The sequence below is a fragment of the Solanum dulcamara genome, chromosome 6 (assembly GCF_947179165.1).
Source record: "Solanum dulcamara chromosome 6, daSolDulc1.2, whole genome shotgun sequence".
In the NCBI taxonomy this organism is placed as follows: Eukaryota; Viridiplantae; Streptophyta; class Magnoliopsida; order Solanales; family Solanaceae; genus Solanum; species Solanum dulcamara.
The window spans coordinates 31181782-31253870 of NC_077242.1; the positions used below are offsets into that span (position 1 = coordinate 31181782).

The 72089-nt window shown below is 37.8% G+C and overlaps 1 protein-coding gene and 1 pseudogene across 1 annotated transcript; both read left to right on the top strand.

The window, feature by feature from the left end:
* The first annotated feature begins 28737 nt into the window (after positions 1-28737).
* On the top strand, positions 28738-29415 carry LOC129892817 (octanoyltransferase LIP2, mitochondrial-like). Its single transcript, XM_055968358.1, has one exon. It carries the CDS (start codon positions 28738-28740, stop codon positions 29413-29415), a length of 678 nt encoding a protein of 225 aa, XP_055824333.1.
* A 22-nt stretch (positions 29416-29437) lies between these two features.
* LOC129893410 (60S ribosomal protein L3-like) lies at positions 29438-36112 on the top strand (annotated as a pseudogene).
* The last annotated feature ends 35977 nt before the right edge of the window (positions 36113-72089 follow it).

Consider the following 72089-nt stretch of genomic DNA (forward strand, 5'->3'; position numbering starts at 1 on the left):
TATTTCTTCACTACTAAGAACTAAAACTATATTTGAGAATGAGTAAATAGAGAGAAGAGTTGTTTAAGAAAGCTTGATGAATAAAATGAGGAAATAAGGTGGGTATTTATAGGTGGGAAAGAGGGACCTAACAATAAATAAAATAATTATTAAGAAAAATCTAAAAATTTAGTAGAATATATTGATGTCATGGATGATGTTAAATGGAGGACAATTTATGTCATGAGTGATGTCAAATGTATCTAGATCTTTCCATGGTAGGTGAAATGAGTTATCTTTGACAGAATACTCTTTTTCGGAGCTGCGTTTGAATAAGATAAATTCCTTATTAGGATTTGATGTCTCATAAGAATTGTAGATATAGAAGTCTAGTTTCATGTCATTTAAGAATCAAACAATTTGGAGTATCCTAAAATAAGATATGAATTTTCTTCTACAAATACTCCATTTCATCACAACACACTATCTTACAATAATTAATTTATTCGACCTACTTAACCTCCGAAAATTAATATATGGTCTTCACAAAAGTTGTAGGTAATGATGTTGTGGTTACTTAGAAATTTGGTTCACCTAATTTGGATAATCCTAGGAAACGTTATACCCAAAATACAGAGATATTATTATTTTCATCGAGAATTGAAGTACCGACATACAACGTTTTAGGGGTTGTTACAATATCTCCCCCTTGGGATCATTCATCCTCGAATGAAGATAAAAATAGGAGACATCAAGAATGAATATCATTAATACATCAATTTCTCAAAAACTCCGATACTCAATTGGTCAATGACTAAAACTCAAGAATACATATCGACTCAAAGGTAGAAGTAAGGAATATTAACTTGAACATCATCGTCGGAAGGCACAAATAGATGAGGATATATGGCCTTCATATCTTCTTCATCTTCCCATGTAGCCTCTTCAACAAATTGATTTCGCCATAGGACTTTGACAGATGCCACTTCCTTAGTTCTTAATTTGTGAACCCAACGATCGAGAATCTGAACTAGAATCTCTTCATAACTCAAACTCTCTTTCACCCCAATGCTCTCAGTTGGGAAAACAAGTGAAGGATCTCCCAAACACTTCTTAAGCATAGAGATATGAAATACGGGATGAATAGCAGCTAATTCTGGGGCAACTCCAATTCATAGGCTACGTTACCTACCCTCCTCAATATTTGATAAGGGCCAATGTAGCGGGGACTAAGCTTCCCTTTATTTCCAAATATCATCACACTCTTCATGGGTGAAACTTTTAAGTATACCCAATCATACACTTTAAACTCCAAATCTCTCCTCCTAACATCAGTGTAGGATTTCTGGTGACTTTGAGCAGTCCTCAACTTCTCTTGGATGGTTTTCACCTTCTCCATAACTTGGTGAACCAAGTCTGGTCCAATCAACTCAGCTTTGCCAACTTCAAACCAACCAATTGGTGATCTATATCTCCTCCCATACAGAGCTTCATAAGGAGCCATTTGAATACTCGAATGGAAGCTATTATTGTATGCAAAATCAGTAAAAGGTAAATGATCATCCCAATTACCTTTGAAGTCAATGAAATAGGCTCTTAACATATCCTCCAAAGTCTATATCGTACGCTCTGCCTGGCCGTCTATTTGCGGATGAAAAGCAGTACTAAGGTTCACTCTTGAACCAATTCCTTCTGAAATGACCTCCAAAATTGCGCAGTGAATTGAGCTCCCCTATTTGAGATGATAGACAAAGGAACTCCATGCATTCTAACAATCTCTCTAAGATACAGTTTGGCATAATCCTTTGCAGTGTTCGTAGTCTTAACCGGCAAGAAATGGACCGATTTGGTCATCCTATCCACAATCACCCAAATAGAGTCATGATTTTTGTGGGTTCGTGGTAAACTGGTAATGAAGTCCATATTGATCATTTCCCACTTCCATTCCAGTATCTCTATATTCTGAGCCACTCTACAAGGCCTTTGGTGCTCAACTTTAACTTGTTGGCAGTTTGGGCACTTGGACACTAACTCTGTTATATCTCTCTTCATTTCACTCCACTAGTATACTTCTCTCAAGTCATGATACATCTTTGTTGAACCTGGATGGATGGAATACCTAGAATTATGGGCTTCTTTCATGATTCTCTCCCGAATTCCATCAACACTTAGAACACATAATCTTCATTGATATCTCAACACTTCATCTCCCCTTTGGAAAAAGCCATTACCTTCTACTTGTGAACCTCATCCTTCAGTTGAAAAAGAATGGGATCCTGATCTTGCTTTTTTTCACCTCTGCAACTAGAGATGATTCAGCTCCATTTCAGACTATTATACTACCCTCACTAGAGTCAATAACTTGAACTCCCAAACATGCAAGTCTATGCACTTACTTTGCCAACTTCTTCTTTTCCTCTTCCACATGGGCAGTACTCCCCATGGATAACCTGCTAAGAGTATCCGCAACTACGTTTGCTTTACTTGGGTGGTAGAGAATGCTCATGTCATAATCCTTGAGCAACTCTAGCTATCTCCTCTGCCTCAAGTTTAGCTCCTTCTGGCTGAATACATACTGCAAGCTCTTATGGTCTGTGAACATATCCACATGTACACCATAAAGATAATGATGCCATATCTTAAGAGCAAATACCATAGCTACCAACTCAAGGTCATGAGTGAGGTAGTTCCTCTCATGAGTCAACACACATCCCAACCCAACGCTAGAAGCATCACAATAGATTACAAAACCATCCGTTCCTTCGGGTAGGGATAGTATTAGAGCAGTAGTCAATCTAGCTTTCAACTCTTGAAAACTTTTCTCACAAGCATCAGACCATTGAAACTTAGCCTTCTTCTAAGTCAACCTAGTCAATGGTGAGGATATGGATGAAAATCCCTCAACAAACCTCCTGTAGTAACCAGCTAAACCTAAGAAACTCCTTATGTCGGTTGGAGAGGTGGGTCTGGGCCAGTTCTTAACTGCCTCAATCTTTTGAGTATCAACTTGAATTCTATCACCATATATAATATGGCCTAGGAATGCTATAGACTCAAGCCAAAACTCACACTTCGAAAACTTAGCATACAACTCCCTCTCCTTAAGAGTTTGAAGGACAATCTTAAGGTGATTAGCATGTTCACTCTTACTTCTAGAGTAGACCAAAATATCATCGATGAAGACAATTACAAACGTATCCAGGTATGGCTTGAATACCCGGTTCATAAGGTCCATAAAAGCTACAAGAGCATTTGTCAATCCAAAGGACATAACAAGAAACTCAAAATGACCATAGCGAGTTCGGAAAGCCATCTTTGGGATGTCACATTCTCTCAGTTTCAACTGGTGATAGCCTGATCTGAGGTCTATCTTAGAGAAGCATGTGGCACCCTGAAGTTGGTCAAATAAATCATCTATTCTAGGGAGAGGACACTTGTTCTTTATGGTGACCTTGTTTAGTTGCCGGTAATTAATGCACATTCTAAGGGACCCATCTTTCTTTCGCACAAATAGGACAGGAGTGCCCCAAGGTGAGACACTTGGCCTAATAAACCCCTTATCTAGGAGGTCTTTCAGTTGTTCTTTCAACTCTTTCAACTCAGTGGGAGCCATCCTATAAGGAGGAATAAAGATAGGTTGTGTATCAAGAAGGACATTAATACCAAAGTCTATCTCTCTATCAGGAGGGATTCCGGGTAGATCCTCAGAAAAGACTTCAGGAAACTCATTCATAATGGGAACTGACTCAAGAGATGGAGTCTGATCATTAATATTTTTGACTCGGACTATATGATATATACATCCCTTAGAGATTAATTTTCTGGCCTTAAGGTAGGAAATAAATTTACCCCTAGGCACTACAGAACTACCTTTCCACTCTAAGATAGGCTCATTTAGAAATTGAAACTTGACAATTCAGGTCCTAAAATCAACTGAAGCATAACAAGCATAAATCTAGTCCATGCCAAGAATCACATCAAAATCCACTATGTCCAACTCAACTAAGTCAGCCATGGTATCCTTATGATAGATTGACACGGTACAATTTCTATAAACCCTCTCAGCTAAGATAGACTTACCAACAGGAATAGACACACTGAAAGGATCAAGAAGACACTCAGGAAGGATCTCAAATTTACTAGCCAAGTAAGGAGTCATAAAAGATAACGTAGCACCTTGATCAAGTAACGCACACACATCAAAAGAAAGGACTCAGAGCATACCATTAACAACATCGGGTACATTCTCTTGGTCTTGGCGACTACCCATAGCATACAGACGGTTGGTTCCCCCGCCTGCACTTGAAGCTACACCTCTATGATTACCTCTATTCTGTGGAGCTGTAGAAGAAAACTAAGCTCTACTACTTCCATCTCCCTGTCTTTTTGAAGGACACTCATTCTGGAAGTGACCTGTCTTTCCACATCCATAGCAAGCATTAGTGCCCATACGACACTCTCCCAAATGGAGCCTCCCACATCTAGCACATGGTGGTTTCCCTCTAGAACCTTGAGCCACACTTAATTAGGACTGAGAACCCTGAGCTTGGAAGTTTTGGTGACTCAACGACCTCTGATCATACCTGGTATTAGGTGTAAAAGCATTTGTTGAGGAAGGTACATAATTAGAAGACCTCTTCTAAAAGAAGGACTTGTTACCCTTCCCTTGCTTTTGCTCATTCTCATGCCCAACAGACTTAGCCTTCTTTCTTAGGTGTTCCTCTCGATCCTTTTTTTTGTCATCCTCAACCTGTTGAGCATACACCATCAATCTAGAAAAATCCATGTTAGAAATTATTAGCATTGCCTTACATTCTTTCTTTACATGTTTGCCTAGGCCAGAGACAAACTTCCTCATCTTAGACCTCATATGAGAAATCATTTCTGGGGCATATTTGGAAAACTGAATAAACTTTAAACTATACTCTTTCACAGTCATACTCTCCTATTTTGAGGTTCACAAACTCCTCAATTTTTGCTTTACGTAGCTCTTAGGAAAAGAAGTTATCAAGGAATGCTCTTTCAAACTCATCCTAAAGAGCAGGCTCCGCATCCTCACCTCTACTTTCTTCCCATTGGTTATACCAGAAATTTGCCACATTCTTGAGCTGATAAGACACCAACTCAACCCCTTCGATCTCTGTAGCATACATTGCTTTTAGTATCTTCCACATCTCATTAATGAAATTTTGGGGGTCTTTATCAACTTTGGAATCCGTGAAGACCGGCGGATTCATTCTCAAAAAATCTCTAATCCTCATGGCAGCAGACGGCTCTTAATAACTAGAGCTAGGAGTTGGTGAACTCTGGCTACTATTTCGAGCAGCTACCAACTGGGTGAGCATAGCAATCGCTCCTCGAAAATCTTGCTCTGAAGTAGGAGTGGTTTGAACAGTAGGTATTTGGGGTACCTCAGTAGGCCTTGTAGGTCGGCCTCTAGTTCTCCGTGGAGGCATCTCCGACTGTGGAACCTCAGTGCTAGTAGCGTTCCTCTGACTGGTTGAACATTTAAGAGGCATGTCTAAAATGTGTAAACGCATGAATTAGAAAGGAAGTTTTTTTATAGAGTTAAACTCTATCGCACGAACTAAGATTATGAAAGAAGTGAAATAATTCCTAATGTCTTATAGCCTCCTAATTATAAGTGTGGTGCACGACACACCCATAAGTAAGACTCTACTAGACAGGCTTCATAGACACCCTAGGACTCTTGAACTTTGTGCTCTGATACCAAGTTTGTCATGCCCCGAGAGGGTACCCTAGGCGTGGCCGACACTCAAAAACCATCTCTGGTTTCCGAGAGAACCATTTGGTCTTATTACTTATTTGTTCATCAGTGGAAGAGTTAAGAATACTAATGTGGGCTTGTCATTATCAACATTAAAAAGAAAAATAGATAATTCTTAGAAGAAGTAGTTTCTAAGGAGAACTACTCTAATTACATCATCAAACTCTGTCTATAAAGCCTCTAATACACTTATATGGTGCCAACTACATGTCCATGGCTACCTTAAAAGAAACATAAAACTCAACAATAATTAAAGGATAAATAGTTCCTCCGAATATAAAAAAGACTCACCAAATAGCTGAAAAATAATGATCTTCAACGATGCGCTTGTTGAGGATCTCTAACACATGTATCTATATTATAAAATGATGCAGGTCGAATGACATCAGTACGTGGAATGTACGAGTATGTAAAATAGCAGAAAGGTAAGGACAGATATCAAGAAACGCCTCTCAAGAAAACTCAGCTCAGAACACAACATCATCTCAACATTAATATGTAACGCAAATTTAAAATAATAATAAGAAATGCTTACTCAGTTAGAAGTTTCTCTAACCGACAACCATCACTTATGAGCTAGCGATGATATAACAAAGCGATGTCGTTGCCATATCCATCCAATACCTTGTCAGGGTAAAGGACATCACCATCTTGGATCCACTCATCAAAGTCCTCTTTTTAGGACTTAAGAGGCATAGCCTCCATGCTACGCTGGCAATGTAGTTCTGGGGTTTGAGTCAATTAAACTCTTACCCAACTCGGTGCTCAATACTACTCCCAAAATATATGCTCATATTAATCTCATCATCTAGTCTCATTGGACTTTAATTTAAATCATCAAACTCATCTCATTACCTCTTTATCAATCATTATACTTCAAAAACACCATTTACATCTCATCAAAATATCTTGCTCAAAATATCATTTACTCAAATTAATTTAAACTCAATTCTTTTGCTCTTTCAAAACTCAATAAAATACATATAGTATTAATTCATATTACTCTTTTTATCAATGAAAATATTAAAAAGTCAACATCTTTACTCAAAATATGTGTAAAAATATTCATGAACATCAAATCAATTAGGATTCATGATAAAGTAGCCATAAACAATAATTTCAATAATATGAGAGATAACAATAATAATAATATTAATGCGTAAATATATCTAACTCAATAGAAGGAGAATTAATTCATTTAGAACTCAAGATTTGGATAAAACTCAACTATAACTCAATTATAATGAATTTAAATATTGGGCGCATGGACGAACTCAATCCGATGCTATGAAAGCCTTACATACCTTAAATCCGAAGCTTTACTCCGAATTGGAACACTCTTGGACCCCTAGCCTTTTCTTCTCGCCGGAGCATTTTGTATACTGCCCGGAGTATAAGAATCGCCGGAGTAGTATTTTTATACTACTAAAACTAAAACTATATTTGAGAATGAGTAAATAGAGAGAAGAGTTGTTTAAGAAAGCTTGATGAATAAAATGAGGAAATAAGGTGGGTATTTATAGGTGGGAAATAGGGACCTAGCAATAAATAAAATAATTATAAAGAAAAATCTGAAAATTTAATGGAATATATTGATGTCATTGGTGATATCAAATGGAGGACTATTGATGTAATGAGTGATGTCAAATGTATCTAGATCTTTCCATGGTAGGTGAAATGAGTTATCTTTGACAAAATACTCTTTTTTGGAGCTGTGTTTGAACAAGATAAATTTCTTATTAGGATTTGGTGTCTTCATAAGAATTGTAGTTATAGAAGTCTAATTTCATATCGTTTAAGAATCAAATAATTTGGAGCATCCTACAATGAGATATGAATTTTCTTCTACAAATACTCTATTTCATCACAGCACACTATCTTACAATAATTAATTTATTTGACCTACTTAACCTCTGAAAGTTAATATATGGTCTTCACAAAAGTTGTATATAATAATGTTGTGGTTACTCAAAAATTTGGTTCACCTAATTTGGATAATCTTAGGAAAGGTTATGCCCAAAATACAGAGATATTATTATTTTCGTCGAGAATTGAAGTATCGACATACAACGTTTTAGGGGTTGTTACATTCTGAATCGAAAGTAATTTCAACAGTCCATTTAAAAATCCAAGGAATAGAAAATTCCATAAAGAAATTCATTAATGGTGTCCCTGGAAATAGTCTATCTTCCCTTTCCAGTTCAGAAATATTTGGGGTTACCTCTAGCCATAAAGTATATTGATCTAAAAAGAATGTGGGTAAGATGGAATTAGAAGGTTCGAAAAAAGACCATCATTTGATAAACCAGGTAGAAATTATGGTGGCTTTGAAAATCTGAGGACAAATTTTGATGAACCAAGAATGTTTGTGGTCATCATTCTCATAATACAGAGTTTTGGTAAAAGCTTCTACATAGTCCCAATAATTAAAATTTACACTAGTTTTGATAATAGGATGAATGTATAGGGAATCTTTTAGGGTACTTAATCCCCATTCTTCTGACAAAATTAAGTTTTTGATAATAATCTTAAATTAGGTAAAATATGATTTATTGGGCCCACCATTATTATTGTGGGTAATCTCTACAGACCCTGTAGTAGTTAAAATTATTTTATAATGTAATCTTGTCTTATAAGTTTGCATTGGAAATAATGCATCGCTTAAATAACGTTTCATCACGACCCATAGATTAGTCTTCCATTGAAAATCTTTTGGATCAATATGTAAAATCAATTCCTTTTTAGGATTGGTGCAAAAATCTCTTTATCATTTTTGCCAATGATTGAGGCAGAGGAATCTTCATTTGTAGGATCCTCAACTGAGGTGGGTTGAATGGTAACATTGTTACCCCCAGTAGTTTCAGCATTGCTGACATTGATAAAATTCATGTAATTTTGATAATTTTCAAAGGAGGATCGAATACTTGTATTGCCAGCTGTTGAAGACGACGCTTCTGGAGTAGAAATTCCTTCAATTAATCTGTTAGAGCCTGGAATCTGGACCAAAAATTTAAATCTGTTTTGATTTTGGACTCCTCGGGCTCTTCCTCTATTTGAGGATCCGAACCAATTTGGGTGCATCCTGTACATGAAAATAGTTACTTCAAATATTCTCTAGTAAGAAAATCAAGCAAACTATTGTCAATTCCCTTTTTGTATTCAATTTCAAAATCAAAAGGGGCTAATAATGCTTGCACCTAGCAAACATCTGTTTAGAAACATTATGCTTACAGTCTTTATTGAACATAAATTTAGCAGCTTGACAGTCTATTTTAATAATAAATTTCTGATTATATAAATCAGTTTGAAATTTTAAAACACATTTAACAATGGCTAAAATCTCTTTTGCCACAGTAGTATAATTCTTTTGACTATTGTTTCATTTTCCGGAATAAAACTGAATAATAAAATTCTTTTTATCATTGGGAGAAATTGAGTTAAAATACCACCATACCCAATATCAGAAGCATTTGTTTCAACTGTTTTTATCCAATTTGGATTAGCCAGAGTTAAGCAAGATAATTCTTTAATTTTTAATTTAATATTCTTAACAGCAGTAGTATGCAAATCACTCCAAGCTTTAGGATCCTTTTTTAATCTATCATACAGAATAGCAGTATCTATAGCCAAATCTTTAATAAAAGGAGATATATATAATTTAAACTTCCTAAAAATCCTTGCAACTGGGTTTTATCAGTTATAATATCAGGAAATTTAGAAGCAAATTCAATACTCTTATTTATAGAACTAATCTTACCTTTTTCAATATTATGACCTAAAAATTTCATATTTGTTTGAAAAATAAACTTTTTTGGTTTAGAAATCACTAACCCATTTTGAATTATAATTTTTTGAAATAATTCTAAATATCTAAAATGTGATTCAATATTTTTAGAGAAAACCAGAATATCATCGATATAAACAATAATAAAATTAGTATACGAAATAAAAATATTGTTCATAATTTTTGGAATTCAGAAGGGGCGTTCTTTAATCCAAAAGACATAACATTCCATTCAAACTGACCCATAGGCACATTAAAAGAAGTCTTATATTTGTCAGACTCAGAAATCTGTATTTGCCAATATTCTGACTTTAAATCAAATTTGGAAAATATAATAGCATCATGCAATCTTTCTAATAAATCTTTTTTATTGGGATTGGGATATCTAATCCATTTTAAAACTTTGTTAAGAGGCTTATAATTAATAACTAATCTGGGAACACCTCTCTCCTGTTCAGCATGTTTATTAACATAAAAAGTAGTACATGACCATGCAGAACTAGAATGCCTTATCAAATTCTTTTTTAACAGATTATCAATCTCAGATTTGCATAATTCTAAATAATCAGAATTCATTTGACAAGGTCTGGCCTTTGTCGAAATATTTAATTCATCAAAAGAATCTTCATAAGGTAAATTAACATGTTTTTTCCTATTCCAAAATGCACTAGGATGATCTCCACAGATATTTAAAATAAATTGATTTTTTAGTAAATCTATTTTCTCCTGTAATTTAGGATTTTAAAAAAACACATCAATTTTCATCAGAGAAATTTCTTGTTTAATAAAATTAATCTGTTGATTTTTTAAAACTAATTTATCAATAATCTGATTAATGGTCTTTGTGAATGGCCTAGTAATAAAATTTAATTGAAAATCTTTATTCTTATAAGTACCAATTAATTTATTATTATCCCAATACTTTAATGGAAAAATTGCATTAATGAAAGGCACACCTAAAATAATAGGGCAAGAAATATCTTCAACAATCATAAAACTTTAGGGTAGACAGACACCATTATTACACAGAAATGCTTCAGATAATTTATAACATAATTTCATCTTACTACCATTAGCAGATCTTAAACAATGGGTAGTCTTATGAAAATATCTAGAAGGAATAATCCCTTCTTGCACACAATTAACATCTGCATCACTATCAAATAAAGCAATAAATTTTTTACGAAAATTATAATCTATTTGCGAAGTAATATTAATATAAAATTTCTGTGAAGTAATAATACTAAGCTTTTGTAAAAATTCATTATTAGTATCAAACCTAATCACTTTAAAAAAATCATCATCAGTATTTTGCAAATTGGGTTCTAACATAATTTGTTTATTATTGTCATCAGGTTTATTAGCCTGTAAAAGTAAATCAAAAGTTCTAGAATCTTCTAGACTTGAAATTCGTTTATCAATACTTTTGTTTTGGGCTTTCAAATTAGTAATTTCTTCCTTTAAAATACTAATTTTTTGTCGTAAATCAGAAGTAGTAACATCTTTTTTTTTTGTAGTAACATCTTTTGAAAAGAAATTTCTTTGGTTCAAAATTTGCTTTAAATCAACCATAGAGTAATATGCGGGTTGTGTGATAATATCTGCCGGTTTTTCATCTATTTTGCTACTACTAGAACCTTCATAAAAAATGGTACCAAAAATCTTGTTTCGTAAATCTTTATTCTTAACAGTCTTCAAAATATCAAAAATCTTATCATCATCTATAACGGTCACAGTTAAATCCTGAAAATTGGATAACAAATTATACAAATTATCATCTTTTTTACAAGACAATCCCTTTTGGCAGGGTACATAATCATCATCAGAAAAGGATCAATCAGAATCTGAATATAAATCTTCATTTTGTAAAACACGTACTTGGTTTTCAGTAGAAGAAGAAGCAGAATCTGAAGTAGTTTTAACAGTGTCAGAAGGAGAACTATCATTATCAGAATATAAAAGAATTTTACACAAAGAATCTTTTAATATATCATCTAAATCTAATGATTTAATCTTTTCCTGAGTTTTACACTCATTGGCATAATGGCCATACCTACCACATTTGTGGCATTTAACATGCTTCTTATAATCTTTTTTACCAACTTTCTTTTTATACATTTTCCTATATTTTTTAGGAAATTCTTTCAAATCAGTTTTAGATAAATCACTACGCTTAATCTTGCGAGGTTTTCTGTAAAAATTTTCTTTAGAAGGATAAAGCTTTTTCTTTCTTGCAGTAATAGGCATATCAATAGCAAATTGATCACAAAATTCACCCAATTGTTGTTTTTCATTTAATCTATTTTTTTAATATGATAATTTATTTTACTATCATTACAAACATTTAAACCTTCTTGGGTACGAACACTTATAATCTTACCATAAGTAAGTTTTTCATAAGGAATCTTAGCTTCTGTACCACGAAGAGTTTTTCTAACACATTCAGCAAAAATAGAAGGCAATCCATCAATAAATTTAGATTTTCAATGTTCATGACTGCAATCATGTAATTCCATAACTCTACTCAAAAAAAACATCTTTATACCATCTAAAATCAGACAACTGTCTACAGCGTAAATTCTGTAAAGTAGTTCTAATTGTTTCAGCTTCATCAGTCCATCTACCACAAAAATGTTCAACCATAGTAGTGACTAATGTATAAACGGTATTGGCCCTTTCTTGGCCTTCAGAAGTAGAAACATCAGTGGCCTGATAAGCTAATTGACCAGCTATAGTCTGTACTGTTGTGGTATTCATAATCGTGGTTCGATGTTCCTCATTTAAAAAATTATCCCACCAACCTTTTAACTGACCAGTAAAACCAGCAACAATCATATATGCAATTTCTTTGTTATAATTTTTATTAACCTTAGAAATTATACTATACATTAACATTCTATGTACAGTAGTGAAAATCTGTGTATCATTAAAACCATCAATATTCCATTCATAAATCTCTCGAGAATTATAACTGTTATTAAAAATATGTTCCCGTTCTTCATTCAAAACATCAATAGGAGTAGGCATATTATAATAATACATGCGTTGAATAGGCTTGTCAGCCCACTTAGTGTTAATTCTATTTACAGAAAAATCATGTCTAGCTCTTTGATTAATAAATGCTTCCTCTTTTGCAAATAAAACAGGTTGAGGCTGTAAATTCAGATTTTTAATTTGAGAAGACAAATCTATACTTTTTAGTTTATCTTTTAAAAGTTGTTCAATATCTTCAGAAGATTCTGTTTTGAAATCTGGAATTTTAGGAGGTAGTTGTAAAGTATTTCGAACAATCTTTTATTCCCCCTTTTCTTTTTTGTTTGTAAATAAATTGATTTTTTCCTGTAAAATATTTATCTACTTTAAAAAATTATCAAGATGCTTATGTAAAGACATGATATGTTCCCCCAAAACACTTAAATAATAATTAGCATAATTCTGCTGTTTTAATAACAAATTAACATGCTCACAATTTACTAAAGCATTTTCATCATTAAATAATTTGGCAAAAGCAGTAAAATTAATTGTTTTTCCTTCTTTATAAATTTCAAAAGATTGCATCGGAGGTAAAGAAGAAATAATAATATCTCCTGTAGATAATCTATATTCATGTTCAATAACAGATAAATATTGTCTCACATATTTAATCATAAACCAAGGCACAAATGACAACATAACATTTTCTTTGGCCAAATCAGCATAAAAGTCTTCTTGGAAATATGTCTTTTCGTCTAGGGAAAATAATTGAAAAAACCATTGTCGAAAAGGTTCCCAATTTTTACAAAAAAATTCCTCCGATATTTTTTTCTCGCCGGTGAACCCGGACTAAAATCAATAGGTGTACTATCCATCTAAACCGTTTGGAAAATTCATTTCAGTATCTGTTGGTTCGCTTAAATCTCCTCCTCTTGTAATATTTTTATTATCAATTATTATATGATCAAATCGCTGGGGAATAGTTTCTCTAATCTGAGAAGTAGATACCCTAGATGGTATATCTACTAAATAATTAGCAGGAGAGATATATGAAGAAACAGATCTAGTTAATATAGAGGAAGAATTAGTAATTCTAGGAATATCATTATTTTTAAAACAAAGTCTAACAGTCCCATCTGAAGTCTGGGAAATTTCAGAAATTTCTTCACAAGTAATATTTTGAGGGACAGCAGCCTCCTCAATAATCAATTCTTCAGAGAAATTAGTTTCTTTCCATTTAATTAATCTACGTGTGATAATTTTAGACTTAGAAAAATTATTTTCAAACAATACAGTCTCATTATTTTCGTCAGTAATACGACACCTAGGTGATAAAGTATATAAAGGTCGATACACAATTCTAGTACAAATACAAATTATTTCAATTCCAGGTAAATAATTATAACCATTAATCTTTATATTTAAAAGCAAAGACTGTAAAACATTCACATCAGATAATGCAACATTCAAATTTAGATATGCATTAAAATATACATCACCATAAGCCAAACTAGATTGTATTGTACCAATTAAAGAATTGTTCCAATTCAAATTTCTACCATTTCTTAAAGCAGCAATAAAAGATTCAGGTAAACCTTTTAAAGTTAAAGGTTTAAAATCAACTTGCACTAATCCAATATGCAAATAATTAAAATCTTTATGTTTATAGTAATCAATATCATCCTGAGTAAATAAATAAAAAATATCACTCTCTTTTTCCAGGGTAAAACTTAATTCTGTAGTTTTAACAGTTGTCTTACCAGCAAATCTTTCAAATGTGCCAAATTTATAAATAGTTTGAACATCCACTTTTGGAATCATCCAAGTATTTAAAAATCTTGATTAACAGGTAAATCTATCTATTCTTTTAACATATTTTTAATAATTTTTAGTTTTTTTAAACAATCCATTAATACAGAGTTTAGGCAAAAAGTGTTAAATAATAACTTTTTATAAATTATTTGTCTGTATTATTATTATTATTATTATTATTATTATTATTATTATTATTATTATTATTATTATTATAATAATAATATAAACTGAAAAGGCAATTATGATTTATTTTATATTTTATGTTTGGACATCTATCGATATACTTTAAATATTGTGTTTTAATATTTTTTTCGTGACGTAGATAAGAAAGTATATTTAATTGATTCAATATTATTATTTCTCCTTGTGTATAAGTTTTTATCAACATGCAAATATAACTTTGTATGTTATTAATTATTAAAATACCCGAATAGCCAAATCGAAAAGAGAAAAATCAAACCAAAATAAATTTATTTTGGCACAGATTGGGTTGCACTTTTACAAAATAAAATAAAATAAAATTGAATAATACAAAATCAAATCGAAAAGTCGTATGCACACCCCTAGTTAAAGAATAGCAAAAGTATTCTATTTTAATAAACTTAAGACACTATTTGTGCTATAAGTTATATATAATTGAATATTATAAGATTACACACAAACATAAAGTTGTTTGATACACGAGTTATTGTCACGCCCTGAGAGGGTACCCTAGGCGTGGCCGGCACTCAGAAACCATCTCTGGCTTCCGAGAGAACCACTTGGTCTCATTACTCATTTGTTCATCAGCGGAAGACTTAATAATACTAATGTGGGATTGTCATAATCAAAGGAAAAATATATAATTCTTAGAAGAAGTAGTTTCTAAGGAGAACTACTCCGATTACATCATCAGACTCTGTCTATGAAGCCTCTAATACTTCTTAGATGGTGCCAATGACATGTCCATGGCTACCTCAAAAGAAACATCACACTCAACAATAATAAAAGGATAAGGAGTTCCTTCGAATACAAGAAGGACTCACCAAATAGCTGAAAAGAAATGATCTTCAACGATGCGCCTGTTGAGGATCTCTAACACCTGTATCTGCATCATAAAACGATGCAGGTCGAATGACGTCAGTACGTGGAATGTACGAGTATGTAAAATGGCAGGAAGGTAAGGACAGATATCAAGAAACTCCTCTCAAGAAAACTCAGCTCAGAACTCAACATCATCTCAACATGAATATGTAATGCAAGTTTAAAATATAATAATAAAAATAATAGTAATAAGCAATGCTTACTCAGTTGGGAGTTTCTCTAACCGACAACCATCACTTATGAGCTAGCGATGATACAACGAAGCGATGTCGTTGCCACATCCATCCAATACCTTGCCAGGGTAAAGGACATCACCATCTTGGATCCATTCATCAAAGTCCTCTTTTTGGGACTTAAGAGACATAGCCTCCATCCTACGCTGGCTACGTAGTTCTGGGGTTTGAGTCAATTAAACTCTTACCCAACTCGGTGCTCAATACTACTCCCAAAATATGTGCTCATATTAAACTCATCATCTAGTCTCATTGGACTTTAATTTAAATCATCAAACTCATCTCATTTCATGTTCATCAATCATTATACTTCCAAAAAACATCATTTACATCTCATCAAAACATCTTGCTCAAAATATCATTTTCTCAAATTCATTCAAATTCAACTCTTTTACTCTTTCAAAACTCAATAAAATACATATATAGTATTAATTCATATAACTCTCTTTTTATCAATAAAAATAATAAAAAGCCAACATCTTTACTCAAAACATATGTAAAAATATTCATGAACATCAAATCAATTAGGATTCATGGGAAAGTAGCCATGAACAATAATTCCAATAATATGAGAGATAACAATAATAATAATATTAATGCATAAATATATCAAACTCAATAGAAGAACAATTAATTCATCTAGAATTCAAGATTTGAATAAAACTCAACTATAACTCAATTATAATAAATTTAAATATTGGGCGCATGGACGAACTCAATCCAATGCTATGAAAGCCTTACATATCTTAAATCCGAAGGTTTACTCCGAATTGGAATACTCTTGGATCCCTAGCCTTTTCTCCTCGCCGGAGCGTTTTGTGTACTACCCGGAGTATAAGAATAACCGGAGTAGTATTTTTATACTACTAAAACTAAAACTATATTTGAGAAGAAGTATATAGAGAGAAGAAATGCTTAGGAAAGCTTGATGAATAAAATGAGGAAATAAGGTGGATATTTATAGGTGGGAAAGAGGGACCTAACAATAAATAAAATAATTATAAAGAAAAATCTGAAAATTTAATGGAATATATTGATATAATGGATGATGTTAAATGGAGGACAATTTATGTCATGCATGATGTCAAATGCATCTAGATGTTTCCATGGTAGGTAAGATGAGTTCTTTTTAATAGAATACTCATTTTCGAAGCTACGTTTGAATAAGATAAATTCCTTATTAGGATTTGGTTTCTTCATAAGCATTGTAGATATGGAAGTCTAGTTTCATATCGTTCAAGAATCAACCAATTTGGAGCAACCTACAGTGAGATATGAATTTTCGTCTATCAACACTCAATTCCGTCACAGCACTATATCTTGCAAAGATTAATTTATTTGACCTACTTACACTCCGAATTTGAAGTTATGTTCTTCATGAAAGTTGTAGGTAAGGATGTTGTGATTACCCAGAAATTTGAATCACCTAATTTGGACCAACCTATGAAAAGTTATGCCCAAAATACAAAGGCTGTATTATTTTTGTCGAGAATTGAAATACCGACATACAACATTTTAGGGGTTGTTACAATATCTCCCCCTTGGGATCATTCGTCCTCGAATGAAGATGAAAATAGGAGACATAAAGAATGAATATCATCAATACATCAACTCCGATACTCAAATGGTTAATGACTCAAACTCAAGAATAAATATCGACTCAAAGGTAGAAGTAAGGAATATTACCTTGAATATCGTCATCAGAAGGCATAAATAGATGAGGATAGTTAGCCTTCATATCTTCTTCAGCTTCCCATGTAGCCTCTTCAACAAATTGATTTCGCCATAGGACTTTGACAGATGCCACTTCCTTAGTTCTTAATTTGCGAACCTGACGATCAAGAATTTGAACTGGAATCTCTTCATAACTCAAACTCTCTTTCACCCCAATGCTCTCAGCTGGGACAACAAGTGAAGGATCTCCCAAACACTTCTTAAGCATAGAGATGTGAAACACGGGATGAATAGCAGCTAATTCTGGAGGCAACTCCAATTCATAGGCTACGTTACCTACCCTCCTCATAATCTGATAAGGACCAATGTAGCGGGGACTAATCTTCCCTTTCTTTCCAAATCTCATCACACCCTTCATGGGTGAAACTTTCAAGTATACCCAATCGTACACTTCGAACTCTAAATCTCTTCTTCTAACATCAGTGTAGGATTTTTGGCGACTTTGAGCAGTCCTCAACCTCTCTTGTATGGTTTTCACCTTCTCCATAGCTTGGTGAACCAAGTCTGGTCCAATCAACTCAGCTTCACCAACTTCAAACCAACCAATTGGTGATCTACATCTCCTCCCATATAGAGCTTCATAAGGAGCCATTTAAATACTCGAATGGAAACTATTATTGTATGCAAACTCAATAAGAGGTAAATGATCATCCCAATTACCTTTGAAGTCAATGACACAGGCTCTTAACATATCCTCCAAAGTCTGTATCGTACGCTCTGCCTGGCCATCTGTTTGCGGATGAAAAGCAGTACTAAGGTTCACTCTTGAACCCAAGCCCTTCTGAAATGACTTCCAAAACTGAGCAGTAAATTGAGCTCCCCTATCAGAGATGATAGACAAAGGAACTCCATGCAGTCTAACAATCTCTCTAAGATATAGTTTGGCATAATCCTCTGCAGTGTTCGTAGTCTTAACCGGCAAGAAATGGGCCGATTTGGTCATCCTATCCACAATCACCCAAATAGAGTCATGTTGTTTGCGGGTTCGTGGTAAACCAGTAATGAAGTCCATATTGATCATTTCCCACTTCCATTCCGGTATCTCTATATTCTGAGCCACTCCACAAGGCCTTTGGTGCTCAACTTTAACTTGTTGGCAATTTGGGCACTTGGACACAAACTCTGCTATATCTCTCTTCATTCCACTCCACCAGTATACTTCTCTCAAGTCATGATACATCTTTGTTGAACCTGGATGGATGGAATACTTAGAATTATGGGCTTCTTTCATGATTCTCTCCCTAATACTATCAACACTTGGAACACATAATCTTTCTTGATATCTCAACACTCCATCTCCCCCTTTGGTAAAAGCCATTACCTTCTGCTTGTGAACCTCATCCTTCAGTTGAAGAAGAATAGGGTCCTGATCTTGCTTTTCTTTCACCTCTGCAACTAGAGATGATTCGGCTCTATTTCGTACTATTGTACCACCCTCACTAGAGTCAATAAGTTGAACTCCCAAACGCGCAAGTCTATGCACTTCCTTTGCCAACTCCTTCTTTTCCTCTTCCACATGAGTTGTACTCCCCATAGATAACCTGCTAAGAGCATCAGCAACTACATTTGCTTTACCTGGGTGGTAGAGAATGCTCATGTCATAATCCTTGAGCAACTCTAGCCATCTCCTTTGCCTCAAATTCAGCTCCTTCTGGCTGAATACATACTGTAAGCTCTTATGGTCTGTGAACACATCCACATGTACACCATAAAGATAGTGACGCCAAATCTTAAGAGCAAATACCACAGCTGCCAACTCAAGGTCATGAGTGGGGTAGTTCCTCTCATGAGTCTTAAGCTGCCTGGAGGCATAGGCAATGACCTTACCTTTCTGCATCAATACACATCCCAACCCAACTCTTGAAGCATCACAATAGATTACAAAACCATCCATTCCTTCGGGTAGGGATAGTACTGGAGCAGTAGTCAATCTAGCTTTCAACTCTTGAAAACTTTTCTCACAAGCATCAGACCATTGAAACTTAGCCTTCTTCTGAGTCAGCTTAGTCAATGGTGAGGATATGGATGAAAATCCCTCAACAAACCTCCTGTAGTAACCAGCCAAACCTAAGAAACTCCTTATGTCGGTTGGAGAGGTGGGTCGGGGCCAGTTCTTAACTGCCTCAATCTTTTGAGTATCAACTTGGATTCCATCCCCAGATATAATATGACCTAGGAATGCTACAGACTCAAGCCAAAACTCACACTTTGAAAACTTAGCATACAACTCCTTCTCCTTAAGAGTTTGAAGGACAATCCTAAGGTGATTAGCATGCTCACTCTTACTTCTAGAGTAGACCAAAATATCATCGATGAAGACAATTACAAACGTATCTAGGTATGGCTTGAATACTCGGTTCATGAGGTCCATAAAAGCTGCTGGAGCATTTGTCAATCCAAAGGACATAACAAGAAACTCAAAATGACCATAGCGGGTTCGAAAAGCCGTCTTCGGGATGTCACATTCTCTCACTTTCAACTGGTGATAGCCTGATCTGAGGTCTATCTTAGAGAAACATGTGGCACCCTGAAGTTGGTCAAATAAATCATCTATTCTGGGGAGAGGGTACTTGTTTTTAATGGTGACCTTGTTTAGTTGCCGGTAATCAATGCACATTCTAAGGGACCCATCTTTCTTTCGCACGAATAGGACAGGAGCGCCCCAGGGTGAGACACTTGGCCTAATAAACCCCTTATCTAGGAGGTCTTTCAGTTGTTCTTTCAACTCTTTCAACTCAGCAGGAGCCATCCTATAAGGAGGAATAGATATAGGTTGTGTATCAGGAAGGATATCAATACCAAAGTTTATCTCTCTATCAGGAGGAATTCCGGGTAGATCCTCAGGAAAGACTTCAGAAAACTCATTCACAATGGGAACTGACTCAAGAGATGGAGTCTGATCATTAATATTTTTGACTCGAACTATATGATATATACATCCCTTAGAGATTAATTTTCTGGCCTTAAGGTAGGAAATAAATTTACCCCTAGGCACTACAGAATTCCCCTTCCACTCTAAGATAGGCTCGTTTGGAAATTGAAACTTGACAATTCGGGTCCTACAATCAACCGAAGCATAACAAGAATAAAGCCAGTCCATACCAAGAATCACATCAAAATCAACCATGTCCAACTCAACTAAGTCAGCCATGGTATCCCTATGATAGATTGACACAGTACAATTTCTATAGACCCTCTCAGCTAAGATAGAATCACCAACAGGAGTAGACACACTGAAAGGCTCAAGAAGACACTCAGGAAGGATCTCAAATTTACTAGCCAAGTAAGGAGTCACAAAAGATAATGTAGCACCCGGATCAAGTAATGCATACACATCAAAAGAAAGGACTCGAAGCATACCAGTAACAACATCGGGTGCGTTTTCTTGGTCTTGGCGACTACCCATAGCATACAGGCGGTTGGTTCCCCCACCTGCACTTGAAGCTGCACCTCTATGATTACCTCTATTCTGTGGAGCTGCAGAAGAAAACTGAGCTCTACTACTTCCATCTCCCTGTCTTTTTGAAGGACACTCATTCTGGAAGTGACCTATCTTTCCACATCCGTAGCAAGCATTGGTGCCCACACGACATTCTCCCAAATGGAGCCTTCCACATCTAGCACATGGTGGTTTCCCTCTAGAACCTTGAGCCATACTTAATTGGGACTGAGAACCTTGAGATCGAAAGTTTTGGTGACTTAGAGATCTTTGATCATACCTGGTATTAGGTGTAAAAGTATTTGTTGGGGAAGGTGCATAATTGGAAGACCTTTTCTGAAAGAAAGACTTGTTACCCTTCCCTTGCTTCTGCTCATTCTCATGCCCAACAGACATAGCCTTCTTGCTTAGGTGTTCTTCTCGGTCCTTTTTCTTATCATCCTCAACCTGCTGAGCATACACCATCAATCTAGAAAAATCCATGTCAGAAATCATTAGCATTGCCTTACATTCTTTCTTTACATGTTTGCCTAGGCCAGAGACAAACTTCCTCATCTTAGACCTCATATGGGGAATCATTTCTGGGGCATATTTGGACAATTGAATAAACTTCAAACTATATTCTTTCACAGTCATACTCTCTTGCTTGAGGTTCACAAACTCCTCAATTTTTGCTTCACGTAGCTCTTGGGGAAAAAAGTTATCAAGAAATGCTCTTTCAAACTCATCCCAAAGAGCAGGCTCTGCATCTTCACCTCTACTTTCTTCCCACTGGTTATACCAGACATTTGCGACATCCTTGAGTTGATAAGACACCAACTCAACTCCCTCAATCTCTGTAGCATGCATCGCTTTTAGTATCTTCCACATCTCATCAATGAAATTTTGGGGGTCTTCATCAACGTTAGAACCCGTGAAGACCGGTGGATTCATTCTCAGAAAATCTCTGATCCTCGTGGCAGCAGACGGCTCTTGATAACTAGAGCTAGGAGTTGGTGAACTCTGGCTACTATTTCGAGCAGCCACCAACTGGGTGAGCATAGCAATCGCTCCTCGAAAATCATCCTCAGAAGTAGGAGTGGTCTGAACAGTAGGTACTTGGGGTACCTCAGTAGACCTTGCAGGTCGGCCCCTAGTTCTCCGTGGAGGCATCACTGACTGTGGAACCTCAGTGCTGGGAGCGTTCCTCTGACTAGCTGAACGTTTAGGAGGCATGTCTGAAACGTGTAAACGCACGAATTAGAAAGAAAGCTTTTATAGAGTTAAACTCTATCGCACGAACTCAGATTATGAAAGAAGTGAAATAATTCCTAATGTCCTATAGCCTCTTGATTATAAGTGTGGTGCACGACACACCTATAAACAAGACTCTACTAGACACGGCTTCATAGACACCCTAGGACTCTTGAACTCTGTGCTCTGATACCAAGTTTGTCACGCCCTGAGAGGGTACCCTAGGCGTGGCCGGCACTCAGAAACCATCTCTGGCTTCCGAGAGAACCACTTGGTCTCATTACTCATTTGTTCATCAGCGGAAGACTTAATAATACTAATGTGGGATTGTCATAATCAAAGGAAAAATATATAATTCTTAGAAGAAGTAGTTTCTAAGGAGAACTACTCCGATTACATCATCAGACTCTGTCTATGAAGCCTCTAATACTTCTTAGATGGTGCCAATGACATGTCCATGGCTACCTCAAAAGAAACATCACACTCAACAATAATAAAAGGATAAGGAGTTCCTTCGAATACAAGAAGGACTCACCAAATAGCTGAAAAGAAATGATCTTCAACGATGCGCCTGTTGAGGATCTCTAACACCTGTATCTGCATCATAAAACGATGCAGGTCGAATGACGTCAGTACGTGGAATGTACGAGTATGTAAAATGGCAGGAAGGTAAGGACAGATATCAAGAAACTCCTCTCAAGAAAACTCAGCTCAGAACTCAACATCATCTCAACATGAATATGTAATGCAAGTTTAAAATATAATAATAAAAATAATAGTAATAAGCAATGCTTACTCAGTTGGGAGTTTCTCTAACCGACAACCATCACTTATGAGCTAGCGATGATACAACGAAGCGATGTCGTTGCCACATCCATCCAATACCTTGCCAGGGTAAAGGACATCACCATCTTGGATCCATTCATCAAAGTCCTCTTTTTGGGACTTAAGAGACATAGCCTCCATCCTACGCTGGCTACGTAGTTCTGGGGTTTGAGTCAATTAAACTCTTACCCAACTCGGTGCTCAATACTACTCCCAAAATATGTGCTCATATTAAACTCATCATCTAGTCTCATTGGACTTTAATTTAAATCATCAAACTCATCTCATTTCATGTTCATCAATCATTATACTTCCAAAAATCATCATTTACATCTCATCAAAACATCTTGCTCAAAATATCATTTTCTCAAATTCATTCAAATTCAACTCTTTTACTCTTTCAAAACTCAATAAAATACATATATAGTATTAATTCATATAACTCTCTTTTTATCAATAAAAATAATAAAAAGCCAACATCTTTACTCAAAACATATGTAAAAATATTCATGAACATCAAATCAATTAGGATTCATGGGAAAGTAGCCATGAACAATAATTCCAATAATATGAGAGATAACAATAATAATAATATTAATGCATAAATATATCAAACTCAATAGAAGAACAATTAATTCATCTAGAATTCAAGATTTGAATAAAACTCAACTATAACTCAATTATAATAAATTTAAATATTGGGCGCATGGACGAACTCAATCCAATGCTATGAAAGCCTTACATACCTTAAATCCGAAGGTTTACTCCGAATTGGAATACTCTTGGATCCCTAGCCTTTTCTCCTCGCCGGAGCGTTTTGTGTACTACCCGGAGTATAAGAATAACCGGAGTAGTATTTTTATACTACTAAAACTAAAACTATATTTGAGAAGAAGTATATAGAGAGAAGAAATGCTTAGGAAAGCTTGATGAATAAAATGAGGAAATAAGGTGGATATTTATAGGTGGGAAAGAGGGACCTAACAATAAATAAAATAATTATAAAGAAAAATCTGAAAATTTAATGGAATATATTGATGTCATGGATGATGTTAAATGGAGGACAATTTATGTCATGCATGATGTCAAATGCATCTAGATGTTTCCATGGTAGGTAAGATGAGTTCTTTTTAACAGAATACTCATTTTCGAAGCTACGTTTGAATAAGATAAATTCCTTATTAGGATTTGGTTTCTTCATAAGCATTGTAGATATGGAAGTCTAGTTTCATATCGTTCAAGAATCAACCAATTTGGAGCAACCTACAGTGAGATATGAATTTTCGTCTATCAACACTCAATTCCGTCACAGCACTATATCTTGCAAAGATTAATTTATTTGACCTACTTACACTCCGAATTTGAAGTTATGTTCTTCATGAAAGTTGTAGGTAAGGATGTTGTGATTACCCAGAAATTTGAATCACCTAATTTGGACCAACCTATGAAAAGTTATGCCCAAAATACAAAGGCTGTATTATTTTTGTCGAGAATTGAAATACCGACATACAACATTTTAGGGGTTGTTACAGTTATGACATAAAGGATAATAGTTACAAACTAAAATTTAGAATTAACTTTTGGGAAAACTAAGCCATTCCCCATAAAAATAAAATAATTACAGATAAATACCCGTTTATAATTCATACCCCCAAAGCATGCGACTCACGATCATGATATCATCGCAGTTTCAATATACTGATATTATTGAGGTTTGCTTCAGTCCGCAATGATACCACTACAGTATATTATACTGTCATGATATCATTGTTGTCTATTTCATTCCTTCAGCGGCATCTCCATGATACCATAATATATTGATATGATATCATTAAGGATTATTTCATATAATTAGTAACACTGCTCAAATCATGTATGATACCATCGCAATATGTGAATATACTGTTGTGGTAGCACTAATGTTTCCTTTATTCATTCATTCACAAAGCTACTCATTCATTAATGATAACATAATAATATATTAATATATTGCTTGGCATTATTAAGGTTTTCTACATGTACAACTAAGTCAATCCTCAATAATACAATATATATATACTGTGATGATATTATAAATATTTTTCTAAGCCAATCGATATTAAATGAATGATGCTACCATGGTATATTCGTCTTTTATCATGATATTAAAAATTCTTAATGAGACACTTTTAAAATTCTCAATGATACCATAACAATATATTGCATATGTTATGGTATCATTAAGGAATCAAACATTTAGGAAAAATTGCACAAACACTAAATGATACCATCATAGTATATTTATACTGTGATAATATCATAAACGCGAATTAGGTTTAGACTAAAAATGGTACAAGGGGTAATTAATTTGGGCCGAATGGATACATAAAGGAATTATTTAGGGGAAAAATTACCTGGGAGAACACTTTTTAATATATAATTACTAATTTTAGCGATATTTTTATTTATTTATTATCATCTATAGCAATTCATAGCAATATTATGATATATATATTATCATGTATTAAAAGTGAATTATGCATGCAATATAAATGTATTATAAGTGTTTTAAAATATATTATGCTTGTTCGGTAAGAAATTGACACAATGTATTATAAGTGTATTAAAGTGTGTGATAAATATATTATCAATGAATAAAACTTGTATTATATGATTTTTAAAAATTATTCTCGGTAATATGTATTAAAATTGCATTAAAACTATATTATAAATGTATTATAAATGTCCAGTAAAAATAATATTATTACTATAATTGGTAAATATTTTTTTAATATAGTATAATTATGTAAATTTTCCTTATTTAGAGGTGAATATGTGGCGGTAAATAATTTGTTTAAAAATTCCATTTTATGTATTTATTCCTTTTAACTTTATCATATTTTTAGTTTGAACTCTTAATTAATTCAACATTATTTTATTTCATCATTTAATATCTTTGTTTATCTCTTGTCCCAAAGCACCCGAAAGGGTATATTTTGGACTTGTCCGTATTCCTTTTCTTTTTCTCCACCTCAAGACATGAAAGACAGAGAATTGAAGAATTGAGTTCCAGTGTCTTTCATTCCCTATTACAGGTTCTCTCTCTAGCTGATATATATTTCCCAACTTACTTTTCTTCCTTGAAAATCATCTCTCATTCAGATTTAGAATTGTATTGAATTTTTTTTCCTTATTATAACCCCATTAGAAGGCTTTAAAATGGGAAAAAGATCCATTCTTGGTGGATATTTCGATGTTATTCTGGGATATCCTATCTTACAGCAACAAATTGACTCATATGCTTTCAAGGAAGTACTCCCTCCGTCACTTTTTCTGGTTCACTATACTAAAAAATAGGTATCCACTTTAGAAAATCAAAGAAATAATTTATCACTTTAGCTCTTAATTACACTTATTATTTAACTCCCAAAGCATTGAATTTATATATTCACATAGTAATATAGTAAAATTTTTATTCTATTTATTGTTCTCGTGACAAATAGAAATGGACAGAGAGAGTACTACCAAGTTTTCTTGGTTTATTATATTAGTGGTAACTAGCAAATGACAACTGGGATTTATGTGTGAGACTAAACAAATAGGAACTTTAAGTGTATAAGTTTTTTTTGTTTAATGTTGATATTCAGAGACAATGTTCTCTAAGGTCAATGAAGAAAAAAAACAGATCTTGATTTGTCAGTTCCCTTAACTTTGGAAAAGCGATGCTTCTTTTTGCTGTAAACTAAATGATGAAATTGATAACCTTATCCAAAAATAGAAGGTCAAAGGGTAACCCAGATCTTGAATTGGCATTACATTGAATATCAGATTAAGATCATTATTGTCCAATGTCCTAACCATGCTTGTGTCATCAAAATTCCTCCAGAAGGAGGTCTAGATCCTTGATTTTTTTATTTTTTGTTGACTGTGGTGTCCGGACCGACTTTCACGCACCTCGACTAAGTTCTAGATCCTTGATCTTCAAATCAAATCTCTAAATTGGCTTAAAATATATCCTTGGTGAGAGTCCTTGTCTAGAATGATGAGCACAATTATTGTCTAACTAAAACTGTTATTCTTTTAGCTGTTGAGGAAAAATCTTTTTTAGGTATACAAGAACCCGTATATGCAGTAACCTAGCATGATTGTTGATGATGAGCCATGAATAAAGACTGAATTGTATGAGACTTGAGGAATTTAGATTTCCTGATAATTATTTTCTCAGACTTGAATCCAAGCATTATCCAAATGGTTTGGATTTACCTCACTGAGAAGTGAAAGTGATAGAAAAAATGAGTGTATCTCAAAAGGGAAGTGTAATCATTGACTATGAATATGTTGAGATTCATTCTCTGGATATTAGTGTGAAAAAAGATATCTACTTTCAACCACCGCTGTGTCGTAACAACCATATAAATGAGCCTTTATTTATAGCCATTTGAATTATGACAATGTTTAATTATCCATTATTTCTAATCCATATAACATTGATTTCCAAATTAAGGAGATTATATTATCTCTTTTGACAGTTTCTCTCTGACCACTTTATTTGCCTTTGATTCTTCTTCTTTATGGTCATTGAATTGATTGTAAACGTTGGAGCATTCATTTACATATACAACCATATCTTTATTTGGGTTTTCTGAATACAAATGGAGGGAGGTCCTTATTCCTTTTGACACACAAATCAATACAAATATTCCTACCATATTATTGAGTGATGGGTTTTCTTCCTCAAAGAATCTTTGTTAGTTTCTGTGTTCCTAGTTTCATACTAGAAGAGCTTGTTGAATCCTGGGGATACACTTATTCTAATGAAATATCCTTAAGGAAAGTGTCATTCACACGTTTCAAGCTACGAGAACTCCCTACAAGTGTTTGTGATAAAGTATTTTTGTAAATATTCCAACAGAAAGTTCAATTGAGATTGAGCTCCAATTCTGTTACTCTAATGGAGCTGTTGTTGCAATAGAAGAAATGACTAGAAAGGAAGGTCAAAAAGCTTTGTTTTTTATGATCCTTCCTCCAACCTGATCAGCAGGGCTAGCTGGTGCATAAATTACTCTCATTGACATTGCAGAACAGAGTATCAATTTTGAAATGGGGTCATTTTAGAAAAGAAATTCTGTCTTCCAAATGTTATAAATTTTTTCATGATCAAGCATCTTGGCGTAAATATGTGCTGTTCTGCTGAAATTTCTCCAAGAAGCTCTACTTAGGACTTTTGCTCAATTTGCTTTTCAAATTTATGGAGGGGAGCTTTGGAGTAACTGGTAAAGTTGCTGCCATGTGACCAGGAGGTCACGAGTTCAAGCCTTGCCTTGGAAACAGCCTCTGGCAGAAATGCAAGATAAGACTGCTTACAATAAACCCTTGTGGTCAGGCCCTTCTACGGACCCCGCTCACAGCGGGAGATTTATTGCACCGGGCTGCCTTGCTTTTCAAACTTATGCTTTTGTTTTTAAGAGTTTATGAGACTTAAAAAGCTTGGTTTTTCTAGTTCTCAACGAACAAAGAAGGAGAAAGAGATGTCATCGAGTTTCCTTATTGCATCTTACATTATCTGCTTATAGCATCCACTCACTTCTATAGTTCACCTATTTCCTTGTAACACATATCTTTGTCTTTACGACCTGAGAAATTGCTCCGGCCACCAGAATAGAAGCACAGTTCTGATATTGTGCTTCTTATGCTTGTCATTTTGTTGTCCAACAGCCTTGAGCTTTAGCACTTTTATCACTGATATGCTTTACCATTTTCATGCTATCTTGGAATCATATTTCTGCTCTATAGCAAACAGGGACTTCCTAATATTCGGGTTCGGCGTCTTTCACTTTACACAAATGATTTTTCGTTCTTGAATTTCAGGCAAATGGGGCGTAGTCTTGAAGTTTGGAAGATGGGCACCGTCAGTTACCTGGAGGCGCTGAAGCTGCAAGAGAAGTTGGCATCTGATAGAAAAGCCCTTAGAATTACTGATACCCTATTATCTCTACAACATTCACCGACATATACAGTTGGCAAAAGGGAAACAGTTCAGAATCTACTCATTCCTGATTCAGAGCTTAAAGCCATTGGGGCAGAACTTCACTATACACAGAGAGGAGGTGACATTACTTTTCATGGTCCTCACCAAGCGATCTTGTATCCCATTGTTTCATTGAGAGATATTGGTTTGGGGGCTAGAAAGTATGTGGAGAAGCTTGAGCTAACCATGATTGAATTGGCATCTATATATGGTGTGAAAGCGCAGGTTGGACGAAGATGCGAAACTGGGGTTTGGGTTGAGGACAGAAAGATTGGTGCAATTGGAGTTAGAATTTCATCTGGGATCACATCTCATGGATTAGCATTCAACATGGATCCTGATTTAAACTACTTTAAGCATATTGTGCCTTGTGGGATTGCAGATAAAGATGTAACATCTTTGAAGAAAGAGGCAGATGTAGAGCTTCCTGCTGAAGAAGTGATACAGGAGCAGTTGATCGCTTGTTTTGTAAGAGTATTTGGGTACAGCGATGTCATTTTGAAAGATAAGTCAGTGTTATAATTTGATAAGCACTAATGTTGTCACACATTGATACATTTTTGTGACTAATTTTTGTATGAGTATTGTTCATTTACTGATCAGGTTAACATTCTGCATGAATAAGCGATGATTACAAAAGGAAACATGTTGCATTTGCTGTGCTGTGGATTTTTCACGTAGATTCACTGTTTATCTTTCTTGGGGACTTTTTGTCATTGAAAGTGAAAGCATTTCAATTGTTTGACTCCAAAAAGTATGGGGCTATCCACTACTGGCAGTAAGGATATTATCACCAGAAAGACCCAATTTACTGATTAAATAGAAAGTATAATCTATTGATTGGTTATTGGGGTTTTAAGATTATGGGAAGCAGTTAAAAATGTGTTACTGCAGGTAATTTCCTTTAAGGTCCATGTTTGTTTTGATATTTGTTCAAAACATCTAGTTTTTAAATGGAAAACATAGTTGTGCTAAGTTGCAATGCTTTTATTTTCCCCAAAAATTTAATTCCTGTTGGGAATCTCGTCTTTTGCAGCTTCGTAGTTGATAAATTGGAGAGTAGATACCACAACTTGAGATGAAGGAAGCTTCGATGGTTAAAGACATTGGTGCGGATTTCATGTGTTGTCTGGCAAACTTTATGATATCCTTATTTGCTATATCATATTTATTCCTGGGTCTTGCAATCTGCTGATATTGTCTTTGAAGAAGCAGCGTAATGTCTTAATTGTGTCCTGACTCATGAGTCTTCATGTGACCATTTTAACTAGCTCATCTGTACAATCGGAACACTAGAGGAATGGCTATGTTCACTGAGCTAATTACTTGTTATGAAGATAGTACAATGGTTCCGACACCATGGTTATCAAAAAAGCAAAAGACAGTACAATGGTTTCGTTAAATAGGCTAGTGAAGCAAACATTTCCTGTTCTGTATTTGGAATAAAGGAAAAACGATGTTGTTCTGTATTTGGAATAAAGAATTTATAGGCTTGCCTTTTCCTTTCTGTCCAGGCCCTGGACTTGGTAAAATGGGAGGGAAGTATCTATGGAACCCAAGAATATCTAGGGTCATGTTCTCGCTTAGGGACGGGAACGGGGACGGGGACAAGGATTAGGAGGGGTAATTGAGTTAAAGGAGCGTATAGACTGAGAATAGGTTCTTGGAACATTGGGATGTTGACGGGAAAATCCATAGAGCTAGTTAAGATTCTAAAAAAGAGGAAGATTAATATAGTTTGTGTACAAGAGATCAAATGGGTAAGTTCTAAAGCTAAGGAGGTAGATGGGTATAAGCTGTGGTTCTTTGGTAGATCGAAGTATAGGAATGGGGTAGACATTTTAGTAGACAGTAATTTAAAAGATCAGGTGGAGGAGGTTAGGAGAGTCACTGATAGGATGATATCGATTAAGGTGGTCGTTGAAGGAATCACGTTGAACATTATTAGTGCTTATGTGTCGCAAGCGGGTTTAAGCGAGGAGGATAACAGGTGTTTTGGGAGGATTTGGACGAGTTAGTGGGAGACATACCGCCTACTGAGAAACTTTTCGTGGGAGGGGATTTCAATGGGCACATCGGGTCTATTTCGAGAGGGTATGATGATGTGCATGGAGGCTTTGGCTTCGGAGACAGAAATGGAGGAGGAGTCTTACTTTTGGATTTCGCAAGAGCTTTTGGGTTGGTGATAGCCAATTCGAGTTTTTCAAAAATGGAGGATCACTTGGTAACCTTCCGAAGTGCGGTGACTAAGACTCAGATAGATTTTTTACTTCTTAAAAAAATAATAAAGGTCTGTGCAAAGACTGTAAGGTCATCCCGATCGACAACCTTACGACCTGACATAAGCTCTTGGTGATAGATTTAAGGATCAAGATGATGAGGAAGAAGAGGGTCGGGGATGACCGACCTAGGATCAGATGTGGGAGTTTAACCACGGCTAGTGCCCTGGAGATGGGAGAGAAATTGAAGGCTATGGGGGTCTGGGATAGTAGTGGGGATGCGAACACTATGTGGGATAGGATAGCTAGTTGTATTAGGGTTGTAGCAAGGGAAGTGTTGGGAGTCTCGACACATAGCCGTGGCCGGCATCGAGGGGAATGGTGGTGGAATGGAGAAGTGCAAGGGAAGGTGAAAGCAAAGAAGATAGCGTATGCAAAGCTGATAGAAAGCAAGGATGAGGTGGAGAAGTGGACGAATAGAGAACTTTATAAGATAGTGAGGAAGGAGGTGAAGTCGGCGGTTTCGACGGCAAAAAGGCAGCTTTTGAACGCCTTTATGCTGAACTAGAAGAGAAAGGCGGGGATAGGAAATTGTTCAAGCTAGCTAGGGTGCGGGAGCGAAGGGCACGCGATGTGGATCAAGTGAAGTGCATTAAGGACGAGCATGGAATAGTATTAGTAGAGGAGATCCTCATTAAACAGAGATGACAGTCGTACTTTCATAAACTCTTGAACGAAGAAGGGGACAGAGAGATTGTGTTGGGAGATTTGGAACATACAAGGAGGCTTCACGATTTTGGGTGTTGCAGGAGTATTTCGGTCGAAGAGGTTAAGGGTGCTATGCGTAGGTTGTCCTGGGGAAGAGCGACCAGACCTGACGAGATTCCTGTGGAATAGGTTTGGAGTGGCTGACTTAATGTCATCTTTAGGACAACAACGATGCTCGAAGAATGGAGGTCGAGCATAATGATTCCTCTATACAAAAACAAGGGGGATATCCAGAGCTGCAACAACTATAGAGATATCAAGCTTCTAAGCCATACTATGAAAGTGTGGGAAAGAGTGGTGGAGATGAGGGTTAGGAGAGGCGTGTCTATTTCAGAGAACCAGTTCAGATTTATGTCAAGATGCTCAACTACAGAAGCCATCCATCTTATGAGGAGACTGGTAGAGCAGTATAGGGAGAGGAAGAGGGACTTGCATATGGTATTCATCGATATAGAAAAGGCTTACGATAAAGTTCCACGAGAGATACTATGGAGATGTTTGGAGGCTAAAAGTGTACCTGTGGTATACATTAGGGTGATCAAGGATATGTATGAGGGTGCCAAAACCAGGGTAAGGAAAGTAGGAGGGGACTCAGAGCACTTCCCAGTTGTGATGGGGTTGCATCAAGGATCAACCCTTAGTCCGTTTTTATTTACCTTGGTGATGGATGGATTGATGCGATAAATTCAACGTGAGGTGCCATGGTGTATGCTTTTTGCGGATGATATAGTCCTGATCGATGAGACTCATAGCGGAGTTAACGCTAAGCTGGAGAATTGGAGACTTACCTTGGAGTCTAAAGGGTTTAAGCTGAGTAGGACCAAGACAGAATACTTGGAGTGCAAGTTCAGTGAGACACCTTAGGAGGTTAGCGCAGAAGTTAGGCGTGGTGACTAGGCCATCCAAAAGAAAAGTAGTTTCAAGTACCTTGGGTCTATCATGCAAGGCAGCGGGGAGATTGACGATGATGTCACTCATCGTATTGGGGCAGGGTGGATGAAATAGAAACTCGCTTCCGGTGTGCTATGTGACAAGAAGTTTCCACTACAACTTAAGGGCAAGTTCTACAAAGTGGTGGTTAGACCGGCTATGTTATATGGGGCGGAGTGTTGGCCAGTTAATGTCTCTCACATTTAAAAGATGAAACTAGCTGAGATGAGAATGTTGAGATGGATGTGTGGGCATACCAGGAGCGACAAGATTAGAAATGAGGCTATTCGGGACAAGGTAGGTGACCTCGGTGGAAGATAAGATGTGGGAAATAAAACTGAGATGGTTTGGGCATGTGAAGAGGGGAGACACAGATGCCCCAGTGAGGAGGTGTGAGAGGTTGGCCATGGATGGTTTCAGAAGAGGTAGGAGTAGGCTGAAGAAATATTGGGGAGAGGTGATTAGACAAGACATGACACAGTTACAGCTTACCGAGGACATGACCTTAGATAGGAGGGTATGGAGGACCCATATTAGGGTAGAAGGCTAGTAAATAGTCTCATTATTCTTCCCTATTAGTAGGTGCATTAGCGCACTATAATTTCTTTTGCGGAGGACTCAGATTAATTTAAAAGGCTAGGTGACTTATCCTTACACCATAATAGTTGTAGTTATGCTCATTGTTTATTGCCATTTGATTTCTGCATTATATTGCTGTTTATAGGTGTGGGGCCGTTGCACTTTGATTATCTTATTTATTTATAGTAGTTAATGCCTCTTTCTTTCCGTACTATTCTATCATGACTTTCTCACATTTGCTATTCCCTCTTTTCATTTTGTTTTCGAGATGCTTGTCCCTATCTGACCTTTTATCTTATTTTCCTCTCTTGAGCCGAGAGTCTTTCGGAAATAACCGCCCTACCTTTCAAGGTGGGGGTTAGGTCTGCGTACATTCTATCCTTCTCAGACCCCACATGGTGGGATTATACTAGGTTTGTTGTTGTTGTTGTAATTTGATGAGCCTGCATTTGAAAGGGCTGCCAGTCCACTAACATCTGCCCTATGTCTCTGACCAAATAAAGTATTGTGATTTAGCTTTCTGATTCCGCTATAAAGATTGTCTTAGTTTTCCTTTCTTAAATAGCTAAATACACTTCAATGTAAAAGGGCTTGTCTCCTTCACCATGCCCGATGTCCCTGACCAATTTGATATCAGGTTTGTGATAGGTAATGTTAGATTGACTTAGTTTATGTTTGGAGTTCATTGCATGTTATTAAGATAGAAATTTCATATGCAACTTTTAGCGAAGATGTCTGAATACATTATTGCTAGTATTAGGATTTTGGGGATCTTGTTGGAAAAAAAGCTACATATTTTAGTTTAGACACTCCTTTGTTACTCATTTCCTTAAAAATATTTTCCTGAGACCTACTAGGGGTGTAGCTTGAGTCCCATTTTGCGTAATATAATTATTATGCTAAGACAAAAAATACTTATGTTAAATGGGAAGGAAACTTGAGGTAAAGAATATACTGGTTTATGTCCATTTTTTTGAATGAAAAACGTGATGCTTCATCTTTGAAAGTCGGTGAATAATATCTCTACCTTTGTTTCTAAAGCATTTATTGAAACAGGTCAATCTATTAGGGGCAACTAGAAACAAAGGCTAGATATTTTCAATTGGATTTCCTGAACTCATGAGAACTATTTTTTACTTAGTTTTCTCTTCTACCTCGTCAGCTGGTAGCTGTGATAAAAATATGCTTTTTCAGTTGTCTTCTATAAAATTATCTGATAATTATTGCAGCATATGGCGTGGAAATTCTTGCTACAGTCGTTTGAACAATGAGACAACCAATTGCTATATGGAGTGAAATTAAGCATTTTTCTGTATTGCAACTAGTTCCTCAGTAGCTGTTGCAGTTTGGAGGAGGAGAAAAATGTCTCACAGGAAGTTCAAGCATCCAAGACATGGTTCTTTGGGATTTCTCCCTAAGAAGCGTGTTGCCAGACACAGGGGAAAGGTGGAGGCATTCCCAAAGGATGACCCAAGCAAGCCTTGCAAGCTAACTGCCTTCCTGGGTACAACACTTGAATGACTTACATTGTCAGAAAAGTTGAAAAATCTGAATCCAAACATCACAAGAGGAGACATGTGAAGCTGTTACCATCATTGGAACATCTCCAATGGTGATTGTTGGTGTTGTCGGGTATGGATGGTCACCTCATCGTCTTTGTTTCTTGAACAGTCTGGGTTCAACATCTCAGTGAAGATATTAAGAGGAGGTTCTACAAGAACTGGTACAAGTCCAAGAAGAAAGCCTTCCTGAAATACTCCAAGAAATATGAAACTGGTGAAGGGAAAAAGGATATCCAGGCACAGTGGAGAAATTGAAGAACTATGCTTGTGTCATCCGTGTGTTGGCGCACACAAAGATAAGGAAGATGAAGGGTCTGAAACAGAAGAAAGCCCTTTTGATGGAGATCCGGGTGAATGGTGGAATAATTGCTCAGAAGGTTGACTTCGCTTATGGTTTCTTTGAAAAGAAGGTTCCAGTTGATGCTATTTTCCAGGAGGAGGAGATGATTGACATAATTGGTATCACCAAGACTAAGGGTTATGAATTTGTTGTAACTCATTGGGGTGTGACATGTCTTCCTCGTAAAACCCACAGGGGTCTACGTAAGGTTGATTGTATTGATGTCTGGCATCCTGCTAGAGTTTCATACACAGTGGCCCGTGCTGGTCAAAATGGATACCATCATCTTACTAAGATTAACAAGAAGGTTTACAAGCTTGGCAAGGTTGGACAAGAGTCCCATGCTGCCCTAACCGAGTTTGATAGGACCAAGAAAGACATTACTCCTATTGGTGGATTTCCCCATTATGGTGTGATGGAGGAAGATTACCTGTTGATAAAGCGATGCTGTGTTCCTCCTAAGAAGAGGGTTGTAGCCCTTCGTGAATCCCTTCTCAACTAGACCTCTTGAGGAGATTAACCTGAAGTTCATCGACACATCCTCAAAGTTTGGCCATGGTCGCTTCCAGACCACCAGAGGGAAGCAGAAATTCTATGGACGCCTGAAGGCTTAAATGTTTCAGCATTCACTTTGCTGGGTAGTGCACAAGTTTTAAACAATTTATTATTGCTATAACTGTTTATTTTCATGGTGGCATTTCTGAAGACAATTTATACATTTTCCGAAGACCAGTTTGGCTGCTGTGGACCACAACCTTTGTGTCAAAATCAATATTATTATGTGTGAAAAAAAGAGAAGAAGCTATCTTACTAGTCAGCAAGGCTGATGTGCATTTTGCATTGATAATTATTTTCTGTTCTTAATACCATAAAGTACCAATTGACTAAGTAGAAAAATCAAACTGAGACAAGGAAAGAGGAAGACATGCCCATTTCAAGGGACATTAACCCGTCTTCCTTCTTCTCTCTATCCTTCATCAAGGAAAGAGGAAAACGTACTCCTGTCATACCATCCAATTCTCAGACTACAATCTGCACAAAAATCAGCCAGTCTAATAGTTCTAGCAGCACAATACAAAAATATCTATGAGTCTCCACAATAGTACAACTCAAGTAACAATGAGATCTCATCAGTCAATAATATAGATCAAGGGAATATTAGGGGCAAAACAGTCCAAAATGGCAAAAGAAGTATGATGCAATGTAATACAATGCAATGTCATATATAGTGATGCATGTCTATCCTAAATGATACACATCCGCTGACTAGTAGGACCAAACTCGTGGGGGCCACACATGGATCATGTATCCACCGGAATCATTTTCCTTCGACATTGCCGGAACCATTTCCCTTCGGCATAAATCATCTCCTGTCAGAATTATTAACCTTCCGCATAATCCTCGAATCAAATTCTATCTCAAAGTATCAGAACCAATGCAAATAGACAATGTCAATGTAAAATACAATGGTGGAATGATAATATCAACAATTTACAACTAATATCACAACATCATATTCAAGTGTTCACAATAAGCCAAGTATCAACTCATATCGAACACAATCATGTTAAATCATATCATTTTCCATCTATTACCCCCTTATTCATTATCAAGTCCGATTGAACATCAAATAATCTCCAAAATCATTTCCCAGTAATTCCAAATATATAAAACACGAATACATGATCCTACAACCTGAAACATAGGTTTAGAAGTTCACTTGCCTCGATTTCAATCTCGAACTACTCCAGAATCTGAGCTTTACCCTTACGACGATATTCCAAATCAAGATAATCTATTCAAATATGCAATCCCATTAAGAACATGAGTCTAACGATACACAAATTGACATTTTAAAAAAATCGGGCCGAAACTAACCCGAAATACCCGAAAAATCCAATTTCAAAAATGAATAGAAAATGTGAAATTTTTTACATGAAAACGATCTTTGAAGTATTTGGAATCTAGTAGTGAAAACGAAATTGAATTTGGATTTAAAACCACTTCTAAATCATCAAAACATTAAAATCTTGCTTTCTTGAAAATCCCAAGTTTTCCTCAATTGAAAACCCCAAATTCAAGCTAAAATTAGTAAATAATTAATGGATACTCGAAAGTTAGGATCATAGAAGCTTAGCCACTCGAAAACCTTGAAAAATCTCTTTCAAAATTGTCTTTTCGAGCTCTAAAATCCCCCAAAATGGTGAAATAAACATAATTCCCGAACTTAGAAGAAAGTTACTATTCAAGAAAATTTTTCCCTCCGCGAACACAGACAACTAACTCCGCGAACACGGAGGCTAACCCAAACAACACTCCGTGAACGCGGTAGGAGCTCCGCGAACAAGGAGAAGGGACAGTGGTCCTTCCGCGAATGCGGATGTGGAATTGCATGTCCTCTGCAAACACAGCCAAGGCTCCGCTAATATGGAGAGGAATCCTTCAGGCACCAGAAACATCTATCAAAACTCAAAAGTTCCTGAATCGACCCTCAGAATTCGTTCGAAATCCTGTACAAACAATCTATAAATGCACACCTACTAAATTCGATGTTCCGGACTTAATGGAACCATCCGAATTTGAATTCGAGGTATCCTTGATCCGAAACTCGAAAAGTCACAACTAAACTAACTTTAAGCCTTAAAAACTCGAATCATGCTCGGGACCACCAAAAATTCAACCAAGACTTCTTTTTGACCAAAAACCATCCCCCGAATCCCACGGAGTTATCCAAATTCCATTCTGAGTATCAAAACTTTGAAAGTTGACCAAGGTCAAACCTTGGCCTAAAATTCATCAAATTTCCAACTCAAGATCTCAAAAATCTTCATTACAACTCTAATTCTGATTCCGCAAACTCTCCTAGATCAGTTTCCACAATCCAGAGCTGTTGGTATTGACGGAATTCTGTTTTGAGATTCGTAGCTCTAGTTTACCCCAAATACCACTTTTGAACACTTAAAGCTTATGAAAACTCAAAATTTTCAAAACTCAACTTTTTCATAGAATTTTCTCAAAAACAACACTCGATACTAATCAAAACCGACTCGGGGCATCTATAGGGAGGGGTAAAACGGTTATTTTGTGAAATTTTTTAAAAATAACCTTTAGGGTCATTTCATCATCCACTACTAAAAACAATGTTTGTCCTCGAACATAAGATAAAAGGAAGTACCTGAAGTCTCAAAGAGTTATGGATATCGAGTACGCATATCGGACTCCGCCTCCCAAGTAGTATCTCCAACTGTACGATGCTTTCACTAGACCTTCACTGAAGTTATCTCCTTAGTCCTACGCTTACGAACCTGTTTGTCAAGAATGTCTATGGTCTTTTCCTCAAACGTCAAATCTGGGCCCAACTCTACCGAATCAAGGGAGATCATATGAGACTCTTCCGGGACATACTTCCGGAGCATGGAAATATGGAATACTAGATGCACAACTGACAAACTAGGTGGGGAGGCCAATCTATAAGCCACCTATCCCACTCACCCCAAAATCTCATATGGGCTAATGAACCGAGGGTTAAGTTTTCCCTTGTTCCTGAACCGCATCACGCCCTTTGTTGGTGACACTCGGAGCCAAACATGGTCACCCTCCATGAACTCCAAAGGTCAAACTCTCTTATCTGCGTAGCTCTTCTACATACTCTGGGCAGTCAAGAGCCTACCCTAAATTATACAAACCTTCTCCATAGCATCTCTAAGCAAATCCGTGTCTAGAGAATCCATCTCAGCTGAATCAAACCACCCGATAGGAGATCGACTAAGGCAAAATCCTGATCCCATCGAGCACCAAAATCAATAACACAGGCCCAAAGCATATCCTCCAACACTTGAATCATCCGCTCAGACTGTTCGTCAGTTTGTGGGTATAAAATTATACTCATATCAAGCCTAGTACTAACCCATGCTGTAATGCCTGCCAAAAGTGTGAAGTAAATACTGAAACCCTATCCAAAACAATGGATACCGGGACACCATGAAGCTGAACGATTGGATTGATATACAACTGGGCTAGCTTATCCGTTGTGTACCTCACCTTAACTAGAATGAAATGGGCTGACTTGGTCAGTCTTTCAACAACCATCCATATAGAATCATAACCACCCATATAGATCCTCTCCTACTTCCAAGTAGTAATGAGCATCCTCTGGCTCACACCTCCAAGCCGCTGCTGCTCAGACTTGACCTGCTAGCAAGTCAAACAATTAGACATGAACTCTGCAATGTTCTTATTCATCCCACACCACTAATATTCATCCCACATCACTAATATAATCAATTTAATTAAATCACCTACCTTGGGCACACAAATCCTACCTCCAATCCTTAAAACCCCATCTAAATTGAGTTTGGCCTCCTTGGCCTCTCCCCTCATCACCTTATCTCGAATAAGACATAAATTCTCATTATCCCAGTGTCGCTCCTGAATCTGCTCAACTAATGAAGATCGAGTCTAAATAAAAGTAATAAAGCCTCCACTCTCCTCAAATACCCGTAATCGTACAAAACTGTTGTCTTACCTCTGAACATCCCTAGCCAAGGGTCTCTTGTCAACACTAATTGCTGAAAGACTCCCCATACTAGAAGCCTTCCTACTCAAAGAATCGGCAATCACATTGGCCTTCTCCGGATGGTATAAGATAGTCATGTCATAGTTCTTCAGTAGCTCAAGCCATCTACGCTATTTCAAGTTCAGATCCCTTTGGCTGAAGATGTACTAAAGACTCCGGTAATCGGTGAACACCTCACAATGCACCCCATATAGGTAATGACGCCATAAATTCAACACAAACACCATCTCCACCAACTCTAAGTCGTGCGTAGGGTAGTTCATCTCAGCGGTCTTCAACTGTCTAGATGCATAGGAAACTACCTTTCCCTTTTGCATCAAGAGTCCACCTAAACCAACACCGGAAGCATCACAATACACAAAAAAGTCCACACTCTCCTCGGGTAAGGTCAATACAGGAGTTGAAGTCAACAAGGTCTTGAGCTTTTGAAAGCTCGCCTCACAGTCATCAGACCAATGGAAATCTACAACCTTCTGAGCCATTCTAGTCAATGGAGCTATGATGGTGGAGACACCTTGCACAAAACATCGATAATAACCAGCCAATCTCACAAAACTCCAGATCTCGGTAAGAGAAGTAGGTCTAGTCCAACTTCTAACTGCTCAATTTTGTCTGAATCCACCCTAATACCCTCATTGGACACCACGTGCCCAAAAATGCCACAAAATCAAGCCAAAACTCACATTTAACGAACTTTGCATATAACTTCTACTTTCTTAATTTTGAAGCACCGATCTCAAATGACAAGCATGATCCTCCTTGTCTTTGAATATACCAAGATATCATCAATGAACACAATCACAAAGGAGTCTAGATACAGCCAAAACACCTCATTCATCAACTCCATGAACACCGCCGAGGCATTAATCAGCCCGAAGGACATAACCAGGAGCTCATAATGGCCATAACAAGTCCGGAAAGATGTCTTAGGAATATCTGACGACCTAATCCTCAACTGATGGTACCCAGATCTCAAGTCAATCTTAGAGAATAAGGTCGCTCCTTGAAACTAGTCAAACAAATCATCTATGTGAGGAAGAGGATACTTGTTCTTGATAGCCACTTTGTTCAACTGCCTATAGTCAATGCACATCCTCATAGACCCATCCATCTTTTCCACAAATAGAACACTAGGGTGAATAAACCCCTTACTCAACAAATCCTATAACTAATCCTTCAATTCTTTCAACTCTACCGGAGCCATTCCATAAGGTGCAATAGATATGGGCTTAGTGCCTGGCTCCAAGTCAATGGCAAAATCAGTATCCCTATCCGGAGGAATTCTCGGAAGATAAGTAGGGAAAACATCGGCAAACTACTTAACCATGGGAATAGACTTCATGGCAGGTGACTCAATGCTAGTATCTCAAATAATGGCTAAATAAGACTTACATCCCCGATCAATCAATCTATGAGCGCGAAGATTGGAGATCACCTTGCTAGGATAGGAAACACTAGTACCTTTCCACTCAACAAGTATATCATAACAATTAAGAATAGCACGATAAGGAGAAAGCCAATCCATACCCAATATCACATCAAAGTCTACCATCCCCAAAATGATCATGTCTACCCAAGTATCATACCCGGCTAATGAAACAAGACAGGATCGATACACTTGATCCACCACTAAGGGCTCACCCACGGGTGTAGAAACATAGACAGGCACGGGCATGCAATCACAAGTCAAATCAAAATCATATGCAAAATAAGTAGTCACATAGGAGAATGTGGATCCGAGACCAAATAACATATATGCAAATCAATGGAAAATTGGGACGATACCTATAATAATTGCATCAGAAGCCTCATCCTCGGGTCCATCTAAAAAAGCATAGCACTGAGCTCCCCTACCACCGCCAGCCTACATGGTGCCTCTACTTCCACCCTGTGGTACTATAGCCCTACTAGGAGTGCGACAACTTTTATCTGCCTGAGCCCTGCCTTGACCTCGGGTCGGAGGCACTCGTGCTCTCGTTGGAGTAGAATAAGTGCACTGTGGATCGATATGAACCTGTAGTGGGAAATAACGAATCAGATGGACAGGATCCCCAAAACCATAGCAAGATCTTAGAACCGAATACTGTTGTGCTGGATCGAATGAACTCATTTAACTACCCTAGCCTGCCAGCCTCTATTGGGATACCAGGTGACCCTGACCCGCACTTTATGATCCACGCGGTGTTTGACCACTCTCAGAAGCTGGCATAGAAGCATGAATCGGCCCTCTACGCTGAAAGAAACCACCTCCTCTGTAAGAACCTCTACCTCCAGATGAGGTACTCGAAAACTGACCAGAAGCACTGGCCCTTTTGAGGTCCCCGAATTCCTTTCTCTCTATCAACTCCGCTTCCTTAACGGCACACAAGATGGACTGGAAGGAAGCCCACTCTCGAGCAGCTCAAAATACCAATGTATGGATAGAATAAGCCAGTCCTTGCAAAAATCTGTAACCCGCTCTGTCTCATCAAAAAGGACAACCATAGCATATCTCGACAACTGGTAGAAATGGGTCTCATACTCAGCAACTATGAGGCTATCCTGCCTCAAATTCTTGAACCGTAATCGGCTCTCCTCTCTCACACTCCAAGGGACAAAATGGTCATAAAAAGAAGTAGTAAACTCATCCCAAGTAACTTGTTATGATCCCATTGACCGGGCACTTAAATACACCCTTCACCACTCTCCAGCTGGCCCACGCAATTGAAGTGTAGCATAGCGAACCCCATATGTCTCAGCCAACCCCAGTATCTCTAATAATTTCCTGTACGTAGTTAGAAACTCGTGTCCATCCTCAATCTTCCCACCCTAAAAATGCAGTGGGTCTATCATCCAGAACCTCTCATATCAATGCTGATCGTCGTCTGTCATCATAATGGCAGGTGCATCCTGAGCTCTCTCTCGCTACACTCCACCCTCACCAACCATAGGACCCTCGGGTGGCTGACCCACCAAACCCTGAACCACAAGAGCCTGATGTTGCTTTAGAGTATGTGCTCTAACTCTTGTCTGTGAACCCTGTGGTGTTCCTGTAGCACCATGAGTAAGGCCCTCTAGTACTCCCAACATCCTCAACAAAGTATCCTGAAACAGTGGCGCTGCGACCTTAGGAAGGACATGGTCCCCACCAATCTCAACACGTGGCTCTAGAGAAGCCTCTCTAGCCTGACCTTGGGCTGGTGCCATTGCTCGGACATGACCTCTACCTGCGACTTGTCCACGCCCACATCCCCTAGCTCAGCCTCTACCTCTACCCTTAGCTAGGGTCCCAACATCAACCTCGAGAACTGCCTCCCCTCTACCAACAACTGTAGATCTGGTAGTATGATGTCAATCTTGCACGATAAGAAGGAATGAATAATAGAAGTTTCCTAAAAGTCTTCATAGCCCCTCGAATATAAGTACAGATGTCTTCGTACCGATTTTCGAGAATCTACTTAGACTTGACTTGTACAAATGATACCTATGAACCTGGGGCTCTGATACCACTTGTCATTACCCGATATCTAGGTGTGATGACACTTATCCTTTCCCACCAGAAAAGTCAGGCTAACCAACTAAATGTGGAAGTAAAAGCAGGAACAATTTGAAAATAAGCAACTAACAAAAGCAGAAAATCTTAATCATTACAAAGTCCAATTGAACATCAAATAATCCCCAAAATCATTTCTAGTACTTCCAAACACTTAAAACACGAATACATGATCCTACCAGCTTAAACATAGGTTTAGAAATTCACTTATCTCGATTTCAATCTCGAACTACTCTGGAATCTGAGCCTTATCCTTAGGCCGACATTCTGAATCAGGATAATCTATTCAAATATGCAATCCTAATAAGAACACGAGTCTAATGATTCACAAATCGATATTTTTGAAAAATCGAGCCGAAACTGACCCGAAATATCCAAAATACCCAATTTCGAAAATGAATAGAAAATCTGATTTTTTTACATGAAAATGATCTTTGAAGTATTTGGAATCTAGTAGTGAAAACGGAATTGAATTTGGACTTAAAACCACTTCAAAATCATCAAAATATTAAAATCTTGCTTTCTAGAAAACCTGAAGTTTTCCCCGATTGAAAACCCCAAATTCAAGCTAAACTTAGTAAATAATTAATGGGTAATTGAAAGTTAGGATCATAGATGCTTACCCACTCAAAAAGCTTGAAAAATCTATTTCACAATCGTTTTTTCGAGCTCTAAAATCCCAAAAAATGCTGAAATAAATCCAATTCCCGAATTTAGAAGAAAGTTACTATTTAGGAAAATTTTTCCCTTCGCAAACGCAGACAAATAAATCCGCGAAACCAGAGACTAACCCAAGCAAAACTCCGTGAACGCGGCAGGAGCTCCGCGAATGTGAAGAAGGGATAGTGGTCCTTCCGCGAACACGACCTTGCCTTCGCGAACACAGAGAAGGAATTCCATGTACTCCGTGAACGCAGCCAAGGCTCCGTGAACACGGAGAGGAATCCTTCAGGCACCAGAAACACCAGCCATCAAAACTCAAAAATTCCCGAATCGACCTTCGAGATTCGTTCGGAATCCTGTACACATAACCCATATATGCATATATACTAAATTCGACGTCCGGACTTAATGGAACTATCAAAATTCGAATTCGAGGTATCCTTGATCTGAAACTCTAAAAGTCGCGACTAAACTAACTTTAAGCCTCAAAAACCATTTCCCGAATCCAACGTAGTCGTCGGAATTCTATTCAGAACATCGGAACTCCAAAAGTTGACCAAGGTCAAACCTTGGCCTAAAATTCGTCAAATTTCCAACTCAAGACCTCAAATCCTTGTTACAACTCTAATTTTGAATCCACAAATCTCTTAGACCAGTTTCCACATTCCGAAGCTACTGGTATCGACGGAATTTCATTTCGAAACTCGTAGCTCCAGTTGACCCCAAATACCACTTTTGAACACTTAAAGCTTATGAAAACTCAAAATTTCCAAAACCCAACTTTTTCATAGATTTTCTCAAAACCAACACTCGATACTAATCAGAAACAACTCGGGGCAATTATAGGGAGGGGTAAAACGGTCATTTTACGAAAATTCCAAAAATGACCTGTGTCATTATATTAACGTTTCTAAGTTTTTTGATTTTCTACACTTGGCCTTTGGTCCACTGCAATTCATACATTTGTTCTTCAATGTATCTAATAACTACTGATGTATGTGCATAATTTTATATGTACCAGGAGAGTAAGTGGATATGTTTCTCAGAGAAGTTTATGTGGAACATTAGGAGCCTGATTTTCTTTTTTTCTTGTCCTGTGGAGGCAAAGATGGGCACTGATCCTGTGGTACCAAGTTTGTTGACGACGTGACACAGACAAAGTTGGCAACTTCCAACAGCGGTTGCCTATAGTTTTACCTGCATATCCTGGCACATCAGTTTGTATCTCTTCGTGTGAAAGGGTATTCCTTTTTATTCCTTACTGCATGAAAGAATAGTTCAAAATTGCCAGCATGACCAATAGACTATATGCGATATGTATACTCATCTGGATATGGTTCTCTGGGTGAAAGTATTTAACAGCTGAAATGCATGATTTAAGTTTTTTTTCTGTACCGATTGCTCATGTTAAAGACTTCGTATGTATTTTTTCGGTCAAGTACTAGAATAATACAATATTTTTGCTGATATGGGCGTGGAACAATGTAAAATTCATCAAGATATAAAAATGCAGGCACCTATTCTCAAAAATCCGAAGATGAGAAAGCATTTAAGGTCCGTTTGAAAAACCATCCTGGTAATTGAATTTGGTAATTGGATGTAATTACATTGTTTGGCATGTTTGGTTGACCATGTAATTACTTGGTCAACATAATTGAGAGTAATTGACAGAGAGTAATTACATTCTATAATTCTCTGGGGGAGGTTGTGAATTAGTGTAATTACAAACTGATTACTTTTTAATTTCTTCTTTTTATTTTTATTTTTAAATTTTTTCTTTATTAATATTTTTAAAATTCTTATTACTTTTGTTATTCTAATATTTTCTAAAAATATATATTTTATTATTTAAATTTCATTTCTTTCTTATTCTCGACCTTTACTTCATGTGATTCCATGCATTTTTTCTTGTTACATTTTTTTTTAATTCTATGTTTATTATTTTCATTAGCATAATTTTGCTAATATTCGAATTTTTAAATTAAAGTAGAAGTCATTGTTGAATAAAGTTGCAGACTTACGTTTTTCTTTTCTTTTAAATCACATTTTATGTAAGTTATGTTGAAATTTGACATAAGAGTAGTATTATGTTTAAAATTTTCGTTTAAATTTATAACTTATGTTATATTTTCAAGTTCATTTATTTTAGTAGTATTGACTTGATATTTCATATTGCAAGTCATTTATTTTTTAGTTAGACTTGATAGATCATCTTTTTGTCAAATGATTTATAATTTTATGATATTATATTTATAATATTAATATTTTGGTCAAACAAGCATGTCATGATGTTCAAAGAAATCTTGTATTTTTAATTTCTATGATTAATTAATTAAAATTTACTAATTTTGAATAAGAGGGTCGGGGATGATCGATCTAGGATTCGATGGAGGAGTTTGACCACTGCAAATGCCCTGGAGATGGGAGAGAAGTTGAAGGTCATGGGGGCTTGGGATAGTAATGGGGATGCGACCAGTATGTGGGATAAGACGGCTAGTTGTATTAGGATTGTGGCAAGGGAAGTGTTGGGAGTCTCGACTGGTAGTCGTAGTCGGCATCGAGGAGACTGGTGGTGGAACGAAGAAGTGCAAGAAAAGGTGGAAGCAAAGAAGATGGCGTACGCAAAGTTGATAGAAAGCACAGATGAGGTGGAGAAGTGGACGAATATGGAACTTTATAAAATAGCGAAAAAGGAGGCGAAGTCGGCGGTTTCGATGGCAAAAACAACAGCTTTTGAACGCCTTTATGTTGAACTAGAAGAGAAAGGTGGGGATAGAAAATTATTCAGGTTAGCCAGGGCGCGGGAGAGAAGGGCACGCGATGTGGACCAAGTGAAGTGCATTAAGGACGAGCATAGAAAAGTATTGGTAGACGAGACCCTCATTAAACAGAGATGGAAGTCCTATTTCCATAAACTCTTGAATGAGGAAGGGGACAGAGACTTTGTGTTGGGAGATTTAGAACATACAGGGAGGCGTCGCGATTTTGGGTATTGTAGGAGTATTAAGGTCGAGGAGGTTAAGAGTGTCGTTCGTAGGATGCGCTGGGGAAGAGCAACCGGACCTGACGAGATTCCTGGGGAATTTTGGAAGAGCACGAGCTCGGTAGGTTTGGAGTGGTTGACTAGGTTATTTAATGTCATCTTTAAAACGGCAACGATGCCCGAAGAATGGAGGTCGAGCGTAATGATCCCTCTATACAAAAACAAAGGGGATATCCAGAGTTGCAACAACTATAGAGGTATTAAGCTACTAAGCCATACTATAAAATTGTGGGAAAGAGTGGTGGAGATGAGGGTTAGGAGAGGCGTGTCTATTTCAGAAAACCAGTTCGGATTTATGCCAGGACGCTCAACTACAGAAGCCATCCATCTTATGAGGAGACTGGTAGAGCAGTATAGGGAGAGGAAGAGGGACTTGCATATGGTATTCATAGACCTAGAAAAGGCTTATGATAAAGTCCCAAGAGAAATACTATGGACATGTTTGGAGGCTAAAGGTGTACCTGTGGCATACATTAGGGTGATCAAGGACATGTACGAGGGAGACAAAACCAGGGTAAGGACAGTAGGAGGGGACTCAGAGCACTTTCCAGTGGTGATGGGGTTGCATCAAGGATCAGCTCTTAGTCCTTTTTTATTTGCCTTAGTGATAGATGGATTGACGCGACAAATTCAAGATGCGGTGCCATGGTGTATGCTTTTCGCGGATGACATAGTCCTGATCGATGAGACTCGCCGCGGAGTTAACGCTAAGCTGGAGGATTGGAGACATACCTTGGAGTCTAAAGGGTTTAAGTTGAGTAGGACAAAGACAGAGTACTTAGAGTGCAAGTTCAGTGAGACACCTCAGGAGGTTGGCGTTGAAGTTAGGCTTTGTACTCAGGCCATCCAAAAGAGAAGTAGTTGCAAGTATCTTGGGTCTATCATGCAAGGCAGCAGGGAGATTGACGATGATGTCACACATCGTATTGGGGTAGGGTGGATGAAATGGAGGCTCGCTTCCGGAGTGCTGTGTGGCAAGAATGTGCCACCAAAACTTAAGGGCAAGTTCTACAAAGTGGTGGTTAGACCGGCTATGCTGTATGGGGCGGAGTGTTGGCCAGTTAAGACTTCTCACATTCAAAAGATGAAAGTTGCTGAGATGAGAATGCTGAGATGGATGTGTGGGCACACCAGGAGCGACAGGATTAGAAATGAGGCTATTCGAGACAAGGTAGGAGTGGCCTCGGTGGAAGACAAGATGCGGGAAATGCGACTGAGATGGTATGGACATGTGAAGAGGAGAGACACAGATGCCCCGTGCGGAGGTGTGAGAGGCTGGCCATGGATGGTTACAGAAGAGGTAGGGGTAGGCCAAAAACATATTGGGGAGAGGTGATTAGACAGGACATGGCACAGTTACAGCTTACGGAGGACATGACCTTAGATGGGAGGGTGTGGAGGACCCACATTAGGGTAGAATGCTAGTTCATAGTCTCGTTATTCTTCTCTATTCATAGGCGTAGTAGTGCATTACGATCTCTTGCGCTGTGAATTCTGATTTCTGTTATTTATGTTATTATTTATTACTTTCTATGCTTTGATTACTCTATTGAACCTGTGACGCTATCATTATTTATTTAATCGTTATTTGTTATTTGTATTTATTTATTTGTATTTATTTGTTATCTATTCATTATTTGTTTGTTGTTTTTCTCATAAAGCTTTTAATTTCCTATTCTTATCTAACATTTTTTTATGCATTTATGCTTTTACTGAGCCGAGAGCCGAGGGTCTCCAGGAAACAGCCGTCCTACCTTGGTAGGAGTAAGGTCTGCGTACATTCTACCCTCCCCAGACCCCATATTGTGGGATTTCACTGGGTTGTTGTTGTTGTTGTTGTTGAAAATATAAATCAATTATTTTAATTATATTAGTAAGAACGTATGTTTATTAATTAATATATTTTCAAAATACAATTTATATCTTAAATATTTAATTTAATATCATTTATAAAGGCCCTTATTTGTCTAATATTAATTTTAAATTTAGATAATTAACTTTTATTTTTTAAAATTTAATATAACTTTTTAATTACACTTATGCAGCCAAACAATACAATTATAATTACACTGTAATTACATTGTGGCAAATAAACAGATCATCATAATTAATAGGTTGTGTAATTATTAGGCTGATAATTACTACTCTAATAATTATACCAAATTCAATTACCAGGTTACTTTCCAAACAGACTCTTAGCTTTTTTATATTTGAATTGAAGGACTTGTACTTTGAGAAACTTTATCACACTGCAATGCTACTGACAACGTTGGCACCAAATAAGCTAGGAACAATACGAATTGGCATTTCCGCTAGTAGTGTTATAAAGATAATTCAGATGCTCAGATTACTGCTGCCTCAGTTTTTCCATGGCAGTATTATGTTACAACTGTTTGGTCAGTTTTGTTCATCACATCAGTTATTTAGTATTGTTGTGTTACTTTGTTTCGCCTTCACTGTAAAGCTAACTCTTAATATGGGGATTGTTTTACAACATCTTGGACATAGCTAATGTTGGTCTTTTGAGCATTTTAATATTTGTTTATTATTTTTAAAAAAATTGTGTCATTATGTCCTAGGCTGAATTGTCATTCTGCCTTGGTGAATATGTTGCAGAGAACTAGGGAGTAATGGCACATTTGATGAACTTGCCCGTTGGTGGGCAATTCATTTGCTGCCCGTTGGGAAAATTTATTTGCTGCTTTACTCCATTTGGAGTTGGTGCTTATGTTACAAATCCTTTCTTGCAACATCTCCCTTAGTCGTTGGTGGCATTTGCCCTTTACTCTCATTATTTCGCTTTTTTTTTTCTATCATTATATCTTATAATTTATGTAACCTCTAGGTCAGTTATCTACATTTTAATTACCCCATTATCTACATTTTCATTGCAAAGAAGACTTCCCCAACTATAAATACTAATGGTCTTCCTTTGTTATGAGTACAAGAAAATATAGTGTATAAAAGTTAGTATAAAGAGAGTTCTTATTAATTGAAGGAGTTGTTCTTTTTGTAGAGCTTTGGACTCAACTTTTGTTAAGAGTTTCTTAAGTTATACTTTGTGAGTTAGCTGTTGTATCCTGGAGGGGACAAGTCAAGAGGACTACTGTTGGACCGGTGAAAAGATTTGATGCAGTGGGTTTGAATCTCCTTAAAGAGAGTGAAATATCTGCGCTTAGCCTGAAGATATTCTATTTTCTTCATTTTTATTTTTTCAATTGTAATTTACCAACAATTTTAAGGAGATTCACAATGGCTATAATTGAAAAAACTGCAGATATCAAGATAAGAGATCTTATCAAGTCATTTCAGTTCAATGATAATCATTTCAAGGTATGAAAGGGAAAATTACTTTTCTACTTAAGTCTTCTCAATGTTTCTTATATATTAATTGAGAAGAATCCTAATAAAGTTGATGACATCTTCATGAATGATGATGGACTTATTTCTCATCAAGAGAAGTGAAAAAGTATGATGGTGATTCCTAGAAGTGTTAGTGTTATATTTTTAACTATCTATCTGATAATTTTTATGATTATTATGACAAAATTTACTTTAGTGACACGTTTTTTGAAAAGCATTGCAGAGTAAATATTACATTGAAGAAATTAGAGTGGAAAAATATGTTACTAGGTGATTTTTTCATTTTCAAATGTTGGACAACAAATTAGTAGTAGATCAAGCCTCAAGATTTTTTGTGATTGTTGGAGAGCTCAGGTCTGAGGAGATCAAAATGAGAGATAACCGTATTGTTTGTGGCATAGTAGATAAACTTCCACCTTCTTAGAAGAAATTTAATAAAACTATGTGCTACAAACAAAAAAAAACCTCTCCTGAAATGTTGAAAATGAAAATTCACATGAAAGACAAGCCAAGTGGACAAGATGCATTTTACAATTAGAAGAGAGCAACATAACAACAAAGGTAAATTTTAATTACTTTAAATAATGCTACTCCTGATTCTCAAAAAAATACTTCTATGAAACCTAAGAAGAAAAATTTCAAAAAAAATAATGGTAGACTTTCTAAGAAAAATATTGGTGGAAATAACCAATCACAAAATCAACAAGTTCAAGATAAGGGACCATGCTTTGTTTGTGGCAAGAGTGAACATATTGCTCGATTTTGCAAATTTCAGAAATGTGGTCCTACACCTCAGACAAAATGTTATTGAAGAGACTTTTGTGGCGGTGATTACAGCTATAAATATGGTATTTAATGTTGATAGATGGTGGGCTGATTCTGGTCCAAACCGTCATATCTGTTATGAAAAAGATTCATTTAAAAATTAGACTCCTTTGGAAGAGCCCAAAGCCATCATGTTTGGTGATTTCCACACCACTCAAGTACTTGAAATAGAAGATGTCGAATTGTGTTTTACTTCTTAAAGGGTACTAACTTTGAAAGATGTACTCTATACTCATTCCAAGAGAAAAAATTAGATGTCTTGTTTTCTTCTTAATAAAGCAGGCTTCAAATAAATTATTGACTTTGATCAATATGTAATTGTGAAAAAAAGTATTTTTTTTGGAAGAGGGGTATGCTTGTGATGGGATGTTTAAGTTGAATGTTGAAATGAATAAAGTTTCTACTTTTGTTCACATGTTCTCATCTTCTAAATTTTGGCATGCTTGTGTGTGTCATATTAATGATTGTTATGTGCAAATCATGAGTGGTTTAGGATTAACCTCGGTGATTAAAAATAATTTTGAAAAATACGAGGCTTGTAGTAAAACCAAAATCATTCAAAGGCCTCATTTTCAAGTTGAAATAAAAATAGATTTATTAAAATTAGTTCACACCAAAATTTATAACTTGGAGAAATTTTAACTCATAAAGAAATTAGATATATTATTATTTTCATTGATGATTTTCTAAGTTTACATATGTTTACGTGGTGATTTTTTTATTTAACTAAAGTAAGCCAAATAGGCAATTTTATTAAAATAAAAAAGTTGTACAAATATAGCCAAATCTGATATAGGCCCATAAAGACCAAAATCCGATTAAAGCGTGAAACCTAAAAGAAAATAAACAAAAACAGAAACAAAATAAAGACAACTATGAATAACAATCTAGACTGAACTCAATCTCTTCATCTTATTCATTGATATCATCGAGTTCGTTTCTTCTCTTTGACAGGGAAAACATGCAAGAGAATGGGAGAGATTAGTAGCTCAACCATCGTGTGGAAAAATGTAGATCTGTGTCTAAAGGTGAGTTTCAGATGATTTCACGAAGGGCATTTACAAGTCTCACAATACCAGGAAATCAGACCAAAAGAAGATTTCTTCAGCTCACCTATTTGACAAATCATAACCTCAAACACGCAAGCTAAGTACTTACCTCTCGTATCGAACTCTCCTTATTTTTCTGCATCTAATGGTGTAGTGGAAAGAAAAAAATAGAACTTTATTTGAGTTGACCAATACCATACTTATTGAGTCAAATGCACCTTTGAATTTTTGGGATGAAGCTATTTTGACTACTTATTATGTGTTAAGTCGTGTGCCTCATAAAAAGTCTAAATTGACACCTTTTGAGTTGTGGAAAGCTCACAAATCAAATTTGGGATATCTAAGAGTTTGGGGTTGTCTAACCTTTGTAAGGCTAATAGATCCCAAAATTATAAAGTTGGATAAGAAAATTACTATTTGTGTTTTTCTTGGTTATGCTTTGTTTCTCCAATAGCACACGCAAGTTTATGTGGTCTCACAAGTAGTAAAGTGAATTTTATCAGAGTCAGATTGTCGAATCCAAAGGAATCTACTGAGGCAACTTAATTTTTTTCAACAAACTAAATCAGTCGTGTGTGTTGAAGGAGATTGAGATAATTCTACTGCTACTTTAGATATAAGAAAAATGACTACTATCAAGATTAATTTAGTGGTTACGTAGATTAGTTAGATTAAGAGATATTCCAGGGATGTAGCATAAGGGGAAGTCAAGAATAATGTTCTCCAATTTTAGTATCTGATGGGTTGTTTAATTACTAATTCATAGGGTTGCTAATACAATTATGATCTTTTGACCTCTAATTCCCTATCTTTATCGACAACCTAACTACATCGTTGAGCAAGATGAATCAATAAAAATACATTAAGCTATCTTTCTATGTCTTAACCAAATGCGGCATACAGGTATGTAGCACCGACATCATGTATGCGAATAACCCTAAGTTACCTGTAATGACCCTCCAGATCATTGTTGAATTTAAGCATTCATTCCGCCGTTTAAAGTGTTCCAGTAGCGACCTCAAATAATTTATGACTTGCTGGCACCGACTGTTCGATCGCCTGGTCGTTCTTTTGGGTTTTAGGCCCATTTTTCTAATTTGGAGCTTCTATAACTTGAAAGTTGAATTTAGCCCTAACTTCAGGAAAATGATCTCAGAAAAAAACTCTAATGATTCCATCAACTCCTAAATGACCAAATTAGGCTAGTAGCATGGTCGACACGAGTAATGAGGTAATCGGTATGAGTGTAGGACCATTTGGCACTTTTAACTTTGAAATTTAGCCTACAGTTGACTTTGGTCAACATTCTTAGAAAATGCACCCAGAAGAAAATTTTGACAGTGCGGTTAGCTCTAGTATGTCGAGTTTGGTCTAGAATGCCCCTTCGTTCTCTTTCGAGGCTTTCAGTTTAATTCTGAGGCCCATTGTGGAGATGGGCTCAAAATGGCACTTAGGTGTGGGACCCATTTTTCATTAAAATGACCTCATAAGAGAATTTCGAATGCTTCATTGAGTCTGAAATATCAAATTTGGTGGGGGCAACATATCATATTTGCGCACACGGGGTTCCGAATGAATTCCGAGCACCCCATTGGAGGATTTAGCATGCTAAGCTCATTCTTGCACCAGCTGTGTCTGGTGCCGTCACATAAGTGTCCCCTAGTTGCTAAAGCGAGTGCCGCCAAAGCGGCCAGGAGCTCGCTAAAGCGGCCAACTCTCTTTGGCGGGTGACTCTTAAGAGACAACCTTGTCTCTTAAGCGACCTGATGTCGCTAAAGCGATGCCCTCCATTTAGGTGGGTGTCACTTAAGCAATCGCCGGGTGGTCGCTAAAGCGGCATCATAGGGCCGTTCTTAAGACCATTTTTCCATATTTTATATCAAACTTCAAACCTTGTTTTCTCCATCAATTCTTGGGCGATTTGGGCGATTCAAAAGGCTAACTTGTTTAGATATTTGAGGGGAACCCAGTGGTACATTTAGAATTAGGATTTAAGGTTTCCTTTGAGGTAATATTCCCTTTCTCACCTGCATTTCTAAGTTCTTAGGCCATGAAATTGATCATTTAGGCATGTTGGGTTTAGGTCGGTTTTGATGTGTGAATTGTGTTCCCTTGTAGAATCCGAGCTGGTGGTAGTATTTAGTGCCTATTCCTAGAGTCAATTCCGTGAATTACAAAGCGGGTTCCACAATTTCTGAATTTTAATTCAAAAATTGGCCCATCTATGAATTTAATAATTTTAGTGTCATAACGACCTTATTAATGTTATGATTCTATTATTTTTAGCATGGCAGCATTCAGAGGCCGCTCTAAAGGGAAAAGCTTCGATTTCATAAGTTGGAGTGCATGTGTTCGGCCTACAAGTAGGCTATGGCTTTTCCCTCATAAAACAGAGCATGTTTAGGTAATTGTATATTGAATTGTATGTGTTAGAGGGGCTGGGGGTGCCGAGCATGGTAAATTCCTATAATTCGTGTCCTAGGCACTATTTTGGGAAATTTTTGGACTATTTACGCATGATTCCTATTATTATCATTCATCCACGCCTTGTGTAGTATGCTTTGCCAGTGGTTATATATTTGGAGGCATGTTGGGCCTTGGTCTAGGCTTAGACTAGTGATTTCCTTAGAATTGCATGATTTTTGTGCCGTTGGGCCTTAGAATTTCTCTAACATCATTTTAGATGGTTAGCTCCCTGTAGACTGATATAGCAGACTTAACTCTGACAGTCTGAGCTTTAGATAGGCAGTAACTCAGTTTGTGACCTTACCTCTATATTGCCCTATTCTCTTATCGGTCCAGTTTTACTTGGTTTTTGATTCTAGGAGACTTCACGATGATTCTGGTTGTATGTGGTTTGGGCAGGAATGACAGTTTAGAGGCACTCCCTGTGATGCTCGGTTGGTTGCTTGTTCTAATTTGGTTTTCTCCCATAGCTATAGATACCCGGTTCAAGCCCGTGGTCTAGCTTACTTGTGTCCGGGTCCTTGGCTATAGTTACCCGATTGAAGTCCGTGGTCTATCTTACTTATGTTTAGGCTCCTTAGCTACAGTTACCCGGTTGAAGTGCGAGGTCTAACTTATCCGTGTTCGACCCATTGGCTACAGTTACCCAGTTGAAGTCCGTGGTCTAGCTTACTCATGTCGACTCATTATACAGTTACTCGATTGAAGTCTATGGTCCAGCGTACATGTGGTTCAATTCCTGATTCCCTGATGAGTCTTTGGTTCAAGTCTTCATCTGCACTCAACTTTGGGTTAAGGTATTAGAGTTTGGGAAAACTTTGGTTCAATTCCGGGAATGGTGGCATTATCGGAGTCATTTTGGCTCCATTTATTTTACTTCACTTTACTTGCACCTGTCGGGCTTATGGGAGTCCATGCAGGTGGTTACCTTATACTTTTTTCATGAGCGTACTCATCGGATTCTTGGGAACTCAGCAGATTTAGTTAGACTCTGCTATTTTGTTTGTTAAGTATGCTTGTGTACATATCTACATTTACTTCTTGCCCTGTCTTTGGTTATGATCACTTACTCACACTTCATTTTACTTTTTCTTATCTTACTTAGTTGGCCTATGATGCTTATTGGGTACTTGTTGTTTTGGTATTCATACTACACTCTGCATATGCTTTCATGATGTAGGTCCGAGTACTAACTACCAGCATTAATTAAAGCCTTATACGGTCATGATAGGTGAGGGTGAGCACATTGCGTCCTGGATTTACCCGTCTTCCTCTGTTTATACACTTAGCCTATCTTTTGCTCTTTGAGACAACTCTGTTTTCGTGGTCCACTTTTGGGACTTGTACTTTTTTACTAGTAGCTTTGTACATGTGACTTCTAGGTTCTGGGAGGAATCTTTTTGGTTTGTATGTATTTAGTTGCTTCTGCCCGTTCATGTATTCTTCTTATTTCTTTACTATTTTAGATTGTATTGCTAGTCTTCTACCCTAACATCCCATTACTCATAGTTCCAAAATATTGGTTGACTTGCCTACTGGTGGGTCGTAGTAGGCACTATCATTACTTGAGAAATTGGGTCGTGACAAGTTGGTATCAGAGCCCTAGGTTCACTGGTCTCACTTGTACAGAGCTAACGTCTAGTAGAGTCCTGCGAATTGGCATAGAGATGTTCGTGATTTATCTTCAGGAAGCTACATGATGTCTTTAGGAACGTGTCTTTTTTGTCTCGCTGTCATGCAGTGTGTGTCTTGTTGGTTTCTAGAAATCTCACTTGTTCCACTCTTTCACAAGATGGATCGCACACACGCTAGAGTAGAGGGCGACCTCGGGGTCTTGCCAGGGCTGTAGTGCCATCTCGGGACCGAGAGCAAACTCTAGAGTCTGAGGTGGAGCCGCTAGTATCTCTAGTGCATTAGCAACTGGTGGGCCCAATACCATCCTAGCTATCGCTTTAGCCAGTTACAGCTCCAGACTTACAAACGATGTTCGCATAGATTTGGGTTGTTGTTGGAGGTATGCATCAGACCCCAACTCTAGCTGCTAAGTGATGCAGGACCAACCTGCACCAAAGGCTCCAATTTTTCAGCACCCGCTACTCAGCCGGATGATTTGGAGGGAGTCATACCGCTTTAGGAGCAAAAGATGGTCGGGGTATTTCTTAAACTATTACTTTCAAGGTTTTCTCGGGCTGTGGGCAAGGATGCCCATGAGTTTTTACTCACTTGCAGAGAGCGCCTACAGACCTTGGGTCTAGTGGAGTCGAGAGGAGCTGAATTCACTGCTTACCAGCTAAATGGTCTAGCCCAGCAGTAGTATCATACATTCTTAGAGACTAGTCTAGCTGGGTCTTCACCGGTGACATGGGTTGAGTTTTCATAGGCCTTCTTATCCTGGTTTATCCCCAAGAGCATTAGAGATCAACTCCGAGATCAATTTTCACGATTAGAGCAGGGCTCTATGATATCGAATTACAAGGCCCGATTCCTTGAGCTCTCCAAACATGCCACCATGATCTTACCTACGGAGGATGAGAGAGTTTCGTGCTTCATCAGAGGATTGAGGCTCCAATTGTGGATTAAGACCTAGTCTTTAGTCTCAGTAGGTCACTCATTTCTGGAGGTGGTAGACCATGACTGCATGCTCGAGTAGCTCTATCTCGAGGTCCAAGGGGTAGCAATAAGAGAGCTATGTAGGAGGATAGCCATGATGGGCGCCGCTTTAGGCCCAAGGAGTCCTATGATAGATATCGCTAGAGATTTCATCTAGGTCAGTCTAGACGCCCCTTCCAGGTATCCTTTCAGACTTTAAAGTGTGATCAACACCATCAGGTTAGCTCTTGTGCCAGTCCGAGTTAGTGCCGATGTAGTTCGCAGATGGGTTCTTCCGGCCGAGGTGGACGACTTCCCACTTTTATTCGACATTCACAAGGGTGCTATGAGTGTGGAGAGATAGATCATTGGTCCCGGAGTTCCCTCTCTATAGGCTATCCTTACCATCTCCACAGGCAAATAGACCTATGCCAGCACTAGCACCTCTAGTTAGAGGTAGAGGCCAAGGCCAGAACTGCAGGGGTGGTCATCAGGGTGCACGTGAAGTCCTCGGGAAGGCAGGTCAGGAGGCAGAGTCGGTGCACAAGGTAGAGGAGCCCAGGCCTACTTCTGTGTAACTCTAGCTAGATCAGAGGCTGAGGCCTCAGACAATGTGATCACAGGTACAATTTTATTATGCGATAAGCCTACATCTTCTTTATTTGATCCCGACTCCACATATTCTTATATATCTATATATTGTTTCCCTCGACTAAGTATGAGTCTAGAGCCATTAGTTGGGCGTTGAATGTTTCAACCTCGGTAGGTGATTCTTTAGTAGCAGATTAGGTGTTTAGATCCTGTGTGGTGACTATCCAGGGGAGTGACACTAGGGTTGATCTCATTTTGCTTGATATAATGTACTTTGATTTGATTCTGGGCACGAACTAGTTATCCCCTCAATGTGCGGTCTTGGATTGCTATGACAAAACCATTACCTTACAGTCGCATGCCGGTTGGGATGATTTCGTTTATTCGGGATCAGAGGCTAGTGGCTAGCAGGTGTTTGGCATACTTGGCTTGTGTTAGATATGTGAGTAGGGAGGGCTCTACAGTTGATTCTATTCCTATAGTCCGAGAGTTTGCAGATGTGTTTCCTACCGATCTGCCTGGCCTCCTTCCTGACAGCGATATTGACTTCACCATTGATGTAAAGTTGGGTACTTATCCTATTTCCATCCCACCATACCGTATTTTCCCCGCAGGGCTAAAGGAGCTCAATATTCAGCTTTTGGATCTCTTGGATAATGGATTCATTCGGTATAATGTATCACCTTGGGGTTCCCCATTCCTATTCATTAAGACGAAGGATAGTACTATATGGATGTGTATCAATTACAGATATTTGAACAAGGTAACGGTGAAGAATCGTTATCCCATGCCTAGGATTGATGACCTATTCAGCCAGCTTCAGGATGCCTTGGTATTTTCTAAGATTGATTTGAGATCCGGCTACCACCAGTTGAGGGTTAGGGAAGTAGACATCCCTAAGACTGCATTTAGGACTCATCACTATGAGATCCTAGTGATGTCTTTTGGGTTGACTAATGCCTCTACCGCAGTCATGGACTTGATGATCTGGGTGTTTTGGCCATACTTGAAATCCTTTGTCATAGTCTTCATCAATGACATTCTGGTATACTTGCGGAGCGAGGAGGAGCATGAGCATCAATTTAGAGTAGTGCTCCAAAATTTGAGAGATCAACGACTTTATGCCAAGTTCTCAAAGTGCGAGTTTTGGCTTGAGTCCATAGCATTCTTGGGGCACATGGTGTCCAAGGATGACATTATGCTAGATCTGGCAAAGATTGAGGCTATTCGTGATTGGGCCAGGCCCATCTTGGTGATTGAGATCCGTAGCTTCATCGAATTAGCAGGGTAATACAAGCGCTTTGTCGAGGGGTTTTCTACTATAGTGTCACTCTAACTCAGTTGACTCACCAAGATGTCCCATTTATGTGGTTGGAGGAGTGTGGGAGGAGCTTTCTGAGGCTCAAGGAGTTGCTTACCACTACTCCTATATTAACTCTTCCAGTTAAGGGCAAGGGATTCACCATTTATTATGACATATCCAATGTTTGGTTAGGTTGTGTACTGATGTAGCAGGGCCAAGTTATTGCTTATGCATTGAGGCAGCTTAAGCTGCACGAGCGCAACTACCCCACTCATGACTTAGAGTTGGCGATAGTAGTTTTTGCTCTTAAGATTTGGAGGCACTACCTGTACAGAGTTTGATGTGAGATTTACACTGATCATATGAGCCTTCAATACATTATGAGCTAGAAGGATCTTAATTTGAGGAAGCGCTATTGGATATTGAGATCTTGAAGGACTATGACCTCTCTATTCTCTACCATACAGACAAGGCAAATATAGTAGAGGACACCTTGAGTTGGAAGGTGATGAGTATGGGAAGTCTAGCCTTTCTTTCTACTGTGGAGCGACCATTAGCTTTTGACATCCAGTACTTAGCTAACTGGATGACTTGACTTGACATCTCTAATTCCTGGTGTGTGTTAGCTTATGTAGGAGCTCATTCATCTCTGTTAGAATAGATTAGTAGCCGTGAGTTTGAGGATAAGGAGTTAGTTGCACTGTAAGATTGGGTTTTCGGAGGTGACGCTGGTCTTGCTACCTTAGATTCAGATGGGATTTTGAGGTTTGGTGCCTGTCTCTGTGTTTCGAGAGTTAGGGGTTTGATTTAGATGATTCTTAGCGAGGCCCATAACTCTAGATATTCTATCTATCCAGGCACCACTAAGATTTGTCGTGACTTAAGGCAACACTACTGGTGGAGCGGCATGAGGAGAGATATTGCAGATTATGTATCATGTTGTTTGAGTAGTCAGCAGGTTAAGGCTAGCATTTAAGGCTTGGTGGAGAGCTTTAGAGATTACCCATCCCATTCTTGAGTAGAAATGGGAGCGGATCACCATGAATTTCATTATAGGGTTGCCTCGCACTTCCTGTGGTCTTGATAGCATTTGGGTCATCGTGGATCGATTGACTAAGTCAGCACATTTTCTTCCTATTCATACTTCCTACAGTGCTGAGAGGTTAGCCCGTATCTATATCCGGGAGGTGGTTCGCCTTTGTGGTGTGCCTGTTTATATTATCTCAGACCAGGGATCATAATTCACATCTAGCTTTTGGAGGATTTTTTCAATAGGAATTGGGTACTGGTGTCGACCTTAGCATAACTTTCCACCCATAGACTAATGGTCAATCGGATCACACTATACAGGTTCTTGCGGTCATGTTGCCGGCTTGTGTTATGGATTTTGGAGGCTAGTGAGATCATTTCTTTTCCTTGGCGGAGTTTGCGTATAACAACAGCTACCACTCTAGTATTGAGATAGGCCCATTTGAGGCCTTATACGGTAGGTGTTGTTGCTCTCTAGTGGGTTGGTTTGAGTCTATGGAGCCTAGGTCGCGTGATATAGACTTGATGCAGAAGGCCTTAGATCATGTAAACATGATTCAGGATAGGCTTAGAATAGCTCAGAGTAGACACCGGAGCTGTGCTAATCGTAGGCATCGACCGTTGATATTTGCCGTTGGTGATAAAGTATTCCTCCGTGTATCGCCCATAAAGGCGTGATAAGATTTGGGAGGCAGGGCAAGCTTAGCCCCAGGTAAATTAGCCCTTTCGAGATATTGAGGATAGTTGGTGAGGTGGCATATGAGTTAGCTTTTCCCTCGGCCTTTTTATCTATTTATCTAGTTTTTCATGTTTTGATTCTGCGCCGGTATGTTCCAGATAAGTCCCATGTGCTTTACTATGCCGCAGTTGACTTGGATGATCATTTGAGCTATATTGAGGAGTCAGTTGCTATTTTGGCAAGAGATGTCAGGAAGTTGTATTCCAGAGCCATTCCTGTGGTGAAGGTCCGTTGAAGGCATCGTCCAGTCAAGGAGGCTTCCTGAGAGACCGAGCATTAGATGCAGGCACAGTTCCCTAGCTTATTTGAGACTTTAAGTACTTCTTGATTGTTACTTTTGCGGACGAAAGTTCTTTTAGTAGTAGATGTTGTAATGACTCTCTATGTCATTTTTGAATTTAAGCATTTATTCTGTCGTTTAGAGCATTCCTGTAGTGACCCCAAGTTATTTATGACTTATTGGCACTGATTGTTCGGTTGCCTGGTTGTTTGTTAGGGGTTTAGGTTTGTTTCCCTATTTTGGAGCTTCTATAACTTAAAAAGTTGACTTCGGTCATAACTTTAGGAAAATGACACAATAATGGAATTCTAACAGCTCCATCAACCCTAGAATAGCCAAATTAGGCTAGTAGCATGGTTGACATGAGTATCGAGGCAATCATTATGAGTGTAGGACCATTTCGTGCTTTGCGTTTGATATTTACCCTATAATTGACTTTGGCTAACATTCTTGAAAAAAATGCTCAAATAAAAATTCTGATAGTGCGGTTAGCTCTGGTATGTCTAGTTTGGTCTAGAATGACCCTTCGTTCACTTTTTGAGGCTTTCGGTCTAATCTCAAGGCCCGTTATAGTGATGGTCTCAAAATCACACTTAGGTGTAGGACCTATTTTTCATTAAAATGAACTTGTATGGGATTTTGAATACGCCATTGAGTCTAAAAAGTCGAATTTAATGGGGTAGGATATCTCATTTATGCACATGATATTTCAAATAAATCTCGAGCACTTTGTCGGAGGAGTTAGCATGCTAAGCTCATTCTTGCACCAGCTATGTCTGGTGTCATCTTTTAAGCGAACCCTGCTTGCTTAAGTGATTGCTACTAAAGCGGACAGAAGCTCGCTAAAGCGACCAACCCTCTTGGGCAGGTGTCGCTTAAGCGACAGCCTTATCGCTAAAGCGACTGGTCGTTGAAGCGATGCACGTCTTTTAGGTGGGTTTCTCTTAAGGGATCGCCCGGTGGTTGCTAAAGTGACATCAGAGGGTCATTTTAAGACCCTTTTCTAGATTTTATATCAAACCTCAAACCTTGTTATCTCCTTCAATTCTTGGATGAGTTGGTTGATTCAAAAGGCTAACTTGCATAGATTTTTGAGGGAAACCCAGTGATGTCACTGAAGCGATGCATGTCTTTTAGGTGGGTTTCACTTAAGGGATCGCCCGGTGGTTGCTAAAGTGACATCAGAGGGTCATTTTTAAGACCCTTTTCTAGATTTTATATCAAACCTCAAACCTTGTTATCTCCTTCAATTCTTGGATGAGTTGGTTGATTCAAAAGGCTAACTTGCATAGATTTTTTAGGGAAACCCAGTGATGTATTCAGAATTAGGAGTTGAGGCTTCCTTTAAGATAATATTCCCTTTATCTCCTGCGTTTCTAAGTTCTTAGGCCATGATATTGATCAATTATGTATGTTGGGTTTGGGTCGATTTTAATGTGTGAATTGTGTTCCTTTGTGGAACCTGAGCTGGGGTAGTATTTGGAGCCTATTTTTGGAGTCAATTCTATTAATTACAGAGTAGGTCCCACAATTCCCAAATTTTGACTCCGAGATTGGCCCATATCTGAATTCGATAATTTGTGTCATAATGACCATATTAACATTATGATTCTATTGTTGTTAGCATGGAAGCATTCGAGGACGCTCGAAAGGGAAAAGCTCTGATTTTATGAGTTGTAGCGCGCGGTCGACCTACAAGTAAGCTATGGTTTTCCCCTCGTGAGACTGACCATATTTAGGCAATTATATATTGAATTGTTTGAGTTGGAGGGGTTGGGGTTCCGAACATGCTAAATTCCTAGAATTCATGTCCTGGGCACTATTTTGGGAAATTATTGGACTGTTGAAGCATGATTCTTGCTATTATCATTCATCCGCTCCTTGTGTAGTATGCTTTGCCTATGGTTTTATGTTTGGAGGCATGTTGGGACTTAGTCTAGGCTTAGACTAGTGATTGCCGAAGACTTGCGCGATTTTGGTGCCGTTGGGCCTTAGAACTTCTCCAAAGTCGGTTCGGACGGTTATCTTCCTGTAGACTAATATAGCCGACTTGAGTCTGATAGTCTTAGCTTTAGCTACGCAGTAGCTGAGCTTGTGACCTTACCTCCATATTTCCCTATTCTACTCTAGGTCTGGTATTGCTTGGTACTTGATTCTGGGAGACTTCACGACGATGCTTGTGGTATATGGTTTGGGCGGGAGTGATATATTGATGGCACTCAGTTTGGAGGCAGTCTTCGTGATGCTCAATTGGTCACTCATTCTAATTCGGTTCACTCTTTTAGCTACAGATAACTGGGTTAAGCTAGTGGTCTAGCTTACTTGTGTCCGGTTTCTTGGCTACAGTTACCCGGTTGAAGTCTTTTGTCTAGCTTACTTGTGTTCAGGTTCCTTAGCTACAGTTACCTGGTTGAAGTGTGAGGTCTAACTTACCCGTGTTCGACCCCTTTGCTACAGTTACCCCATTAAAGTCCGTGGTCTAGCTTACTCGTGTCAACTCATTAGCTATAGTTACCTGGTTGAAGTATATGGTTCATTAAGGTATTAGAGTTTGGGAATGGTTCGGTTCAATTTCAAGAATGGTGGTATTATTTGAATCTTTTTGGCTCCGTTCATTTTACTTCAACTTTCTTTGTAGCTGTCGGGCTTATAGGAGTCCGTACAGGTGGTTACGTTATACTTGTGCTTGAGCGTACCCATTGGGTTTGTGGGAGCCCTGTGGATTTAGTTAGAGTCTGTATTTTTGTTTGTTAAGTACGCTCGTGTACTTACCTATATTTACTTCTTGCCCTGTCTTTGGTTGTGGTCATTTACTCCCACTTCAATTTACTTTTTCTTATCTTGCTTAGTCGGCCTATGATGCCTATTGGGAACCTGGTGTTTTGGTACTCATACTATACTCTGATCCTATTTTCATAATGCAGGTCCGATTACTAGCTACTGACGTTGATTCGACCCAACTGTAGTTGTGATCGGAGGTGAGGGTGAGCATAATGCGTCCTGGAATTACCCGTCTCCCTCTTTTTATTCATTTTGCCTTTCTTTTGCTCTTTGAGACAACTATGTTTCCATGGTCCACTTTTGGGACTTGTACTCTTTTACTATTAGCTCTGTACACGTAGCTTCTAGGTTTTGGGAGGGATCTTCTTGGTTTGTATATATTTAGTTTCTTTCACCCGTTCATGTATGGTCCTATTATTTCTTTACTGTTTTAGATTGTATTGCTAGTCTTTTACCTTGACATCCCGTTACTCTTAGTTTTGAGATATGGGTTTGCTTGCCTACTGGTGGGTCATAGTAGGCGTCATCATGACCTAAAATATTGGGTCGTGACATTACCATAGTATGAACACGTTGCCCACATTCTTTTGTTCTATCTCCTTGTCCTCTTCGGACTTCAAGGTAGACAAGACATGCATTCTAATACTGGCAAACATTGAAATAGTAAAAACAAAATTTAGGAGTAATTTGAATTAATAACCCATCATCAACTAATCTTAAATAATATTAAGTTATAACTTCGTAGCTATAGCCACAGAACAAGGGTTCTTAGATACTCATGTTCAATAAAAACGTTAAGTACATAGTCTCATACACTTTAAGATTCAAGAGAAAGAAGAAGAAAAAGAAACCTAAGGTTAGTGTGTTCTCCTCTCTATTCTCCTTCTAAAACGTGCGTGCGTAACCCCCTCTAAAAAGCCCTAGGGGTCTATTTGCAGGGTTTGGGAAATAGCCCTTTATTCCTTGTTGGACCCAAACTAATTAAAACGTCAGAAAATCTTTGGGAGTTTAGTGGCGCGGCGTGCCAGGATTGTGCCAGGGTTTTCTCTCAGTAGCTTCACCCCTGGTGTAGCATGCCAGTAGTGCGCCCGACCAGATATTTAGTTGTTCAGGCCTTGGAATATTGCTCCTGCAGAGCACCCGTGTCTTTTTTCTGTAGTTCAACCATAGGGGCGGCACGCTATTGATGTACCTCGGTCCATATTCTCGTTTGGACTTCCCTTCTTTCTCTCGTTTAGCTTGTACCACTACTATCCTTGCTTTTGAGCATTTGTTTTTCTCCAACTATCCGTCATTCACTCAACACACATATTAGTGCAAATTTGTTCATCATTCAATCCAAAACTCATAATTAATATATAAAACATTCTCAAAAAATTATTAAATATGGGCAAAATAAGGCACATGGGCACATAAATGTGCCCAAGTTCACCACCCCACACTTAGAATTTTTTTCATCCTCGAATAAACATCTAACTCATGCATGGATTCTAACACACAATGTACATAAGTCCGTCCAACTTGGCCACACAATTTGCATTCCAATGCCCACCATTGTACAAACATGTTCACATTTCTACACAAGAATGAATAATCCAACACCTCCTAACCTCAAGTACTGACTCTATAACGCAACAAAATCATATGCATCATTCAGTTAGCAATCATGTAAATTACCAATCCTTTCAATTAAACATGTGCCTCTCACCAAAAATGAATCACGTACAAGTACTCACACATAATATTTTTAACATCAGTGGGTGTACAATAACAAAGCCACTCACTCTCTCAAACGATTTCATGTACCACAGAAGATTTGCCATAGTCTTGCCCTTAGTGTTTTGCTCCACTAATATAAGAATGTGATAGTTTAGGATCAACTAGGACTTCACGGGTTGTAAAATAAGCTGAGGACGGATAGGAACTATTATTTGGCTATAAATAGTGACTAAATTTCGTAAGCACTTTTCATAACATCACTTTTCTTATTAAACTCAACTTCAATCACCATGTTAATTTTACCGCTTCTTCTTATTTATCCCTTATCTTCAATCCACTTACCCAATTTTATGATAGGGCATCACTTTTCTTCTTTCTTTCTTTATTTATCAATTTTTTTTATCTTTCCCATCACAGGGTGTAAGTCTATTTCAAGCACCAATACCCTATTTCAAATGACTTCATACTCGCTTGTCCCTTTTTCCTTCATTTTTTTCAAGGCGCTTAGGATTTTGGATGAAATTAATGGGCTCAAGAAGGAATGGGGATAGTCTATGTATGAGACTACCAAAGAAACATTTCAAGTCTCGAAGGGTTTGAATAAGGATTAATTATTACAGTTGGGCACAAAACAGGGGGAAACAAAAACAAAGTTGTCAAGAAACGCCTACGTCATTTCCTAAACTATATAATCTTCATTTTGTTTCGCATAAACACAGACAAGTTCTAGCTATCAACATGTACACATAGAATACAGGAAACACTCGCATACATGACACATGTGCAAATGAAGAATGTCAACTATAGAGTACCAACCACACAATCATATGAATTCAAAATTAAGCACGCATCACTTGAGTCAAATACAAGAGCTTAGGTGTCTTAAAACTAGTCATTTCATTTCATATCATGATTTTCATAATTTGATTTGTTTTTGATACAACCAAGGAGATCAGTCAGACACCTTATATACATGCATACACAATGACGACAAATACCCTTAAGATGGTCGTCATCCATCTTTCATAGTGCAATGTCACTCAATTAAGACTCACACCTATGACACATTTTTTTGTAATATTCAAAAGGGACTATCCTTGGAAAAAGAACAAAAAAAAACTGCCAAGGAACCCAAAATAAAAATGCATTAAAACAAACTCTTTAAAATAATACAATTTTAGAATTCCAACTCTGTTACACCCTGTACTTTGGTACCTTGGAATGCTTCTTAAGCTTCTTAAGTTTCTGGGAAGGCTCTTAAGTTTCTTAGAAGACTTCATGTGAGTCGGATAATCTATAACGCTATCAAATAATCCTAAGAAAAGGAGAAGGAGATACTCCATAAGAAAGAAGATTGGAAATAGGGTTATAAGAATCCGGAAGAAGTTGGAGGTTAAGTAGTGAGTCGTAGGACTCGACTTACTTGTGAAAGTAATTACTTAAGACATTTTACATACTAATCTACTTGAGTACACATTGATCTTAAGTAGCAAGGAATACATAGGCTCTTGAAGTGAGACGAGATTACGAGATCACGAAAGAGAAATAACGAAACGATGCGCCTACTTGAAGCAAGTAGGTGATGCACCTACTTGGACAAGCAGGTGATGCACCTACTTAGGTCAAGTAGGTAACACACCTATTTTAGGTGGACCCCACTGCCACATGGCAACATATGGGAGGCTGCATGGCGTGAGGTGGCACCCTAGGGGGCTGCCACGTGTCACCACTAGGGGTCTTCCACATGTCACCTCCTAATAAAGGGTATATATGTGTGTTAGGATGAGTAATCTCTCATTTCAGCATATATTCCTTAGCCAAATTTTGAGAGAAAACTAGAGGGGCTAGAGAGACTAGCTACGGGTTCCCTCCAATTTAAGGTAAGGCCCCAATTCTCGCTCCGTAAATTAAATATTTAAGGTATACTATGGTGGTATAGTGGTATTTAATACCTTGAAATTTCATTTTGGGGCATCAAGGAAGAGATACGAACAGTCCGCTAAGTTTCAGCATGTTAAGAGAACTTTCGAGACAAGTTTTAGCAAGTTTTAGCAAGGTATGGCTTGGTTTTCTTCTTCCACATTTTGGTAAGGGTTTGAAAATGTTATGAGGGTGTTAATAATATATATTTAAGGTTTGGAGAAGCACCAACCTGACAAAAAACAGCCGCAATGTTTCAGCCGTGCTAGACGAACTTCCGAGGCAACTTTTGGCAAGTTTTGGCCAATTTCGGGTAAGGTGAGGTATTTCCTTTCAATTTGAAGTTTATGGTGTGTTTAGGGAGTTTATTACACGCCTTTTATATGGCTGTAAGTATAAAAATTCCATATAGGGTCTTGACGTTCGAAACAAACTAAATTGGAGTCGCTATAGTTAAATTGTAGTCGAAGCAAGGTATTGTGCTTGTGGTGTGCTTCTGCAGGTGTGTGGTGGTGTGTTGCAGGGACTAAAATTATTCTAAACTAGGTGTGGGGGCTTTTGTTTCATCCACACGACTCCTAGTTTTGTATAATTAAAGGTTTTACAAAATAAAGTCTAGAAACCCTATTTTGGTATCGTAATTTTCCGCAAGTTGTTTGGATCTTATGTTTGTAATGTTGCCATGTTTTAGTTGTATATGACCTGCAGGTTGTTTTTTTGGGTTAGCTTTAGTGATTAGGGATCTAATTGGAAATTCGGATAGGGCATGTTATAAGGGAGGTGCTGCCCGATTTCCGTTAACTCCTTAACTAACTAAGGAACTAGTCGAGAAGGCGAGCGAGGAGGTGAGTTCTATGAATACTCATATATAACTTAAGATGCTGGAAAGTCAAGGGTTGTTGATGCTAGTATTTCTTTCATGTTAAATAGGTTCAAGAGATGATGAGGCAAACATGTTAAGAGTAATCCGTAAGAGGTATGTAAAGCTAACGTTTCCTTCTTTTGGCATGTTTTTGGCACAATTATGTAAAGCTAATCTTCATTGTTGACATGGTCTTTATGAAGCAAGTATATGAATTTTATATGATTCCAAGGAAGTTCCTATTCATAGAGCTGCTAGGATGACCAACTTCTTGATTTTCCAAAAGATATTTGTTATGCCTTGTTATGTGTATATGATTTCCAAAAGTTCAATTTTGATATAACCCATAGTAACTTTTAAAAGGTACTTAGTATGATTCTTGTCTTGATTTTGAATGATAGCTCATTTTGATTATTCTATCGAGTCCCAAATATGATTTAAATTGCATATAGTTTCTCACTACTCCACTTGTGGATGCCTTAATGCTTTCTTTACTGAGCCTGGGCCAAGATTTGTTATCATGAGTACTTCTATGTATTGTTCGCCGTGCCCCAACATGAGGGGGCAGGTATGACCTATACATGGGATTTGTGGAGTTATGATGTGCCATGTACACATATGATATGATATAATCTAATATGACCATATGATATGATATGATCTATTATGGAGATATTCCCTACTCCAGAGTTATGATGTGCTGTGGTGCCAGTGATGGGGCGACGACCATGATTTGTTCACTGAGTCCTATAATGGGTACATATATGGCATATGTTTTCTGCATACATTATCTGTGGTTATGAAAAGCATTTTGGTATTCTGGGTAGTTTGCTCATTTTTGCACCTTCTGTTCTAGTAATGGCTTTACTTATTACAGTCTATGCTTTACATATTTAGTATATTTTCCATACTGACCCCCTTTCTTCGGGGGGCTGCGTTACATGCCTACAGGTACAGATGCTCGGTTTGCTCATCTGCTCGCCTAGGGCATCCACCTTGTTAGTTGGAAGTTCTCCTTTGTTCGGAGCCTTATTTTGGCACTATCTTTTCTATTGTATATTTGTACACAATGGTTAAGGGTACGACGGGGACCTATCCCATTATATGATTATGCTATCATTTTGTAGAGGTCTGTAGACTTATTTTATGGGTTCTATATATGTGCTTTGGGCTTGTGTTCAGGGACGGCCTTAACGGCCTCCGTGTGCTACATCTATTTTTATGCGTCCTCTAGCGACCCTTTTTCGATTTCTACTTTTGTTTATTCTGCTAATACGCTAAGTGGGGCTAAGGGTACGTATGGGTTCCTAACTCGGGCACCAATCACAGCCTACATAGTTGGGTCGTGACAAACTCTCCCCCACACTTAAACCAAGCCCTATTCCCAGTGCACAAATTCGGTACAAGGTATATGAGTGAAAGAAGGAACTCTTTAATCTGCTCAGTCATCATCTCCGCCATCAGTGGTGGTCGTATCATTAATCGCCATAAGAGTAGTGGCAGTATTATCCTCATCATCACCGCCCATCACATCAACTGTGAGCTCATCATCATCCAGAGGATCTTGAAATTTTTGGCCCATTCGGCACATGTACTTAGCATTATCCATACGAGGATAGTGGTTTGTCAATGCAGTCATCTCTTGCTCTATCACTAGGTGGCCACCAATCTACAGCTATGGCTCTGCCATACAAAATATTCGACCTATCCAACTATCGCCACAATCTTGTCGAACAATGAAAGAAAACACTAGCCTGTGGGCTGTATCTTGGGCCTTTGTCTAAGTCATATCAACCAAATTACAAACCAAATAAGGTACCATCGGCGTGCATAAATCATAGACCTCTTCTTCAAACCCTTCTGCCCACAAAATATGGGTCACCATACTACCACAGAAGAAATGCCACCTTTTGTTTTTCTAGAACTTCATCATATTATAGCGTAGCACCAACCCAACATTCGCCTGCAAACCCTTCATCAAGTGGTATACCTAAACAACCCTATCCCGAGTAACATCTTACATGTGCTTAGAATGTAAGAATATACTACAAATGATTTTCAACCATACCCTAGCTTCACTATTAAGATGAGCATACTGCAACATAGAATATCTCCCTGTATCCTTATCCCTATCCCACCGCACAGAAGAATTAAAATTGCACAAGGTGTGATGAATGTCTCTATAAGAGGGTTGTTCTTTCATGTCCAAATACTCCAAATATTCACAATGAGGATTTCCTAAAAACTCATTCAATATCTACATAGTAAACCAAATAGTCTTACCCCTAACTTCTACCTTATTATTACTAGACTGCTACGTATTCCAATTCACATAAAATTCACAAATGAGAGTAAGATTACACTTACCTTGGTCCTCAAAATATATTAAAGAACTAAGTCATATACCCTCTCATGAATTTAGGAGAACTCAGCCTATAATCGACCCTCATTGACGTGTTCATCACCTCTATACTTGGCCTCTTTCTGGGAGTTGAACCAATCCAATCTAAACCTCTCAATTTCCTACTTTCCAAACTGACATAGTGGTAATATTGTGCTTGTTGGTTCTGTAGAAGTAGAGGCCCCACTTTTTTGAGGTCTTTTGCTACCCACTCTTGGCTCTACTTACTTATCCTTGGGTGTTATTGGGAAAACGGAGGAAGAATTTAAAGTTGTGTGGTTGGATTGGATGACTATGGTGGTGGTTTAAGGGTGGTGGGTGGTTAGAAAGGGGAAAAAGAGTAGTGCTTTGAAGTTTTCTGGAGTGGGGTTTAACAACAGAGGTGGTGGTGAAAGGGTTTTAATGGGGAAATATATTGGAAGATGAAGAGGAAGGGTTTTGGTGTGTGGGAGAGGAAAAATCAGATGGGAGATGAAGAGTGAATGTCATGGGTTGGGGTTTTAGAAGGAAGGTCTTTTAACTTGGGGTTTTTTAGAATTAGGCTCAATCTTGGTCCTGGGGCGATGGTTGCGCGGCGCGCCAGGATGGTGCTCGCCTGGAGTTTGCCGAAATTAAGGCTTGGCGCGGCATGCAAGGATAGTGCCTGTCCAAGCCTTGAGTAGTTTTTCCCTTGGTGCGGCGCGTCTGTAGAGCACTCTACTATGAGCTCAGGAGTTTGGGTCCTGACACCGTACACCAACATCGCGCCAACCTGTCCTTTCTTTAAATTTTCACTTTATGTGTCTGCTTTCTCTTGTTCTTAACTGTATCCTGTCACTCTGCGCATCAACCACACAAATTTAGAAAAACATGGTGCATTGTATCCCACCCAACGCCTTATTTTTTGTGGTGGCACGACTTTTTTTCATAACGATAAATCATCCTATGCTTGAAATTATAGAAAATAACGTGAAAATAAAAAGCTAGCCTAGAAATTTGAATTACAAAAATTTACGGCCTACGTGGTAATACAAATAATGGTTTCCTCCAATATAGCGCCTGAGTTAATGTCGCGCACGACCCAACTC

Coding starts and splice junctions, on each gene's coding strand:
- LOC129892817 (XM_055968358.1), top strand. CDS start 28,738: ATGGGGCGTAGTCTTGAAGTTTGGAAGATGGGCACCGTCAGTTACCTG.